The 52,356-nt window shown below is 52.8% G+C and overlaps 4 protein-coding genes across 5 annotated transcripts; 2 read left to right on the forward strand and 2 right to left on the reverse strand.

Annotated features, from left to right (window-relative positions):
• Positions 1-789: 789 nt before the first annotated feature.
• Positions 790-2,952, reverse strand: KLHL11 (kelch like family member 11). The gene is made up of 2 exons (XM_074162836.1): positions 2,480-2,952; positions 790-2,386 (listed from the first exon to the last, which is right to left on the reverse strand). Exons 1-2 carry the CDS (start codon positions 2,950-2,952, stop codon positions 790-792), a joined length of 2,070 nt encoding a protein of 689 aa, XP_074018937.1.
• A 964-nt stretch (positions 2,953-3,916) lies between these two features.
• On the reverse strand, positions 3,917-32,048 carry ACLY (ATP citrate lyase). 2 transcript variants are annotated; one of them, XM_074162999.1, is made up of 29 exons: positions 31,954-31,975; positions 24,413-24,582; positions 22,718-22,840; positions 21,500-21,562; positions 20,645-20,835; positions 19,620-19,699; positions 19,011-19,141; positions 17,133-17,251; positions 16,519-16,655; positions 16,073-16,134; positions 15,805-15,922; positions 15,494-15,648; positions 15,026-15,116; positions 14,560-14,589; positions 12,694-12,835; positions 10,678-10,846; positions 10,095-10,199; positions 9,644-9,840; positions 9,449-9,530; positions 8,970-9,080; positions 8,399-8,526; positions 8,116-8,209; positions 7,696-7,850; positions 6,798-6,948; positions 6,117-6,260; positions 5,777-5,890; positions 5,204-5,286; positions 4,892-4,968; positions 3,917-4,771 (listed from the first exon to the last, which is right to left on the reverse strand). In XM_074162999.1, exons 2-29 carry the CDS (start codon positions 24,569-24,571, stop codon positions 4,677-4,679), a joined length of 3,306 nt encoding a protein of 1,101 aa, XP_074019100.1. In that variant the 5' UTR covers positions 24,572-24,582; positions 31,954-31,975; the 3' UTR covers positions 3,917-4,676. The 2 variants fall into 2 exon arrangements, with proteins under 2 accessions (XP_074019100.1, XP_074019102.1); XM_074163001.1 differs by lacking the exon at positions 14,560-14,589 and having other exon boundaries at positions 31,954-32,048.
• A 2,290-nt stretch (positions 32,049-34,338) lies between these two features.
• Positions 34,339-47,398, forward strand: ODAD4 (outer dynein arm docking complex subunit 4). The gene is made up of 14 exons (XM_074163080.1): positions 34,339-34,455; positions 34,976-35,107; positions 35,415-35,568; positions 37,390-37,451; positions 38,438-38,594; positions 39,504-39,728; positions 40,794-41,001; positions 42,494-42,580; positions 42,794-42,990; positions 43,369-43,469; positions 44,269-44,344; positions 45,098-45,259; positions 46,184-46,272; positions 46,931-47,398. Exons 1-14 carry the CDS (start codon positions 34,339-34,341, stop codon positions 47,396-47,398), a joined length of 2,235 nt encoding a protein of 744 aa, XP_074019181.1.
• A 239-nt stretch (positions 47,399-47,637) lies between these two features.
• Positions 47,638-51,739, forward strand: CNP (2'',3''-cyclic nucleotide 3'' phosphodiesterase). Its single transcript, XM_074162916.1, has 3 exons — positions 47,638-48,301; positions 48,869-49,011; positions 49,505-51,739. Exons 1-3 carry the CDS (start codon positions 47,686-47,688, stop codon positions 49,955-49,957), a joined length of 1,212 nt encoding a protein of 403 aa, XP_074019017.1. The 5' UTR covers positions 47,638-47,685; the 3' UTR covers positions 49,958-51,739.
• Positions 51,740-52,356: the final 617 nt, after the last annotated feature.

Below are 52,356 nucleotides of genomic sequence, written 5' to 3' on the forward strand. Positions count from 1 at the left end.
GTTCTCACTCCTTTTATCAGGCTGACTGTTGACCCAAGTTTCTCATGAAGCTGTCAAACACAAACTCAGAGCATCTTCAGATGTAACTGAAAAAAAATCTACTGCCTCAAGTTCTCTGTTTTAGCAAGTGTCTGAGGCTCTGACAATCACCCATTTATAAACAAACCCCGCAGCCTTTCTAGACCATACAGATACGAAACATTTAATACACATAGAAACATCCTGAAGTAATTTTATAAAGAAAGATTGTGCTTTTGTTTTCAGATATAGTTATAACTATTGCACTTGCCTCCAACTTCGGAGAGCCAAGTACACTAACACCAAATAGATGTGAAGTTTAGTCACTGAGAACCAAAGGAATGTCAATATATAAGTGCAAATAAAACAGGTGCTTTCAAGCACACACAAATGTAACCACTAAATTATTAAGATAAGAGATCTTTGATTTTCAAAATAGAACTGTTAGAGTAACTCTACAGGAATCCTTGAAAACAAAGATCTGAAGAGAGAAATAACAGACTCAATGATCCCGGAGATACTTCACAGCCCGTTACAGGCTACAGCTTTTCCCTGGGCACCATTAAATAACATTGGATTGGATTCACGTAGTTTCCCAATTCCCATTCACCCTCAATTTCTGAGCTTCTTAATTTTCAATACATAAAAGATGCTGGTTTTACACACCAAATCCAATCAAAACCCTCATGTCTTATAAAGACATACTAAGCCTAACAAAATGGTTTAGCACAGTATTTCCCAGATTCCTCGGGAGGAGTGATATTCCAGAAACTAGCACTCAATCTGCGAGCGGGGCATTCTCCGCAAGCTCAGGGAGTGTCGGTGCATTTCCTGCATCTGCCTTTCCTGCATTTGCCTTATTCTATCTTTTTGCCACATCAAGTTTTGTGGCATAGGATATCTCTGTGTTCCCTGCAAGCACCTGAAGGGGATTCTCACATGGCAGGCTGTCGCCCTGCAGCGAGGCTGGGGCATTGGAGGCAAGAGCATCCAGCGCTTTCTCTCAGCGCAGTAACGATAGGCCTCTTTCCTGTATTGCTTGTCAATATCATCGCTGTTCTTCCACCCCCCGATGATGAAAACATCATCTTTATAATAACAAATAGCTGCTCCTTCAATGCTCAGAACCTCTGGGGGCAAGCTTTCCAGTATTTCATCGGAGGCCCTCCCAGAGATCTTTATTTTAGCTTCCTCGTTATCTATGGGGTAACTCTTGGGGCAGCACGATGCTGTATGGTAAAAGTTTGTGTTAGCGACAGACATCTGAAAGGAGCAATAATTATCAATGAGCGGCAGAGACTCCACGTCCTGCCACTGTCTTGTTTCAGCATCGTATCTGATAATAACTGCCCTCAAACCATCTTCGCTATCACTGTCAACTGGGGTACGAGCAGCAACATAAACAAACCGGTCTTCAACAGAAACAGCTTTGACATCACGAAGAATCTTTGGTGCTGACTCCAGATTAAGCCATTTATCTTGCTCGGGATTATAAATGGCCACATCTTTAAAGCCAGGACTGAAATTGCCATGTCCACCAATACTATACAAATTTCCTTTAACTTCAGTAAGGCCAAAAGAATGCTTTCTGGTTATTAGATTTGAAACTTGCTCCCAAATATTCCTGTTAGGATTGTACCTTTCTACAGTCTTGGCAAACCCTGGTTCCATAGAGCCAGCCACATAAACATAAGATTCTGTCACAGCAACCGCGTGCCCATCAAGATGGTTATGTATGTGCGGTAAGTTTACCCACCTATCTTCATCGATGAAATACCCTACACACTCGCTTAAGTAATCTCCTCCCTCCGACACACCACCAATCACCATAATGACGTCCATGTTTTGTCCAAAACGCGGCAACAACGCCACCGGACAAGCGGAATGTTGTAGATTGCCAGACTGCAAGTTCTCAGAGCGCAAGGCGTGACTCTCCACGGCTTCAGACACTAATTTAACACAGGCTTCGTTACTCGACACCAGCCTTTCCGATTTGACGTGGCGAGTAAGGTAAGTGGGTTTCATCTGAGACAATCTAAGCAGTTTAAAGAGGTCTTCAAAGTACCTCTCTCTTTCCTCAGGTTTCTTCTGCACCCACTTCAAAACAGTCTCAAAGAGGATTTCTTCAGAGTCCACCGTGATCTCCGAGTCCGAGAGCCAGTCCCTGATGAGGTGAAAGGGCAGAGTGTAGAACTCCTCATCCTGGATAACTTTGTGGAAGTTCCTCCGGATCATATCCTGAGCTTTGAGGGCCAGCTGATTCAAGGAATACATGTGGGCCAAGCTGTGCACCGCCACGCAGTTGGAGAGGTTGAGCTTCTTCTTCAGAAACTCTCCACAGAACTCTTTTAACCGGGTCAGCAGGAACCTGCAGAACAAACCAACAGGGGTGATGTGGGGGCCCGCTTGCCGCCAGGCCCGGTGGTGGCCGGCCCCCCCCCGGGGCGCGGGCCCCGCTCACCTGTCCGCCATCTCCAGCACCTCGTGGACGTTGCCGGGGCTGACGCGGATGGTGCCGGTGTACATGAAGCCGACGACGGCCTCCACCGTGTCGGGGTCGGGGCCGCCCTCCGAATTCCACTTCTGCAGCTCCACGCGGCCCGAGCGCGACTCCGCGAAGCCCCCCGAGAGCAGCGGCGTGAAGTACTCGGTGGCGGCGGCCAGGACGGAGCGGTGCGCCCGGTACTCGCGGGCCGCCCCGGGCCGCCCGCCCCCGAAGGCCAGAGTGATGTCGCAGTAGAGGCCGTGGCGGCGTTGCTCGTTCTGCCGCCAGGCCAGGTCGGAGCAGTGCGCCGGGCACCCGAACTCCTCCGCCTCCGCCTCCCCGTCCGCCCCGCCGCCGCGCGGGCCCCCGCCCTCCGCCTCCGCCGCCGGGGGGCCGGGGCCCGGCTGCGGCTGAGGGGAGGCCGCGGCCGCCGCCATCTTGTCCGACATGGCGGGGGGCGGCCAACGCGCCTGCGCGCGGGGCGAGCGCCGTGCGCCGCGCTGCCCCCTGGCGGGGAGAGGGCGCCGCCGCCGCCGCCGGTGAAATGGCGGCCGGGACGCCGAGGGGGAGCCGGCACCAGCGCAGCGCGCGGGGCCCCTCGGGCCGGGCCGCCGTCAGCTGGGCGAGCAGGGCTGTGACCGGGGCGAGCGTCCCCCTCGCTCCCCCGGAAGCAGAGGGGGCGTTTGGGCCAGCGCGGCGGCGGGGGGGGGGCCTCGGGCGGTAGGGGGGCAGCCGGTTCCCGCTCCCCGAGGGAGCGAACGCGGAAAACCCGTCAGGCGGGAGCTGTGGGCCTGCCCCGCGGCGGGGCGGAGGCCTGGCCGGTGACAGCGGCCTGGCAGGCAGAGCCCCTCCGCGAGCCGCTCGGGTGGGCTGTGAGGGAAGGGGATGGCGTTGCCAAACCGCTCCGGTACCCGGGGCCGGAGATAACCGGCGTGGTTTTACTCGGAGCCTCGAGAACCCTTCCGATTCTTTTTCTCCCTAACGTCCCTCTGGGGCAGCCCTGCCGGGGAGGGGGTGCACGGGAGGAATTCCCTCACTCCAGCCAAGGTACGCTTTTGTACGCTTTTTTTTTTTTTAAACGTGTGTTCGTTAACTGGAGTGAAGCCAGCTGTCGCTGATTGTTTCAACACTTGCCGTACAACGCAACGCAGCTCCAGCTCCCTCGCTCTTGTATAATGCTATAATCAATTACAGGTAATTACTTCTCTCATTTGCTAAATTTCATCTCGACGCACACGTCACGCGACAGGTTAATCCTGTGTGGTTTTGGGGTTGCGTTTCCCCCCACCCCGGTCTCTTGGATCCACTGGAACACACACCCTGAGGGGAATAACTCCGAGGTTTGAGTTTTGTGAGGCGGCTGCTGCCCAGCCTGTCGCACGTTCCGTCAGACACAACTTGGGACCAACTTGTAGAAGGCAGAAGTGGAAAAAAGAATAAATTAGTAGTGTTTCATTTATTTGAGTCAGGTTTCAATACACAGACAAGTAAGACGCTGAAGTTATTACTGAGATTATTTTTGCATCTGCAGATAATGAGTGACATTCCATATACCAGCAATCTAATAGTAAATGAGAAGTTGTTTGCATAAATACAGACACTGGAATACATGTAGTTTCACAGTTTTAACAGCAGTATGTTACAACTTTACACTTTAAATTACTACACCAGCGTTTGAGTAACATTGGTTATACGTAAGCAGTGGTCCCACTATTCAGGATACAATCAGACTGAAGATGAGAACACAGTAAACAAACTGAAAAACAACAACCAACCAAAAATATAAAGCCCAAGTCATGGCTTACGGGAATGATGGGTTCTTTCCCCTCTATCAGGAAAAGTTACAGCTTGTTACCAACTAATGGAGCTAAACTCCCCTCCCAAAACCCTTAACATCTTTTCTGGAAACAAAATGAAACAAGTAGAAAAAAAAAAAAAAATAAAAGGGGTGAGAGACAGTATTAAATACAGCAGGTAACATATGGAATATCACAAGTTTTGGTTTTTATTAGAGTAAGCTTCTATTCTTATAAAACAGTTGCTTTGCACAGTTTGACCAGGCAGCCCACCGTCAATGTACCAATGGCCTTTCTACATCGCAGTCCCATTTGTGGCTGTCCTGTGCCAGCTTCCGTCTCCTTGAAGGGACGTTCCCAGGCAACGCCGCAGGTTCTCACATAGTCATGTGCTCCGGTAAAACGTAGGATATGTCATCCCATGGGTGGCGGTACAGACCTTGCTTCAACCTCTTCTGATCCAGGTAGTGTCCTAAAACAAAAGTGGTTTGGGTTACAAAGTTTCTGCTCCTCATCTTACTTTCCTAGAAATAAATTAATTAATACAGAAATTAAAGATTTCTGGGAAGGGGCAGAAATATGGCAAACTTACCGATGAATCCCATACTCCTGCCTAGCACAAAGATGCCGTTAAGAGCTCCTATATCAATATATTCATCTGCTTCTTCCCTGCAAGAGAAAAAAATTAATAGTTCATCATGGCGATCTATTTAAGGAACCAATTTTAGAAGGGCTGCGAGTCTGCTCTAGTGCCAGTAGCGACACCAAATTCATGCAAAAGCTTCCTTCCTCCAAGTCCAGGCTACATTTCCCTCACAATGTCCTTTGGAAATCCCAGCCCCACATGAGCTCCCATCACTGTCACAGGACCAGGACCTAAGAGAAGAGCCCAGGACCTACTTACCGCGTGAAGGAGCCGCAGTTCCTGAGTACGTCTACAAAGGCAACTCCAATAAAGCCATCTACATTCAGGATAAGATTTGGTTTCTGCAGGAAATGAAAACACACCCCGATAAAGATGTTAACAGTGGCAAATGGTGTTCACCTGGCAGCTTCCATCCTCAAGGGTAATTTGAGGGTTGCCTGCAATTACAGGCACACAAGCCCAGCATCAGACACCGCTGTTCAGCAACGCGAGTGAGATCCACGCTTAATGCGAACGATGGGAAAGCAGCCCCAAAAAACGGGCCTGCATCTGGTTCAAACCACAGAGATTATCTGGCACAGCACATCAGGTGTGCTACCTCTGCCTCACACTTAGGGAATACAGCGCTGCCAGGTACGCTGCGGACGACACAGATAGTGGGGCTGGGTTTGTTCAGCATTTTCCTGGTGTCCAACAAGTGTCTTCAGCCTTACCAAGCTGTAGTTGGACTTGGCCCAGGAACAATTTATGAAGCATTGCAATTAAAACACAGCATAAACCCCATGTCACTTGTCCCCCAGTAAGAAAAGTGCTCAAGGTTGTGCATTTCACCTTAGAAGTTGTAATTTTTTCTACTTCAAGTGCATAGTCCAGCAGTGGGGTGGCAGGAAAATGCTGCTTCACGTAGTCTTTGAGGATCTGAACTCTCATGTCTGGGTTATTTATCTGCAAGTTAAGAACACGTTACAGTCACTGATGTTGCCCCTTGCACAGGTACTTGCCATAAGCTTTATTATTTGTAGGTTTTGTATTTGTAGGTCCTGAGAATTCGGTCAATTGCTGCCTCTGAAAGTTGCTAATTTTCTTTCCTTTTTCGTTTGTTTTTTTCCCCCTCTCCCTCACCCCTCTAAACAAACAAACCAACCTCCAGTTTGTACTAATGTTTCCTTACCGATTTGACTCGGTGTCCAATGCCCATGATCAGTTTCCCTTCCTTCTTCATCTTATTCACGAACTCCATGGGGATAATCCCACTGTCGAAGGCTTTGCTGAACATTTTAGCTGCAGCATCCAGTGCTCCACCGAACCGGTCACCCTGGGTGCAGCGCACAAAGGGAGTTATAGCAGAGGACCGCACAGTTAAGGTACAAAACAAGATTATCTTCCCCATCCGCCCTGCCTATCCATGTGGCATTGATTAAAATTAAAGTTAGGCAGGTGTCTGAGATAAAGCATCTGTTTATAACTCAAGTGTCAATGTGCAGCCAACGCATCTCCACTGGAGACAGAGCGTGGGGGGGAAATGTAATCTAAAGTCTGTTTTATTCATATTTTTACTTGTCAGTGTTGGAAGAGACTAGGCAACCATACAGGGACAGTTTGGCCTCTACAAAATATTGCTATACTCAAATGAGAGACATCAGCAGAGTCTTGCTTGCTAGAGAAGTGGAGCAGGTTTTAAACCTAGAGCATCAAGGTATTAGAGTTGAATTCAACAGAAATTCAAATTGTGAGTGAACAGGCACAACCCCTCCACGGCTCCGCAGCCAATCTACATCTTAAATTAACAGTAATAAAACCTGGACAGAGCAACGAGTAGCAAAGCTCAATCTTCTGGAGATTCAGTACGTACAATAGTAAGAAGGCCTGAAGTGAGGCTCGAGACGAGGTCTTTTCCAGCCCTTGCGCAGACAATGGTGTTGTGGGCTCCCGACACAGCGGGCCCGTGATCTGCCGTCACCATCAAACACATCTCGATGAACTGGCAGGCGTACCGTGGTAACCTGGGCCGGGAAGAGACCGCAGTCGTGTATTGTAAAGAAAACCGAGTGACGAGGCACTTGGTGTTTACTGGACTGTGATTTCTGGTTTAGGCGTACGCTTGAAAGAAGAGAGAGGGGGAGCTGTAGGGTCACAACACCCAGCAGCGCCTCCCAACATCTTTCCCAGAGATCAGATTTGTGTTGGGTTTTCACAGGAGCCCTTTAGCTCAGAGCTGAGGGTCACTTTGGAGGCTGAGTCCGGCTGATCCGTGAGCTCTGCAGGTCCCTCCGAGAGCCCCGGGGCTGCGCTATGGTTCTGCTCACCCTGTTCTGCTGAGCCAGAGACCGCAGCCAGTGCCAAAATGCCTCTCGTGGAAGCGAGATCAGATGAAGGCAGCAAAATTCTGCCGCTCAGAAGGTTCCCTGCAGGCTGGATAGCAAATGTTTGTATGCTCCCCAGCCTCTCCAGAGTGGAGGTGACAATTAAAATAAGCAAGTAGTCAGAGAGCATGAAACAGGCCTAGAATAGAGAATTTTCCTCAATGCACCACAGAACTTATGGAAAACTTCATCCCAGGACTAAAACATACTGTATGAAGCCTTGAAATGCTGAAGTGGTGTCAGAGGAGGGGATACAGAGATAGCATTTCCAATGAATCTACATCCACAAAGGAACCCTGGAGTTACTTTTGGGCTTAGAAGTCCATTAATAAACAAGCGAAACTTCAAGACAGAGAATTTAGGAGCTTTCACGAAAAGCTGCCTCACCTCCGTTGAAACCAGAGCAGGCCCAGAACCCCTCCAATGCCCATCTCTTCTTTGAAGACCTCAGTGATTGGCATCCCAGCATAGATCAGTTCCTGACCTCTCTCGTCACAGATGCTTGTCATGAAGGAAGCCGGTTTGCGGATCAGACCCAGCTCCTGAAATCACAGTATAAAGATGGGATTTTAAACATTCCTCATCAGAATCAAGGGGCAGTAGGAGGCGGAGCGGACAAACGACAACCCCTTGAGCTTGCCCTCAGAGCGGCTTCCACAGCCTAGAATGTGGGCTCACAAATAACACTATAAAGTACAAGATAAAGCCGCAAGGCAACACCATTATCACCGTAAGTGTCCAGAATCACAGCAAACACCCTGTCTGGTCTCTAAGGAACCAAAAAGCAGGTAAAACGGCACAGCTTACCCTTGCCCAGGAGTAATCCATTGGCACAGTTGGAGGAGGCACTTCCTCAGCTGGTTCAATCACTCTTTTGGCCACAAGATCCTGGTAGACAGACCTAGGGAGAGAATCCATTTATTAACTGAAGTGCTTTTAAGAGAGACAAGCAAGGGAGTCTTAATCTAGACCTTAAAAACCCAGAATGAATAGAAGTTGCTCTCCTGAAGCAGGATTATATTCCTTTCTCAGGCTAGAATCAGTGCCCTAACAGTCTTTTGTCCCCTGCTGCAGGTCCCTGTTGACTTACTGAATGACCTCTCCCAGCTCATCAAAACTCCGGGGAACAAACACACCCGCTTCCTTCAAGGCTTGATTCTTCGCAACAGCGGTTTCAGAGGCCTGGTTGGCACAAGCTCCTGCATGGCCAAACTGCACCTAAAACAAGAGGAGAGAGAGCAGTGAGGAACACAAGCTGTTCAGCTGCAGAGAGTAAAGCAGAATAAAGAACTGACTGGGAAACTGGTGACAGAGGAATAGCAGTGACTGCACATCTGCCTTCTCATTTGGGCTCACAGAACTCTTGGTTGCAACTGCAGTCAGCACTGCAGGGCATTTGCTGATCTGGAATCACCCCAGGTTCTCCCACTGACGTTCTGCCTCCCTGAATTCCCCAACTCTCCAGAGCTGTTTAATGTGCACCTTCCCCATTCCCACTCCAGAAGCAGGAATCTGTTGCATTCCCTAGGATCTCTGGGCTCCCTTTACAAATGTGCAGAATCCCTTAGAAATTGCCAGTGGCAGGCTACAGAAGTTGGCTTTTTTCTTCCTGTCGTGAATATATACTTATTTCATGCATTTTCCCCCATTTTTGCACATACCTCTGACGAGAACATGGTGGCACAAGTCCCAATACACCAGCACACCACTGGCTTGGTGATACGACCTTCTTTAATACCCCTGCAGATCTTGTACTCTTCTGTGCCTCCAATCTGCAGAAAGAGAGCTGAACTGTTCAACACTTTCCACTTTTGTAGAAATGGGCCCCGAGATGCACATGGAAGCATTACATGGAGGATTTCCCCCTCCTTTTTCATTGAGCAACAGCTGAAGTCTCAGAACAAAGCCTCCTTGTTTGATTATTTTTTAAGGTAGAGGAGACTACACGTCTGTGGAATACACTCCGTTGTTTTTTTTTTTGATTAAAGAAACATGAAATAAAAATCCAGACATTCAAGCGTCAGATATTCATGCTGTTCTGATCTGTAGCTGTTATGTAGCATCCTTGCAGCCAGGTCAGATACCCCCAAAACAACACACTCGGGTGTTTCTCAGACAGGAGGGAGCTGGTCTCACTCACCTCTCCAAGTACTACGATCATTTTCACTCCTGGAGTATCCTGGTAACGCAAGACATGATCCATAAAAGTTGAACCAGGGTATCTGGGTAGAATACAGGGAAAATGGTAGAAGTTGAATTAGTTTCATAAACTTTTCTGAAAGAAGAAAAACTGACAGCAAAAAGCGGTGTCTTTGTTGAAGAGGCGGACTCGTACCTGTCTCCTCCAATGGCCACCCCTTCATAGACCCCGTCAGTGGTTCGGGAGATGATGTTGTTGAGCTCATTGGACATTCCTCCGGACCGTGAGACATAAGCCACACTGCCGGGACGGTACAGTTTCGATGCTAAAATATTATCCAGCATCCCTCCTGTGTTGCCTATTTTAAAGCAGCCTGGTTTGATCCCACCAACCTACAAGAAAATTAGGGAAAGATGTAAAGCCCTTTAAAACATACACGGCACTTAGGAGCATTGCTGTAAGGCAGTCTCCTCAGTATTTACACAAACAATGGAGGACAGTAATGTGACCTTAAAATGAGAAACTAAGGTGGACTTTATATGACTAAAGAGAGAATGGATTGTAGGATATACTTTATCCTTCAGAGAAAGCCGATCTGAAGATTAAAACAGATGGACAAGAGGAGAAGGTGGTCACCAGTTCTTACAGTTGCAGGCCCGATGATAGTGACTCCTTTTTTATCCGCGGTCTTGATCAGTTTGCGCGTCAGGGCCTCTGGAATGCCCTCGGCAATGATGGCAATGGTGCGGATCTGCAGGAAGACAAGACAAACAATTAGTACCCCCCAGTGTTTCCCCCTAATGAACTCTGCAGGGCAGAGAAGGCAAAAAGCTGTTCAAGGTGCGATATGCCTGGTCGGCCCTCTGGGAGCTCATGCTGTGCCACAGATCCACAGTCTACTGGGATCTTCACAGCAGTCTCAGTGCACTCTTCAGAGAAGTTTCTGCCCCCCTTGCACACTAGAGCAGCACTGTCTCCATCCTCAAGTAATCGCTCCTAACAGAGAGGTGCCGAGTTCCTCTTACAAAAATTACAAGTCCGGCACTAGAATTTGCTGTGCGATTCCAGTATCCTCCTTAGAGTTTAGAAGGAGTTAGAACTGAGGTGTTTATCTGTTAAGCTAGGAGACCAAGCCAATTTGCCAATGCCATCATGGTTTAAGAGACACTGATACCCTGCTGACAAGATCTTCCTTCTTTTCTTGGGCGGCTTCTAGGTCCCTCACTCACCTGTGGATAATTCATGGTTTCAACGGTGCTGTCATAAGCAGAGCGCAGAGACGCGAAGTTGATGAGAACATCCACCTCTGGGTGCTTCCTCATGGCATCTGCCATGTTCTTGTAGACTGGGATCAGGATTTCCTTGTGGCCCCAGTAGAACTTCTGCCTGTGGTCACCACTATGGAGGAGAAGAGGAAAGAGCCCTGACCCTTAAGGCTACTGGGAAGACGAAGGGGTACAGCGCATGCAGACAGAGGAGTTTACACACCCCAGTTCTCAGACACCAAGACTGACTGTGAGGCTCACCAGCGGGTGAGCGCACACGGGGAGGGACCCATACTAACAGCAGGAGGTTCTTCAGAGAATAGAACAGAGCAGCATATGGAAGGAGACGGGCTAATGGGGACAGAGGCATCCAGCAAGATGAATAAGCTCTCCCAGTGAAGTTACCAGAGCCTCAATTCTACTCCAAGCTGGAAGACAGAATGAGGCACAGAAAGAGTAATGAATGAGGTGCATGCAAAGCTGCGTTACTGGGCTGGAACAAATACCAGACTCGGGGAATGGGAAACCGGTATCTGCGGTGAATAGTCAGGACAGCAACGTGAGGGCCGGGCGACTTCCTATCCTGCTACAGCCAGACCCTGCCCACCCTGTCCCACACGCTGCGGGAGACGTGCCTGGGGAAGTCTCACTGTAGCTGTTGTCTTTTATATTCAGTAGATGCTCCAACTGGAACGTCACTGATGTCTACACTGCTCAACCACTTAAGAGTCGGGAGATACTGGCTGTTCCCGTGGTACTTTTGTAACGGAACATTCCAGGTTTTGCCAGCCTGGCTTCCTCCAAAAGGTCAAGCAGAATCAGGTAATTAAAGGCAGCCTTAAAACTTTTAATCCCTATTGCTTTTTCTTCATTAAACAACTGCAACACTGCAAGGGGCTGCCACTCGTCTGTCGATGTGACTGTGCCTGCACTCGGTTTTAGTGCCCTGAGGTTTGCTCTCGCTGAGAGGGCATTACAGAGCTGCAATTATCATCAGAGCTGCAGACTAATAATTGTCAAGAGGCAAAATTCTCTGCAGGACGGAGGTTGATTAGACATCAGCTATCCAGGATGTCTGTAAATACCACAGAAATTAATCAGGCCGCCTCCCTTCGTACAGGCTCCCATCCCTCTGTCTCAGCAGCAGACCAGGCAGACCCTCCTCCTCGCTACCTGCCCTGTGTGACAGGGACCCCCCCACACTCATGGGGTGCGGTGACAGAACAGCTCATGCACCGCTGTGCTCTGGGGGTTCCTCCCGGCGGCAACTGGAAAGGCCCAATGGCCCCTCCCAGCCCCGTTAGCTGTGGGGACAAGGTAAGAGAGGGCAAATACCACAAGAGAGCTCTGTCCCACCGAGGGATCCGCACATTTCCTGCCTGCTAAGAAACAACCGCGACTATAGGAAAGAGCATGAACAAGATGAACAGGATTTTATTTTTATAAAATGTTGTTTGGCTGTGTGACAGACAGACAGACTGCTTTAGCCTATTAGCAGAGCTGCTCCGATTCTGGCTAATATTTGGAGGTGACAATTCCAGCTGCTACAGGCACAAATCAAGATGTCTCAGACAAACACACAGCAAACAGCAGATGAGTGGCAGAAGCCTCAAGTAGCCTTTACTGCCTCTGCCAAGCCAGTGGGCTTTTGAAGCCCAACTGACCCAACTGGTCATACCTTCCTTACTGGCCAAGTGGAAGAACAGAATTTGGACACCCTTTGAAAGGCCATGAAGTGGGACTTGAATTACGTGGCAAACATGAAGCTGCTTTGACGGAGCAGCCTGAAATCAGTGGTTGAGGGAAGCAGGAAGCAAATCTGCAGAGCCAACCGGCCGGTGGAAGGGAGCACAGGAGAAGGTGTTAAAGCAGAGATGTCGAGTGGGGCAGAGCTACGCTACAGAGCGGCAGGGGCTGGAAGAGGAGGAAGCTAACAGAAGAAGTGCTCAGAAAAATAACGCACTCACACAGGCTACTTACGTGAACGGATAAACCATGGCGGCCACCGAAGGTTCATCCCGGGAGCAAATATAATCAAAGTCCAGCATTCCTTGCACAGCCCGTGTCTGCATCCCCCAAATGATAGCTTTGGTGTGGCGGCTGAACAGAGTTGTAGCCTTACCTGAAAAAAACAAAACACATTCAAAACGCACATCTGTGCAAGACAAAAGCTGCAACTTTGCCAAATGTCTGCTCAAAGTCTCCCAGACGAGCATATTCTCCTCCCTCCAGACCGAACCCAGCAGGTGACCTGCAGGATGCAGTAGCCACACTGTCCAAATCATGGAAGAAACTGCAGATGAAGCAGCATCCCCCTTCCCAGCATCCTGAACACAACAGCCAGGTTTTGGGCTTCACAAAATGAGCTAGTGCTTAACCCTGGGGGGAGCTGGTGGAGGAGAGGTACGTGAAAACTTGTCTCTTCCTCCTCTCACATGGACCATTCACGTTCCTCGCAGATAGTTTTATTCTGCAAAGCTGAAGAGGAAGAAAACTTTGAATTTTACTTGTTTATTTGCATATGGCCTACAGTCTGGGGGAACCACAGGAGGTTTGTCTCCTGTGTTTGCCAGGGCACCACAGTAGGACAATAGGAAATAAAAAGAAAAGCAGGAAATGGAGGGGACAAAGAAAGCAAAGGAGCTCTACGCACTCAGCTTCTGTTTTCAGGTTTATTTGATGACCAGAATCCAACACAAACCTGATGGCTCCAAGAATTTATATATGGCCCAAAACATGGCTTCGGGGAACAGAGTCACAGGAAAGGCAGCAGTTCAGCTAGTGAGGATGGAGCGTTTGCTTAAAGTGTATCCACACCACTTGTCACAGCAAAACCCCAAGCTCCTCCCTTTGACTCCATGCAGAGTTCATTTTAAAACTCTTAAGAACTCAGAGCCGATCCAACTGTTGATGCCAACTCCACCTACCGCTAATTTCTCTTTGGCTTTGAATCAAAGGTGAACGGCATTAGGGATTAAACAGGATACTGTTCTTCTGGCTTTAACAAGGAATCAGTCGCTGTTCTCCAGCCCTGCATGTTCACAGCTTAGATGCACTGCCTCATGACTTGTTATGAGGAAACTGCCCACACTGAACAATCCCGTTTATCTTGCAGGTGCCTGCGAGGAGGTAGTATCAGTGCTCACAGAAACAGGAAAATGCAGGCCCAGAAAGGTGATGCCATTTGTCTGAGACCGCACGAGGAAGAATCTGAAAGTTCCCCTTCTAGTGCCCCTCGTCTTACAATACAGGAGATGGCTTGAAACTCTGCTTTGACCCTGATTCAGCAGCTTGTTCTCATCCAACAGAGCTCAAGAGAGTCCTTAAAGTCCCCGTAACTCCACTGAGCACAAGCTTTAATGGTTTGCTGAACTGATAAGGCAACAAGAACGTTTAGTTCATTCGGTGACTTTTCTGTGCCCTTCAAGGCTCATAAGCACAGCACCTGCACTGTTTTTGTTTCCCTTTGAAACAAAATGCCAGTTATTAGGCACGGTTAGTGATTCCTTCTTCATGAAAGCAACGAGAACAGAGCTTTTCCACAATATGCCTATGTCTGTTTTTATCTAAAATGACTGTGGGGGGAAGGGAAGAAAAATTAAAGTTTGTTTGAGATCTGTCCCTGCCTCCCCCAGAAACAGTAAGGTGTTGTGCAAAGGAGCGTGTGATCTGCAATTGAAAAAACAGATGAAGAGTTCATACGGTGATAGCTAAATATGCTGGGCAGGAGGGAAGGACCAGACAACACTGCAAACTTTTGGAGAGAAAACACAGCAACAAAACCAAGAACTAAAAAGTCAGCTGCCATCGAGGCCAGGCACATTCAGCTCGTCACACGTGTCCTACCTGAACCAGGGCTCGAAGCCGGGACTGAATCTGTTAAAGAGAGAATCACTCATGCAACAACTTGACAGTCGGCTGCTGTCGTCCCCACAGCAGGGGGTGCTGCTGCTCCCTCCTCCCCACAGCACTCGGGCTTCGGGGGTTTGCTTTTGTTAAAAAAAACAAGTGAACTGGAGCACTCTCCACTGCGCTTCCTCCCCAGGTACCTGGACATCAAGTTTTGCATTTTGCCAACTAGAAACTGCAGAGTGTTCAAAGGAACATCTCAGGTAAAGCAACTCTGACTCGTCCTGTGTATGAGCGAATAGCACGTGACAACATTCTAAAAGCACTTAACTAATTTCAGAACAAAGGCAGGTACAACAAAATTGCTTCCCTTTATAGCCAGAAAAAAGCATTAGTCCAGCCCACGTTCTGTCTTTGGGAACAGAAGAGAATTGCTAGCGATTGTTTCCAATGCAGGGCTTACCAAGAGGGGCTGTTGGTTTTGCCTTCTTGGCTGGAGCAATGTCATCTGGTTTGGACTCAGAGAAGGAGGCCGTTCTGCTCGGTGCCGGAGTCTGAAAGAGAAGCCGAGTCAGTGAGGGTCAGCGTGCCAGGTAGGGCCTGGAGCGAGTAGGACGAGACCTTGGCTCTGCTAGTCTATAAAGAAAACCAAAGAAAGTTGATTTTGAGATAGGACCATTTCGGTCAAGTGAGAGAAACCTCCTGAAAGACCAAGTTCTCAGTAGATGCAAGAGTCACCTCGTTGGTCTTGAAGGGTCACGTTTTCTGCACGAGTGAGGTGGGCATTGGGAGGGCCCCTCCTGATAACCCACGCAGGCAGAGGAACTTCAGTTTTCCGAAACTAAGCAGTTTTGCAGAAGTACAATGGTGGCCAAGATCTGTTCCTGGGAGGTTCACCAGGGGAAGGTGCCTGCAGGGGGGAAGGACTCACCGAGGGGCTGCCGCTGGCGTTGAGCAGGAAGTTGGCGGTGTGGGCTGCGGCCGGCGGCTGGTTGGGGATCGGCCGGTGGCCAAGCGCCATCCCCACAATCGCAGTCATGTGCGTCTCCGTGCCGAAGACATGGATGGGGATCCCAGTGGTCTTCCCTGTGCGTGCACACAAGAACAGTCAGCCTCGGGGGGGGAAAGGAACAAGCTGAGCTTCTGCCAGAGTGGAGCACTGGGCCCTGAAAAGGCTCAGCAGAAAGCAGGGGGAAGAAAGAGGATGCGAGAACAAAACTGAAGGAAATGTTTGGTGCTTACCAACTTCTCCCATGACACGTAAACCTTCCTGGTAGTTCGGGCCTCCTCTTCGCACAAAGATCCTCACCTCATGCTCCTTCAGGGGGCCTTGGTAATCCTTGATCGCTCTCACGATGCCCTGGAAGAAGCACCCGGGACAGGTGAGCTGGGCAGCCCCGTCCCATCACCTTGGGGACTCCTGGAAGAGACACCCCATCAGCGCCAGCACAGCCCCGAGCCGGGGGTGGTGACTGTGGGTGTTCCCTGATACTTCTGAAGAGTCACTTACTTTAAAGGTGGCTGCTACATTGGTGAAGTTTGCAATGCTGCCTCCGATGATCAGGATTTTACCTGAGGGAAGAAACAACGCATAAATAAAACTGTTTCAAGAGCACAGGGTACTGTAAGATCATGAAGCAGTTTAGGACATGAAGTGAAACAACGCTGCAGCTCAGACTCGCCAGCAGTTTGCAATAAGTTGTGTTTAGCAGAGCCTGGGAGATAAGAGCTTTGCATTAAGCAAGAATTTTTCTGATAAGAATCTCAAACCACATTCGCTCCTGTCTCTGAAGCAAGAGCTGACAGAAATCCATCGCTATTTCACTTGGAAGGCAGCAGCACGTTGAAGGCTCTGCCAGGGAGGTCTAAGCACAGTAACAGCCCAGATTTACTCAGATTTTTCCCCACATGCAGCTTCACAGCTGAGAAGCTTTGAAACCCCAGCGAGTCCCTTACCTTCAGGGTGCTTCTCTCGTGTCATGAGGGAGAGGATGGTCTTAGCGTAGTCGTAGGTCTGCTGCTCGCTCGGGGCTCCCGAGTACTCCCCATAGTTAGCCAGTTCATTCACGCCCCCCAAGTCACAGATAGTGTCACTGTGAAAAAAAAAAGTTATTTTAGAGATTAGTTACAACTTTTGAGTCACTATAAAGGTCTTAATAAAGCATTCCAAGTTCTTGTGAGTGTGACAGAGAGAGCATGCTGCCTCCCGAAAACAAAGCTGCTCTCCCCTTGTGCCAGTTATGATTAAACTCATTATACTCCCCAGATATGATGGGAACTCAGTGACTGCCCCAGCCAGGATGTTACCAGAAACAGCTTCCAGCCACCTCATGCCATCTTTTTGACTTGGAAATGAACATCTCAGCCTCCCAGAATTAAACTATCTCTAAGGACACTACGTTCCATATCTCGGCAAGAAACCTGCGCAGCATCTTTGTTCTGAAGAGGTCCCGAGCAGTCACGGTGTGGGAAAGGTTGCTTTAGAGAAGTCTCCTTTCCAGAGGCTGCATCAATTACCTTTTTCCAGCACTCTTAATTCTACCCCCCTCTGGAAACCCTGTTCCTGTTACCTGTAGACCACAGAGGCGCCGCCACCAGCCACCATGGTCCAGATCCTGCCTTTGGGGTTGAGAATAGTGAGTTTCAAGCTGGCTCCGCTCTTGGCGTCCAGATCAGCAATGTAGGCTTCCTGCAGAGAGAGCAGCACACGCGTTAGCTTTCTTCTGCGGGTCCCTTTTCCGAAGCAGGGGGTCGCAGTGCTGAGGCCGTTTGGACCCGCAGATCTCCCACGCCTCCTCTCAGCTGCAGCTGAGGGAGAGCAGAACCGCAATCACCATTTCTGTAAGGGACACAGCCCCTCGGGGCCAGGACTGATGTGCTACATGTTCTCCAAGAGAACGCGCTGGAATTGGCCTGGATAGAGACAGCTTGTGCCGTTCTCTGTAACAAATTCAAAGGGGATCAGCCTGAGCATACGCTCAAATTTTGATTTGTGTTTGGAAAAAAGTCACAGCCTCCAAAATCTATTGTGTAGATAAGGTCTGTGGCTTGTCTCTTGCTTGTCCCGAGTGAAGTCACAAGTCATTGCTGTACATAAATTTGATATTACTTCATTTGCAGAGTGCAGATCCAGAAGCAGATTTTTCCTGTTTGCACATGAAAAGCTTTGGAAGCGCAGCCGCTGGTGGCTGTTTCACCGAGCTGTACCCCACCGGCCCCTCCTTCTCCCCTCTACTCAAACAGCCCTGGGGAGCTCCAGCTTTCACGCTTCCACTTATGACAGTCACAGAATGAAACGCCTCTGAACTGAAGTCTCCTTCTGACCTTGTCTACAGACTGAGACCGGAGGAAATTTCAAACTCATCACACCTGTGGCTACACCTTCCCCGGCTGTGCTGCAGCCGAGGACGCAATCACCGAGAGCTGTGATCTGGCTCGATGGGGTGTTCCTGTATCCCCGTGTGCTGCCTGTTGAGGAGCACTTCACTGGGAGTTCATTAACATCCTCGGCAAAGGCACTGCCGTAATGACCTTCCCAGTGACTTCCAGAGGGATGATTCAGAGACAAAAACTGAACTAATCCTTTTAAGAGCAAATTGAGTTAAGTGTTGGCATCCAGCAAGCTACGCGGAGAGAAACAGCTAAATGGATTTCCTGGCCATGTTACAAAAACCTTCCCCAACTGAAGCATAATTATAATTATTAAAATGAAAAAGTCAGGACATAAATCCTTCTGGAGATGGCAGAATAATCACCTGAAATACGTAACAGAACAACTGAGGAGAGAGCTCTACTTCAAGGGGTTTTGAGGCTGCTGGGACACTGTGTACGGAGCAGTGTTTGTGCAACCAGCAGCACAGACCCTGGGCACTCGGAGAGGAAACAGGCATTTCTAACCATAAAACAAGAGGTTTGCCCGCAGGCCTCTTCTTTTCAGGAAAACAGGTGTATGAACATCTTAACTTTTTACTTTGAAGTTTGAGAGGTGGTAACTATTTTCTCTGGATTCGTACTCACATGCACAGTTTGCACACAAGTGCTGCTCTGAGAAAAGGGGACTGAGGGGGGAGCATCAGCTGCCGGTGACCAGCTCCAACAAAAAATAAGTCTGACAGGGGAGCAACGCAGGCAGGAACCACATAAAGAAGAGCTGAATGAAGTTAAATATAAGCCTCCATTTACAAAAGTTAATTCCAAATTAAAGAACTGAAACAACATCCAAGCGCAGATGGAAAACAATTGTAGTTCCGAGGGCAATTAGGAGAAGTCCTGGTGCTACAGCAACCTGTGCACAGGTTCACGCAAGCTCTTACCACGGATGGCAATGCCAAGGAACTTGAAACACAGCCCAGAACCCACAAGAGAGGAAAACCTCGAGGAGATACAAGGGATGAGGAATTGTTCCTGCAGCCCACAGCAGAGGGATGTGGGGCAGAGCGGGTACTTGCCTCTGGGTAAGCTTCCCTGCCGAAGGGAGGGGGGAACTCCACATCCCCCCATTTCACTTTGCAGATGTAGTCAGCGGTTGCATCAATCTTTGCGGCCAAATCGAGGATGTAGACACCATCATCATGCACCACTGCATTTGGAGAAAAATAAGTCAGAGTTAGCTCTGTACAAAGACGCGTGTAACAGATTTACTCACAACCTGACACCACAGAGAGATCATTACAACAGCCAGGTCGCCTCTCTTCCCTTCCTCCCCATTGCTCGCTCTCTTGTATTTACCAAACCCAGCAAGTTCCTGTAAGAATCAACCAGTGCCCATGGCCACGGACCAGGCCAGGCTCAGATGCTGGTTTGTTCTGATCCAACGGAGCAGTTTTTATATCCTTCAGTTCTGATTTAACACCCCAAAAGGAAATCAGAGAACAGAGGACACCTGTAAGGAGCCCTCATTTTTCATTCATTCAAGTAATAGCTCCAGGACACATCACAGCCACTTTTCTTTTGCATATGCCTCCTAGTACTGTTGCAACTCCATCAAACACAGCAGGATAAAGTACGCATTCTAATATTTTAGAACAGAAAGTCCTGCTCCCAAAAATATCTGTTACCTATTGGATTGATCTCGAGGTATGTGAAATACAGATCTTCATAAAAGTTGAAGAGGCCACAGATGAAGCTAGCCAGGATGCTGTAAACAAAATTTAAGACAAGTTCATTAAAGCAGCCAAATATAAAGCCCAGCCTTGCTCTCCTCATTTCTGTCAGTGGCAATCCGCAGATCTACTCTATCAATTTCTGTCACTCTCATTCATTTTCTCTGGAAGAAGCCCAGGAGATGACTCAAGGAAAGGGAGACCTTGATGACTCATCTTAATTACACTCCACCAAACTCTGCTGAGAGCACAGTTGCTCACAACTGTCATGTAGACGGTGGGTCTGTTTAATCTCTCCAAGAGACGGAAACGCATCGTTGGCTCTGGCTGTCAGATACACATCTGTCAGAACTGAGCTTCGTTAGCTGGGATGGGGAGAGACTGCGGCAAACTCTATTAGTGATGGGCTTCTTCAGCCTTTCAGTGCTGAACGATGCCATCAGTGGTTACGTTACGTTTGGAAAAATCGTGACTCATATTAAGATAACTAGCTATAGGCATCTAATTAAAGCAGATGCAGAAGCAGCTCTGAGATCTACGGATAAGCTTGCACTAAGCAAAGGAATCCAAGAGAATGCCTTCTTAGGCTAGGCCAGAGCACGGGAGAGTACGTTTCCGAGTTAGCAATTGGATTCACATCACCATTTCTACTAAATAAAAGAAACTCTTCTATGCTGGCACAAAGGATCAAAATTCAGTTCATGTCTCCTGCGTCTCAGAGGTCAAGGCTTCAGCAGCCTGAGAAACGCTCCCGTCAAGTGGGGGCTCAAAGCACTGGGAACACTTATTTTGAGTTTTACAAGAGGCTCGGATAAGGTCAGAGGATTATGGATTTAGGATGCACGGCATGTTTTTAAGGGCAGCACGAAGGGCAGGAAAGCAAGCTGTGGGGTGAAACACAATGAAGGGATGCTGCACTGAAGGAAAGGAGAGGAGCTGCTGGGTGGCCGCTGTGCCCGGAACCGGGCACCTGTACTTACTCCTTTTTATTTGCTGGTGCGTGCTTTAGGAGATGTTTCTTTACATCCGATTCACTGAGTTTTTCATCCACCGCCACAAGCAACTTCTGAGCTTTGGCATCGACATCTCCCACATCCACACCCCCCTCGTGGTGAAAGAGCACGTAGTCTCCCTCCCGGGCAGCGTAGATGCACACGTAGAACTCTTCCTCCTGCGCCAGGTCCAAGCACAGGCATTAGCAGGTCATACCCAGAGAACACCCCGAAGAGGCGGCTCTTGTGTCAGAGCTGAGGACAGGGCACCCGAGCCTCCCGCTGAGCTTTTGGGGAGCAGCACAGTCACCCCCAGGCTGTGCTGGCCTGGGAGGGGGGCGGCAGGGCCCCGAGTGCTGCATCCTGATGAATCCTGCCAGGGACAACACCTTCCGTTTCTGGAGAAAACTGCTCCCATCTTACACAACTGAAGTGTAAATGAGGATCCGTTCTTGTGTGTACCAAAAGCTCCTATACCTCCACCCTTCCCGCAAACCATAGTGGGGTATGAGTATTTCACCAGCACAAACTGAGATCTCTCACATCAACAGTTTGTTTCCACGCTCGGAGTGTGAGGTTCAAGGAGCAGTGAGCTGCCTTTTCCCAGCCAACCCGCTCCCTCTCCCATGATCCGAAACCTCCTCCCAGCAGAGCGAGAGCAGCCGACACGGCTATTAACAACTCCTGGCACGGGCCGACGCTGTTCCTGCTGCTCTGACCACACGCATCGACAACAGCACACTCCCCAACTTCTGGTTTCTCCACTGTATCAATCCATCTAAGCCACGTGCAAGTCAAAAGAGACTTAAAAGCCCATTTTAATGCTCTACGTGGTAGACTAACCTGTTTGTGAGGGACGAAGGGTTCAATCAGGAAATTCTTTAGGATTCCCTTAGCATTAGCAATCTGTAGGCAGAAAACCAGACAAACACCAATAAACGCTTGTCCAGAACCCACACTTACGACAGCGTAAGACGAGCTTCGAGAATTAATCAACACTGCTCTAAAAATCACTTGAGAAAAATCAAAAGTGAGGGAACTCCTGAGCTGGACAGGGAGCGGCAGGAGCAGTCCCCTGGAGGTGCTGTCGGGGAGCATGGAGGAGCAGGAGAACCCTTTCACCTCTTGCTGCAGGCACCGGCAGCCACAGCAAGGTCCCAGGGACTGTCCTGCGGAGATGCCCTCCTGCCATCCAAACCCAATTTCCTGGCTCCAGGGATATTCCGGCAGAGCCGTGGGAGATACCTCCTACTTGAGGAGCAAACACCGTCGGTCGCAAGTCCTTGGCACAGCCCTTCCTCTACATGCAGTTGTTGGATTGTGCTAAAGAAGCAATTTCGACACCCGTGGCTCCCGCTGGGCAGGCACACGAGAGGCAGTTGCTGCGGTTTCACAATGGCCTTCAGGCAAACCCCGCTGGCCCGGCCGCGCGGCGCTGGAGCCTCAGCCAAGCCATCACAGCAGAACTCTATCAGCTCCCCAAGCACGGCAGCCGGGATGGCAGGCGTTTCTTTATCATTAGCTTCACGGTGTCATTCCCGAGAGAAGAAATATTACAAGCCAGCACCAAGTTAAAATAAGGACTTGAAGTGACGCTCAGTCATCAGCCAAGACTGGCTGGCTACAGTCAGAGGACAGTTTTATGACAGCGTTTATACTTGTCTGGTTAAATCTGCCTTGGGTATTAAAGAGAAGCAGCTGCGCCAACTCGACATGGCATCTGAGCTCTCAACTGCTGGCTCCCAAGCGGAAGGGATTTGGACAACGGCACTAATTCCTGTGGAGCTCCCAGCACACAGCCCTGCACAGCGGGCTCGGGCAGCCCACGGCACCAGGGAGCACCGAGCTCGGCTCCCTGTCACTGTCAGCGCTCAGTTACACACGGGACAGTTTCTCACCTGCTTTGGCATCAGCGTAACATGCATTTTAAACAACCATAACCAAGAGAAGTACCTGCACACCAGCTCCTACCATGCAAGGAGCCAGAAAAGACCAAACAAAAAAAAAAACCAAAACAAAAAACCAACAACCTTCCATTTTTGGTGCTCGGGCAGCACTCACCGTGGTTTCTTGGCCCAGACGCTGTTTGAGCCAAACCTTCACCTGATCCAGAGTGAGGTTAATTCCAACCAGTCCCAGCTTCCCACGTCTCTTTATGAGCTGATCCGGCTTCACCACTAAACGCTACAACGTTGTGCAAGAGAGATTAAAGGAAAAAAGCATCAGAAAGTGATTTTGCTGGAGAGATTCTCTGCAAACAGCGAAACAAAAACTTCAATATATTCTGTACAGCAAACGTCCTTGCAGAATTTCTTTAGTCTCTTGGCAAATCCAGCTCCCGGTACAACATGCCTGCAGTTTTATTTTCACTCTGTACTTTGACAAGAGCTGCCTTATTTCTGCTCAGACACAAGCACACATCAGAGACCGAGGTGACGGCTTGTTTTGATGAACTCTGGTAAGTTTCAAAGCAGCTGTTATAGGGCATATGTACTCACTTCTGGAGAAAAAAGAAATAAGATGCTGAAAATCAGTGTACAGCATCCTGGCGGTTTTGCAAACTCTCTTTGTAAGATGCATCATGAAGCTAATATATCTCTGTGAGCAGAGGCTCGTAAGGAGACTATTAGAGCCAGGGCAAGCACAGCCGGCTGCCACCGAGACAGCTCCTGCGGCCACTATGGACAGACCTGAGACCCGCTGGGGCCGAGGGTCCTGCATGTTTCAGCCAACTGAGAATGGCTCTAAGATACCAACAGAAAGCTGTTCCTGGGCAACACACTTCTCTAGCTTACAAGTATTTTTTTTTTAAATAAGAAAAGGGTGCCATTCTCCTGTACAGCTGATCTGTCCTGGAGCCGCAGCACCGTACAGCACAGAGCCAGAACAGCCCAAGCTGCAGGACAGGGCGCTGATCACGGTCTTTCTGCTGGAGCCTGTAGCCCTTTCCAGCGCTACAGAGCCCTGCCTGAAAGGACAGGTATTGTCCTGGCTCCCCTCTGGCTTCCTGCAAGTCTTTTCAGAAGCACTGCTGAGATCTTCCAGCAATTCACTCAGGCACTTGCGTATGGAGCATTTCATTACTCAGTGCGGGGCTTCCATCAGCCAGTAAAGGATCGTGAAACCTTCATGTTCCACCAACCAGTGACTTAATATAATTTACCACTGGAAAGCAGCCAGCTTGGACAGCTAATGAAAAGAGCTCTGGGTATGTTTTCTCTACAGAAAGCGCACGGATATGAAACAAAGAGATGTAAAAGATCTTGCACAGAAAAAAAAGGAGAAATGAAGTTTTCCCTGGCATTGTGCTCAGAAGCAGGAAACCCAAGCAGAACCATCGCTGAAGGTAACGGCTACCGTGGAGAAAGCTCTCCGTGACTTCAAAAGTCAGGGTTTGAGAGCAGGGACCGGCACCTCAAGAGCCCTGATTTGCCCGAAGTAGCCTCCTTTGCCTTCTGTGTGGTTATTAGAAGCTGCATGTTTGCTGATCTCTCTGCTCATGTATTTCACAGTCCCTAAAGGAATTTTATAGCCAGCCCCTGGACGGTGATACAACAGCCCTGAAGTGAGGCTCGTTTCTTCATCAGTGTTGCAAATGAATGTTGCAGAGCAGCAGCAGCGACCGGTCCTTCAGGAAAGATCCGGAGCACAGCTCTGCTCACAACCTGCCGCGGCACGACATGCCGTGCCCAGGGGGAGCAGCCGGGGTGCGCTGAGCTGCGTCCGGGCTCAGCAAGGCAAGCGGTGGCTCCTTACCTCGCTCAGGAGCCAGGGGTGGTCCTGGGTGAGCCGTGCCCAGTCCGTGTCCGGGGTGACTCGGGCATACTTGAAGCGGTTCTGGATGGCAGAGGATGTACAGATGTACTTGTACAAGAGCTCCTTCCCCGTCTGCTCAGAGATGGCTTTGGCTGACATGGCTACCTAGTCTGAATTTGAAACAAAAATATATATTAAAAAAAAAAATAAAGCAATCGGGACCAGAGCCCAGTTCTCACAGAAAACTCCCGATCACCCAGCTCAGTGCAAAACCGAAGCAAATACAAAGCTGGGGATGTGTTGCCCCCCTTATAAACGAGGCCATAAAACTCACCTGATAAGCAAGAGCTACTCGTGTTGCTTAAATTCCACCCCAGTCCCCTGCCCTGAGCACGCTCCATTCCCGCCTGCCGGGACAGGCGAGATCCCTCAGCTCCTTCCAGCCACCACCCTGCCTTTGCCAGACCCACAGCTCCAAGCAGCCCCCCACGTCTGGAGCGGGGGGACACTCAGATACGGACACGTGCCTCAAACTGCACAGCCCCCCCGTTCGCTGCTGGGGGATCGGTGTAACACACCCACCGCTTCTTCCAGTTCACTACTGGGGAGCGACAAGGCAACAGGGGAGGAGAGCCCTCCCTCCCACTTGTTTCCTTACGGCAGGTCACATTCCCAGTCCGAGCTGGGCTGCGGGGAAATCAGCAATCCCCCCCTCCTTCTTCTGAAGGGGATAGAAAGCGTTGCCAGTATTATCAAACCCACAACACGGTCACATCCTCGGTTTGTTTCTTTTGTTTCAGAACCTGGATGTCCTGGAAGCAGGTTCACACCCTACGCAGCAAGATGCTCAAGACAACAAAGATGATTAGGGTAAGACAGTTTAGGGATATTTTTGAGAAAAATAATTTAAAAAAAAAAAGAAATTCCCATTTCACATTTTCCCTGGAGACGGCTTTTCTCAAGAGTGTATTCTAAACCGACCCAAGTACACGATTTCTCCTCTCAAGGCTGTAACTTTTCTTTCTGATGCGCAGCAACAAAGTCGTAGGTGTCAAAGATGCATTTATTTTTAGCTGCAGTAAACATTTCTTTAAAAGAATACTTCACCCCAGTGAGCCTGTCTGCACGTGTCACACATCGGAACCCAGTCCCGCGATCAGCCAGAGGGCACCGGTTTGGGTTTCCTGGGGGGTCAGAGGGTGACAGAGGAGCTCGGGCAGCGGCTCACGCCGAGTCTGAGCGACTGGAGGTCACGTCGCCGGTCCCCGAGCACAGCCAGAGTGGCAGGAAACACAAAAACACACTTAGGAGGGTTTCTGGGAGAGCTGCAAAGCAGAAAGGCACCAACACAGGCCAGGAGAGCTCAGGTTCCATCCCAGCATCTGGCAGCGAAGCCTTTGAAGAGCCCGGAGGGGCTGCCTGCCCCTGCCAGCACGGAATAACGTCCTGCTTCAGACCCACGGAGGGAAACAGCTTTGAATTCCACAGTTAGTTCTTATGCTACCTTCTGGGTAATAACCATCAGTAATCAACTGGGTTATTCATCTGATAAGCGAGCACAGAATACGGCAGGGAATAATTAGCCATCATTAGAAATAAAGACCTTTTTCCCCAGAGCAGGAAGAAAGAGGCTCGGTCGGACTAAGCGAGTTCTGTTACTGAAAGCTCTTGAGGAGGCTTAAGAGCCAGCAGTCAGCTCTGCTGCTAACACCTTTTCAAACGCAGTTCAAGGGTTAAAATGGAAGAGAAGAAGCTACAGAAAAGGAAAAAAAAAAAAAAAGGTTTAAAACAAAAAGCGTTCCTGCTTTCAGAGAATTACTGTTATGTAGAACTCCATCAGGATTGCAGTGGGGCTTCCCACGGAATCCCATTTTGGAGCAGCACCGGGCAGTGTTCCTGAAGCACCTTATCTTTCTTCAGAGAATCAAATCCCTATTCTTGTCACCACAAACACTTGCACCTTATATTTAGTCTGCTAAAAATAACCCCACTTTGTTTTTATTACCCCAGTGCTGAAGTCGCCGCAGCCTAAGGACAGGGGAGCTCTCGTGAACGAGCCCATTTTGTCTGTCTGTCCCTGCAAAGCGAGACACACGTCCTGCCCTCCCGACCCTCGGCAGCACCCTGTGCCCTAACACCCCACACAGCCGCGGGGCTCCGGCACTGCATTTGCCATCTAGGAGGCACTACTCCTAAAAACCTGCATTCAGAGGTGTGTGAGAACAGAGATGTCTCAGAAAACCAGAGCCACTGAGTTTTGCCAAGCCCTGGGGCTCGGGGCAGCCCTTCTGCGGTGACTCCAGCAGCAATCGGAAACTTCCACCGGGGCTCCTCACTAGGAGAGATGGGGTGACATTGAGATAACAGTTATCTCAAGGCCAGGGTTTACAGGCAGCTCTCAGGGAGCAGAGAGCAGCAGCTTGTACGGGAAGAGGAAGCGGAGTCGGTGCAGGGAAATGCCGGGTACCAGTGGGTTCACCCCAAACGCACGTGGAGCTGGAAGCCCCACTGCAGAACCCTCCTCAGAGGCTGTGACACTGGCTGTACCCTCAGCACCGACACCCATGCTGGGCAAACATCCTCCTCTGCTTGGTGTGAAACCACCACAGCTTTCTAGAATTTCATAGAATCATCTAGGTTGGAAAAGACCCTTGGGATCATCGAGTCCAACCGTCAACCCTACTCTACAAAGTTCTCCCCTACACCATATCCCCCAACACCACATCTAAGCGACTCTTAAACTCATCCAAGGATGGTGACTCAACCACCTCCCTGGGCAGCCCGTTCCAGTGCCTGATCACTCTCACTGTGAAGAATTTCTTCCTAATGTCCAGTCTAAATCTACCCTGTTGCAGCTTGAATCCATTCCCTCTTGTTCTATCGCTCATTACCTGTGAGAAGAGACCAGCACCAACCTCTCTACAGTGTCCTCTCAAGTAGTTATAGAGAGTGATGAGGTCACCCCTCAATCTCCTCTTCCTCAAACTAAACAGTCCCAGCTCCCTCAACCGCTCTTCATACGATTTATTCTCCAGGCCCTTCACCAGCTTCGTTGCCCTCCTCTGCACTCGCTCCAGCACCTCGACATCTCTCTTGGATTGAGGTGCCCAAAACCGGACGCAATACTCCAGGTGTGGCCTCACCAGTGCCGAGTACAGGGGCACAATCGCCTCCCTACTTCTGCTGCTCACACTATTCCTAATACAAGCCAGGATGCCGTTGGCTTCCTTGGCCACCTGGGCACACTGCCGGCTCATATTCAGCCGATTGTCAATTAGAACCCCCAGGTCCTTTTCCGCCCGGCAGCTCCAGCCACACTTCCCCAAGCCTGGAGCGCTGCAGGGGGTTGTTGTGGCCCAAGTGCAGGAAGGATAGGAATTGAGACTGGGAATCGGGACAAAGCGTGTAGCGCCTCCAGGGAAGCGCCCTGCAGCGGGGAGCGGCAGCGGCCGGACACGTCGTGGGGGGAGATGAGCTCTGGGACGGGACGCAGACACGGCTGCTTGTGCCTCGGGAGCAACTGGGTATTCACTGCACAAACTCCCGCCGATCGCGGTTCTCTGCCCATCCTCGCCCTGCAAACGCCCCAGCGCTGCAGGAGTGTGAGCTGGGCTGTAATCTGCGTTAAAAACCCAAAGATTAGCAGAGTTGCTTTGACCGCTTAATCTTTATTAGCGAGGAAGCTGCCAGAGACAAAAGGGTTTAACTATTAGAAACCAACTAAAGTTTGCTGCACCAGACTAAGAAGAATCTCAAATGGGTTTGCAGAGCTGGTTCACATCTCTCCTCTGCTAACTGGGGGTCAGTTTCCCAGTCTCGTTCCGAGACAGCTTTTCCCTTAATCCCAAGGCATTGCCTGTGCATCCGATAAACACCGTCAAAAGAGAACATGCCGGCTTCTCTGACCAAACGCTTACAGCTTTATTACATGGCCAGTCCGCCACAGGGCAAGGCTTCCCAAAGCTACAGGAGTGGCCGTACGTCGCCGCCAGAGCTGTAAGAAGAAAACCCCACCAGAAAAAACCCCAGCTGTGTTCTGTGAGCACACACAGACCTGTTCCCTTCCCGCAGCCGCCACTGCTGCCCCGTCGCACAGCTGGGCACACACACACTACAGTAACTCAGCTGTACTGTAGAGCTGAAAACTTTCCACTACGGTTTTTGCTTTAAAGCAGTGCCATTTCGGAGAGAAAAAAAACCCTGCTCCCAAGTTACCTGCAGCTATTTGTCTTGCCTGGTAGGGAGCTGGAGCGCCCTTGCTTTCAAAGCCCTTCGAAATCCATCAGCTGCCTGCCCTGCAACACGCCGACGGCCAGCCCAGAAAGAAAACCCTCACGTTTCTCTGCAGGGGAAGCAGATGGATAAAAGAAAATGGCAAACATACTTCTTAATCTAAAAAAACCAACCAACCAAACAAAAACCAAACAAAACCCCACCAAAAACCAAATCCAAACCATTTAAGTATTTCTGCTTTCCCCAGGGTGACAGAGAGCCCTGAGGAGTATTGCAGATCTGCAGTCCACACGTCCAAATCCAAACAATCGAGCTGATGCCAGTTATGCCAGTGACCAAGATGTAATTGTCTAAAACTGCAGGAAACTGGACTCAGGACATCCCTCAGGTCTCACTGAAAACAGGCCTGTACAACAGTCAGTGGGAACAACGGTTACGTACGTGGGATTGCTTAAGCCCGAGGGACAGGAGCGCAGGGACATTCCCGCCCGGGGCTGCCGAGCTCTCATCTCTGACACCCCACTGCCTTCTCCCACCACTCCGTTCCGCTGCTCCCCCAGTTTCATCACCTCATTTTTGCAATAACACTACTGGGGTAAAGAGAGAAAACCTAGAGGATTATTACAATCACAGTAGATGAAAAAAATGACAAAACCCTCATGTCATGGCAACAGAAGAGCAGGAAGGAGGCTGGTCTGCCCTTATCTGCCCACGGTTCACTGAGACATTTCCTAATCATTAGCAACCCTTTAATCATGCCCCTCACTCAGTTTTTCCGCTGCTCCAACCCTGCCTTTCTCATGGGATAGACAGCACAAAACAATTGCTTCAGCTGCTGAATTGTTAAGCTAAAGGATCAGCAGGGGGAAAAATAATCCATAGGGCATCAGCAATTCCCAGCTGTAAGTGCTCGAGCAGGTCCCTGCTCCGCCAGAGAGACATCACCGGCGCAGCTCCATCAACCGCCTGCATCTGTTCTGCAAGCACCGAGCAGAGCGGGGGCTGCCGGTCACCGCGGAGCCGGGGGGGGGCAGAATCTCTGCCTTTTCCCAACAATGAGGCAGGTTTGGATTCTCATCTCTCACGGATAATCTCATTTTCAGCCACGCTCGGCACCTGCAGAGCGCCCAGAGCCACGGGCTGGCCAAGTGCTGGCTTTCAGCCTTCCCTAGCGAGCCCAGCGCGAGTAAGAAGTGGGTTAGATCACGTTTTCAAGGGCTCAGAAGCACCGATTCCCTCAAAACATCACCTGCCAAATACCAACAAAAGAAGTTACACTGGGAGAAAGTTTCTGGAGTGTATTGACAAGAGAAGAACAGCGCAATGGTCGCAAGGCAGACAAGGATCAAAGAGCTGGATGCTGCGTTTGCTGTGACACAACTGATTTATCTGCCCTGACACAGCAGCGACTGGCTGGAGGGAAAACCCAGTACAGTTCGGAGAGGAAAAAAAAAGCTGGGGAAACAAGAGGTTCTTGACAACAGAGCCCGGAGAAGTCTCCTGGCCTCCCAAAGGGCTTGGATAATGGGGCACTACTCAGGGCAATACGGTCTGCTCTGCAAGGGAGGGAAAAAATTAAGGAAATTGATGTGGTTTGTTTTTCTTTAAAGCGTTTCTGGTCTGAGCGGTTGACTCCGAGCTCCACCACTTTGTGTTCACACCGAACGTGTCGCTCACACACGCGATTTACTTCTCTCCAGACCAGTACCCCGCTCCAGTCACAGCTGAGCGATGCTGGGAGAAAAGCTCTCCCTCTCCAGCAGGGATTTCATGCCCCCTCTCTCCCTCCAGAATTATGTCAACAAACCCACACGTTAAAGCAGCCCCCCCCGCCCCGTCCCCGGTCACTCATTAACACAGCTCAGGACCAGGCAGCGTTTTCGGCCCCCAGCAGCAGGACGGGTTACGTCAGGCTCCACCTGGCAAAGGCAGGAGCCGTCACCCATGGGGGGCAAGGGGCCCGCAGCACCCAGCCGACGCCAGCCAACTTGGGCCAACTCCACGGCGCGGGATCGCCCCGTGCCCAGCGTTGCGAAACACCCAGGGGTGACGCAAGGCAGGTGGGTGCCCAGCACCGGAGGAGCCTCCCCGTAGAACTGGAACCTTTGAGAGCAAAACAGTGGCCGAGGAGGGGAAGGTGCTGCCAACAGAGCTACGGCTGGCTAACGGAGAGCGGCAGAGAGACCCCAAACACCCTGGTCACCGCCTAGCGCCAGAACCGGGGGCTTTGGAGTCCTGTCTTTAAAGGCCACCTTATTCTGCAGCCTCGGGGAAAGGACCTCAACAAGTTTGTTCCCTAAATCCTCCCCCGGGTCACCAGCAGAGGGGATGGCGGCAGCAGGGCTCCCCGCGGTCCTTTTCTCCGTCCAGGGACCCGTTCCAAGGGGAGCAGTGGGTGGTGGGACAGGGAGCTCTCGGCCACGGGGAGCTCCGCAGGGCTTGAGTTACAGCCTTAGAGAGCGGAGCCGATGCTCCGAGCTTCAGACTCAATTAAAGGAAATTAAAGAGGGATCTACAAAGAACATACTCGGGTCGCACATAAAGCTCTCAAGTCTCGGGACGCTACGGCAGGGACCAAACGGGGTTCCACGGAGGGAAAGAGAGGAGTCCGTGCAGGAGGAAGAGGATTTCCAAAGGGAGAAGGCAAACAGCAGGTGTTTGAGATGTTCGCAGGTGGCAAACAAAAGCGCTGGAAAACAGCCATTTCGCAGCTCCTGTGACTGTCAGAGCCCTCCACGGGGAAGCGGGAGAGACACCCGAGGGGTGAGAACCGGGATGCGAAGAGACCCCGACACCCCCCACCCCAGAACGGGATTTTCCCGCTGGAAAAGGGATTTTTTGGGTGCGGGACGAAGAGAAACGAACACTCAAGAGACTAAAACCAGCGCAGACAGCAACCCCCTTCCCCCCCTCCCCCCCCAAACCGTTCCCGCTTCACCGGACAGGAAAAAATCTTTAATTCTAGGGGGTTTTTGGTTTTTTTTTTAAGAAAAAAACAACCTTTTGGATGATGGAAAAAAGAAACTTCGCCCCTCCCTCAAGGTCAGGGGCGGTGATGCCCGGTTCCCTCCCGCACCGGGACGCTCTGGGCTCTTCTCCCGCTGTACAGCGGGCTAGTAACTATCGGCTAGGACCACCGAGCCGCGCTACCGGCCCCCGCTCGCCCCCCGGTCCCGGCGGAGCCGGGAGCGCGAGCGGGGGCCGGTAGCGCGGCTCGGTGGTCCCAGGCGCTCTCCCCCAGCCTGGCCACCCCACCACCGGCTCACAGCCACCCACCCAAGCCAACCACAGTCACCCCCGCCACTCACCCGCTCCGCCGCCCCGCACCGTACCCGCCGCCCGCCCGCCCGCCGCCTTTTGTTCGCTGCGGCGCGGCCTCCACCCCTCCACCCCACCCCCGTCCGGCCCCCATCGTGCTCCGGGGCCGACGTCGCCCTCCCATTGGCTGGCGTCACCGTCACGTGAGGCTTGCCTGAGGGGGCGGGGCGCGCGCCCATTGGTGGGAGTTGGTGGGGCGGAGGCCGCGGAGGGTTGTGGGAGTTGTAGTCCCGCCGCCGCAACCGCCCCCTTCTGGCTCCCGCCCGCCGCCGGCCGTGAACCCCTCGGGCCCGATGGGGGCAACGGCGCTGAGGTCAGGAGGGGGCAAAGGGCTGGCGTCACGCCGCTGTCACGCTCTGCCGGCGGGGAGAAGAGAGGAGAGGCCTCCCCTTACCTAGCGCCGGGCCTCGTAGCACACACCCCCCCCCCCGGCCTGCACCGGTGGGCCCTCCAGCCCCGCACGCTCCCCCCGGCCTGCACCGGCAGGCCCCCCGGGGCGGCCCTCCCCCACCTACACCCACAAGGACGGGCCTCGGCAGCGAGGACAGGCCCAGGCGTTCCTTCCCCAGCGCTGAGAAACCTCCCGGGGGGGTGCTGTGGCTGCAGGGGCGGGAGGGGCCCCGGCGGTGCCCGGTGTGGGGAGCGGCAGAGGGAACGGGGAGGGGGGGGCATCACCGGCACCGCGGCACAGTCCCCGGGGGCACGGCCAGCGGGTGCTTCCCACCGGCACGGTGCAGAGTAAAGCGCATCAGACGCAAGAGGCAGGAGAAAGAGCCGTTTCTGAGGCCGTGGGCAGGACACAGCCATCCCCCCTTCCTGAGCCCCCAAGGGCAGCCATCGCGTTCTCTTCCCTTGCCAGAAACAGCCACGTGCATCTTTCCCCTGGGATTTCCCACCTGCGACTAAAGCACCTGTCGGCAACGCTGAAGGGAAGCACCCTGCCGTGGGTGTCTCTGACAAGGGGGGTGCCTCCGCTCCAGAGAGGAGGTCTGCTGCGACCCGTACGACACCGTCACCGGGCTGCTACAGCCGCCGCTCGGAGGGGGCTGGAGGACGCAGACATGATGCTGCTGCCTGTCCCGTTGGGAGGAGCGTGTCACACCCGGTGGCACCAGCGGGGAAAGTCTGCAGAAAACAGTCACCAAAATCTTTAAGCTGTCTGAAACTCCCTGCCCGCCTCCCTGGGGACAGGGGTGTGCCCCGCTGCCCTCCCACTCCAACCCTCAGCTGCTGTTTGTCTCCCCACCCTGGCGTGACACCCTGCCTCCCTCCCACGTCCGGGAGCCAGGATGGGCCCCGTCACTCCTGAGCTGCGTCTGGAGCCCGGCAGCAGCCCCGTTTTTCTGTGGTGAAGTTAAATCTTAGGGGCTGTGAGCGGCCTCTGTGTCCCTGAGCAGCGCAGACACGTCAGACCCACTGAGTCACTCGGCGGGAACAAACCGCTTCAGACGTTCATCTTGGCAGGGTCTTACCCAAGGCTGAAATAAAGTCAGGACTAAAGTCACTGATAGGAGGAGAAAATCAGCAGCATCTCTCATCCGTCCTGTCTGTCCAGGACCGGACACCGCAGTGATGAAACCGGTCCCAGGGGCCACCCATTTGTCCCAGGGGCAAATACCCGAGCTCTGGACACGCTTACCCGGGGGAGGCGGGGGGCTGCCCTGGCAAAACCCCCGGCGCTCGGCGCCGGCTCCCGGCCCGGCTGAGCGGAGGAACCTGTTCCGCCCGAGGCTGAGCAGCGGCCCCGGCGCTGGCACGGCTGCTCTTGCAAAGCGGTTTCACCCGGCGCTCCCACACCCCCTCTCCGGCCCAGCCTCCAGCGCAGGGCTCTGGGAACGCGGGTGCAAGAGCGAACCCCCCACCCCCCCCACGGGGGCCGGATCCTCGGTCGGTCGGACGAGCTGGGCCAGGAGAGGCGAAGGGCGAGTCGCCGCCAGCCCCGGGCGCCCTCGGTCAGGGCCCGCACGCCTTCGGGCGGAAAGCGGGCACTTCCTACCCCCTCGCCCACCTCCCCCCGCCACCCCCGCGTGCCCCGCACCGCTCCCGCCCGCCCCGCGCTCCTCCCCCGCACCGCCGTGCTTGTGCGGACTCGCCGTGAACGGCACCGGCCCCGCCGGGCCTCCCGAGAGCCCTGCTGCGGGGACAGGGCGGGCGGCCCGGCCGCCGTTCTCGGGACCCCGCAGCAGCGAGGACCCCCGCCGCGCCGGCAGCCCGGGGCCGGGGCCGGCGGCGCGGGAAGCGGTGCCGGGGCGCGGGAAGCCGCCCCGTGCGCGCCACCGCCACGTCACCGCCTGGGCGGGGCTTGGCGCCGCGCCGGAAGCGGGGCGGTTGCCCGGCAACGGTTGCCAGGCGACGGCGGCGGCGGCGGGCCGGCCATGGCGGCGGCGGCGGAGGACAGCGTGCCGGTCGGCACCTTCCTCGGCTTCATGGCCGAGGGGACGCTGCTGTTCCAGCGGGGCGACTACGGCAAGGCCCTGGGCTGCTTCGACAAGGTGAGGGCGCCGGGCGGGGCGGCGGGACGGGGCCGGGGAAGGGGGGGGAGGGCGGCGGGAGGGGGCCCGGAGGCCGCAGCGGGCACTCGGAGGGGGCGGCCGCGGGGGCGGGGGGGGCGGCCGGCGGAGGTGGCGGCGCGAAGGGAAGGGGGACGTGGAGGGAGGCGGGAGGCGGCCCCGCCGAGGCGGCGGCGGCGGGGGGGGAAGGTGTCCCCAGGGGCGGCCGGAGGTCGCAGCGCGGAGGGAGGTGACGCGGGGTGCGGTGCGTGAGGGGAGGCGGCACAGGGGGGCAGCCAGCGGGCACAGCTCCCGTCCGGGTGCTCGGGGGGGGCCTGGAGAGACGGGTGGCTGCGGCTGAGGGCACGCGTGAACATCACCAGAGTGTGCTCTGCAGGAGAAGTGCCGGGTTTTGTCCTCGGCCGTGCCGGGACGGAGCGGGTCGCAGCAGGCCCGCGGGAGCGCACACCTTCGTGCTGCTGAGCCCGGCACCGGTGATTTACCCGCCTCGGCTGCCTTGCAGGCGCTGAAGCTGAGGGCAGGGGACAAGAACGGTCTGGTTGCCCGCTCAAAATGTTACCTGAAACTTGGAGACACAGAAAACTCCCTGAAAGATGCTGAAGCTTCCCTCCAAAGCGACAAAACGTTCTCCAAGGTAAAGAGCACAAAGTGACAGGAGTCTGGGGTGGCCAAGGACCAGTCTTTTATCTGTGACGGGTCTGGGAGACAGGATTGTGTAGAAACAGCCAACTCTAAGCACACCCTTGACGTTTTTATTGCTTGCAGAGAAGGGGAGGTGCTCAGTCAACAATTGAGAAAGAGTTCCAGGGTTGGATTTTATTGTACGCAGATTGCGATAGCAAAGCGCTCTCGCTTTGGCTTAGCGGGGGGTTAATTGAGATCTCTGAAGCTTTTTTCCCCCTCCTTTTTATTCTTTCTTTCTTTTCCAAATGTCATTTTAGGGGCTTTACCAAAAAGCGGAGACGTTATATACCATGGGTGATTTTGAGTTTGCGTTAGTGTTTTACCATCGAGGCAGCAGACTGCGTCCAGAGCTGCAGAGCTTCAGGCTGGGTATCGAGAAGTCCCAGGAGGCCATTGTCAACTGCATTGGAAGTAAGATGTTCCATTTCATGGCCCCGCCACGCGCAGCCAGGAGCTGTTTGGGGACAGCTGGTGGCAAATTACCTCTGCAAGGGAGCCAAGGACCCTGCAACAACAGAGTCTCTTTGCTTCTGGATGCCTGTGCTCGGTGCCTGTTCTCAGATGAAACCAGGAAGCACCAAAAAGAGCACAGCCCCGTTCTTTCCTTCTTTTTTTTTTTTTTGGCTGAATGCCCGTTCATATACAGGGTCTAATAGCGGCAGTTATGTAAGTAGATGATGACACTAAAATTTCCCAAGTCACCCTGAAAACATTCTAGGTGATACAGAACAAAGCCGCTCATCTACTGACAGCCTTGCTGATTACAGAATCCATTTTTAGATCTTTATCCTAATATTCAAAGTTCGTAATGAAATTTGCCTTGTTACCTGAGACTGGCCATCCTGAGATCCTGACTTTCCTCCAATTTACATTGCATAAGACCAGTGAAACTGTTGACTCTTGCAATGGAGCTTTCATAACTGCTGGCTCAGGTCGCAGAACGGCGTCCTGCAGGAGACAGGAAAGGCCAAGGACCCGGCCATGTTCAAAGCAGACTGAAAACTTGTCCCTTTCCCCTTAGATTTTCTCTTAGCATCGCTGTCGCAGGCAGAGTGCACAGCCAGGCACGTGGCCCCAGCCCTCGCCTCGTTAGTGCCTTACTCGCCCTGAGATCAGTTCCCAAATCGCAGCCCACCTCCAGCGCCAGATTAACGTCATGCCCCGGCTGCCTAAAAGCCTGACGCTCTTTCACATGTGATATTTATTTAAAACAAAACAGAGAAAGTTTCCAGATCTGGCTTGCTTTCTTCCGTTACTGCTGCTTTCTTAGCTTAACACAAACGCCTGGATACCTTTGCAGCTCTCAGCTGAAGCGCTTGCCATGCTTGATATATTGAGCTAAGGGTTTTACATGCCTTCAAGCGTCTGGGCTGTAGGCAAATGAACAGATTAAAAACCAAGAATAATTTTTTTTGTTTGATTGGGTTTTTTTGTTTTCAATCAAGCAATAGCTCCTAGAGGCAGGGGAAAAGCAGCAAGGAAACACGTTAGATCTAGATGTTTGAGTAGTTGGGAAATGCACACACATTAACAGGGCACATCCCCAAAACTGCTTTACTGAATCTGCTTTACTTGGCAGATTCAGAAACACCCACCTTCCGCGGAACACGTGTACTGGCAGTGCTGATCTTGGCCCAGGTGCCGTGCTGGAGAAAATCCTCCTACCCCAGCGTGCGAAGCTCTTTCCCACAGCAAGTCAAGCTCTCCCCTTCTTTCCGACCAGGCCAAGCCAAAGACCTGGGTTTCACTCTTCCCTCCGCTGCCAGAGTGCGATCGGAACAGCAGAGCTGGATGTCAGAGGGACAGTGAAATGGGAGTTTCACCCCGGTGTCAGTGCAGAAAAGCTTTAAACTAGTTCTCTGGATTGTTGGAAATCCCTATGCTGAGAGCTTTCCTTCCAGCTCAATCCTCAGCTGTGATCCCTCAGAAGCGATCCTTTTCCTTCCTCTGGTTCCATGCGGGATGTAGCACATGTCTGTAGGAAACGTGCTCTGTGCTGGGGAGCTCCCTGCTGCCCTGTGAAAACAGTAATTAAAATCCCAAGAGGAGCTGCATCTGAGCTGTGTTCCCCACAGAACATCCAACAGCCACAGATTTCACGGGAATGAATTAGCAGAAAGCTTTATGTAAAACAGGTCGTTACAAGCTTGGCACGTTCGTGGTCATTTTTATTTCTAAAGCCTCTGCACTGCTGTCCTTGACCACTAACAAGTGTTTTCTCTGTTTTCGCAGGTCCATCCACAGTTAAACTGGAGAACAGAGAGGATCTGTGCTTTATAAGCAGGCAGGCAGAGGTACGGTCTGAGGAGCTCTTGCTTTGGGAGCTAATGTAGTTATTACAGTGCTAACGGGCTCTGAAGGAGACATTAGAGGATTAATAGTCTCTGCGGCCGCAGATGGGGATGCGGCTGGTGTAGGGAAGTGCCTCTGAGCCCGGGAAGCACACCCGTCCATTTGAGAGCATTTATGCACCTGCTTTTAGTGTAGTTCTGGCTCGGGCTACCCAGAATCTAGGGAGAGACAGGGAAGAGCGGCCAAGGAGAAACAGCCCAGTCTGACATTTCTCCACCAGCCTGTTTGTGGCGGGTGTTGCTGATCACCCGTCGCGGGCTAATGAGTAACAGCACTGAGGTTGCAGCCAGGGTACATTTATCTACAATATTTACTCTGGTTTTACCTGATGTTTAAGGTTCACATTTTTGATAATGGACACTTTCTCGATTGCTTAATTTTTGGGGTGGTCCATTGAAGTAGCGCCTTGTTCCCCTGAGATGCCAAGCTGCCTTTCCCTTTGAGGTCAGCGCAGGGGATGTTCGTTGCTTCTTGCAGCTGGAAATACAGGTAGTCGGTGCTAAAAATAATTTGTACGAAGGAGCCTAAGGATTAGCTCTGTAATTGTTGGGATTTTGGATGTGAAACTTTAGAAACACCCTCCTGATGTTTCAGAAGCCCTGGCTGTTCCAGTCTCTGTTTCTTCGGCTGCGGGCAGCCAGACCGGCCTCTCCCCAGCACCGACCCGGGACCCCTCCAGAACAGGACGAGGCATCAGGGCAGAACTAATTCTTGCTCTGACTGTAATGCCTGCTCCTGTTCTTGGAAGTGAGGGAGCACAGTTGGGTGTGAAATTTCAGTTGCTCGTGACCAAAGCAATCAGAGAGACACCAACTTTTTGCTTTTATTTAAAAAATAAGTTGGCTTATATGGAGTGTAAACAGAATTCTGCTACTACTCGTGTTCCCCGCTAATCTCACCCAACTTCCTGTCTTTTTCCTTGCTGTAGAGCAACAAAGCAAATCAGAAACTTCAACTCAAACTGGCTAAGGATCAAAGATGCCAATGGAAATGGAAGTCTGTGAGGAATCCAAAAACAGAGCGACAGCTTCTTGGAGAGCTTTATGCTGACAAGGCCTACCTAGAAAAGTTACTCAAGGATGAAGGTCTTTCTCCATTGTATTTAACTAAATGTTCCTTCTAAGCAGGATCTTTTTTCTTCTCCTACTCTCTTCTGGGCTCTGGAGAGTACAGGTGTTTTAGGAACCAGATCCAATATTCATAACTATGAGCATAGTTCCTTCCCTATCGAATGTCAGGCTTTTGTAGCGAACAGTAAATCAACTCAAAGCAATCTGTGCTGACGAAATCAAAAGCAGAAGCAATATCATTACTTAACTTCTGTCATAATGATAAATTCCACTAACACTTGCGTTAAGCGCAAAGTGTTGCTTCTAAGACTGTAACTCATTTGTGGTTTCGTTATAAATGCTGTTAAGATCAAGACACAGGATTCAGAGAAGTATCTTATTTTAGAACTGGGCAGAAAGCTGACTCCCCTTTAGTCATTTTTCTAGGGAACTCTCTCCCGAGTAATAGATGTAGTAGCACTATAGAGAAGTGATTAAGAGTTCAGTCTGCTCACAGGTTTTATGGCGTTACTGGCATCAATAATACATGTGGGCTGCCTGGTTTCCAGGCATTTCAAACCCTTCTCAGTTTCCGTCTTTCAATCCAACCCACGACACTTGGCCATTTCAGCACAAATGGCCCCTGCAGTTGTTCTGCCCGGGGGGACGGTGCTCGCTCATCACAGCTGGGCCTCATTCATTGGGCCCCTTCTTGGCAGCGGGTGCAGGGGCTGGAAACCCCTGAAACACACAGGATGGGTAACAGCAAGAGGGTTGTCTGTAACCTCCCTCCTAATTGCATCCCTTCTGAGGAGCACTGGGGACTTTAATTGCTAGAACTGTCTGCATCAGAGCAAAGACCCTTCACAAGCAGTCCCTCATGCACCACACCTCCATCCATCATTACATTAATATCCCCTTGGGTTCTACTGTTTAATTTTTCAGATTTGATGGAGAGCAGCACAAAGGAGGGCATCAAAGTATCGGACCTGGTTTTGGGTGGCATTTCCTACCTGGACACACGCAGCGAGTTCTGGCAGCAGCAGAAGCCTATTTATGCCCGTGTGAAAGAGCGCGAGCTCCGGAAGCAAAGGTGGATCCGGGACAAGAAGCAAAAACCAGCTGATATTGGCAGATACATTGTGAAGAGCATGGAGGACATCGATATGTGTAGGTGTCCTGGCTGGAAGCAGTAAGAAAATGCTGGTTGGCACGTGTAGTTATTTGCTGTAGTAATTACAGACCAGAACAACAGAAGCAGCCAAGTATTAACAAACACTAGCAGGCAGTCGTGGGGAAGCATTTGCTTTTGTATTCTTCACCTTTCCCAGCAGTTTCTTAGATACAGAATCCAACATGTTTTTTTCTCAGCTCTCTCTGTACCCGAGGCCCTGCTGATGGGTTCTCAGGACAGCACTCGGGCACCGTGGCCAGGCCGGGTGCTGCCGCATGCCCAGCGAACGACTCTGGCTGGGCTGCTAATGAGACGTCGTTTTATTGAGGGAACGCGGGCCACGGGGGTTAATCATTTCTGTAGTTGAAAAATACCACTGCAGAGAGATGAAAAAGCTGAAAAACAGTGGTGTGAAGGAAGGAGTAATTCAGCCACTTCTGGTCTCTCTCTCTTCCTGTGCTACATATTTTACAACCCAGGGAAAATAATTTTGTTGTTACTGCAATTCAGTTCTTTTAAGCTACACCAGCTCGGCGAAGGTGGTGTCAGAAGTATCTGTAGCCTGATTTCTGCAGCCCTGTGCCCTGCTGCGTGCCATGAACAGAGCTCACAGGGAAAGTGCCCAGGGCTGATTTAGGAGATCAAGCCCTAAGTACTGTAGCTAGACCTTCGTCTCTCCGAGACCAGGCTGCCCTGCTGCAATAACAACAAGTTTTCAAAGCCCTCAGACAACAAGCATCGTTCTCCTTTATTTTTCTTCAGGTGGCGTGAGGTGTTTCCAGAGTCATTTCCCCATACGTGCTGTGATGAAAGTGATTTCCAGCAGTGCTGGGGGGAGGAGCAGAAGCACCATCTCCCAGGGGCAGATTTCTTGGAGGTTGGAGGGAGGAGTGTAGGAGATGCATGAAGGGTTTGGAGCTCTAACCTTTCCCATGCTCTGAGGCTTCCTCTCCTGGTTTGAGGGCTCAAACCACGACGCTTGCACAACTGCTCTTGGTCTTACTTCCCTGATATCACCATGTCCACACACGAGCGTTAAATTCTCCTCTCTCTCTCTCTAGTGCTGACTGGGGATGCCCCTGAAGAGAGCTGCAAGAAAGCTGAGCATGTGCTGAAAACAATACAAGGGTGGTCGGACAATGAGGTTCCCAACAAGAATGAGCTGATTGGAAACCTCTACAGCTGCATCGGGAACGCTCAGCTGGAGATGGGCCGGCTGCAGGCAGCTCTGCAAAGCCATAAAATGGATCTGGAATGTGCCAGGCGGAGGTGAGTGCTGGGAAGTTCAGATGGAGGGGTAAAGAGGGAAGCCCTGCTGTTAAGGTGTTTGAGCACTGGGTAACGTTGTCATTCTCACCTGGAGATTTAACAGGGCAATGCATTCAGACTCTGCCTGAGCATCATGGTCTCCAGTGATTTCTTGTCTTCACTATTTCAAAAATAAGGAGCCTGAAGCAGATTTTTATGGAGCCTAGGCCACGTGGCACATCTAAATCTCTGCTGAAGCAAGGAAAAGAGAACACAAGTCCCAGGCTCAGCACTTCAGCTCTAGTGTGCACTTCCTTCTCAGGAAGGTCAGGCTCTAAATTGCACAAGTTTTCTCTTAAAATAATTTTCATTCAAACCATGACAGCAGGCTTGAAATATTTCTCTAAGAGGTGCAGTTTCCTGCCCATACAGAGCACATTCTGCAGCTCTTTCAGCTAAACCAGAATGGAGAGAAATGTAATCTAAGGATTTAGTAAGAGTTTTGCAAAGCACATGAGAAAACACTGAATAGTTGCTTGGATGGAAGTTACTTTGATTTTTGCCAACACTGCAGAGGGCTTTAAAAATGTAACTGACATTGTTTATAATCTTTACAAATCACTTTTAAAATTAATATTGGTTTAAGAAGTTTCTGCCTCTCTCTGGGTGATCTCCGCTCCCCAGTGATGCCAAATAAAGCTAAGAATTAGCAGGAGAGAGGCAGGAGTGGTGTACGTAATTTTAGTACTGCTTTTAATCGCTGTAAAGTTGTGTTGAAGGCGGAAAGGCAGCGCCGGGGGGGGCTCGCCCTCTGCTGGCGAGTTCAGCGGGGTGAGAGGAGATGGGGCTCGCCCCTCGCATCGCCCCAGCCGGGCCTTTGTCCTCGCCTGTCGTCAGCTTTTGCATTTACAAGGTAAGGGCAAGCAAAGGAGGCCACTCCCGAAAGTGGGAGTGAGGCCTAATTAAGGAAAAAAATTAAAGTCCAGAGGCTGCATTATTACAGGGACTTGCCTCCAGCGCAGGGCAGAGGCTTGTTCAGAGCTCCGGGAGCAGGGACTGTCACCAGAGTCTGGAGCAGGAGCCTCAGACACGGGTTTGGGTCTTCCCTTGTCTCTCGGACAGAAATCATCGATTGGCATTGGGGACCCAGGAGCTGGTAGGGACTTCCCTGGGACCCCACAGGGCAACAAAGGGGAATTGAGGCAAAGAAAAGTGGGAAGACTTTCACAAGGACTGCCACATCTGCACAAAAAAAAAAAAAAAAAAAAAAGACAAAACGAACCCATTTTCCCTGTGCCTTACGGGTGCCAGGTGCAACAGCCAGAGATTAAAGCAAAAATCTATCTTGATTTTAAGACTCTCAGTCTGAGGTTGGTCTCTTACCTCTGGTTCTCAGCACTTACCTGGAGTCATGTTGGGCACCAAAGGAAACACACAGGCTGGAGAAACACAGGTTGTACCAGGAACAAGACTATTTCAGCGACTATAATTTCTTTTTTTTTTTTCAATGCAGCGACCTGCCAGACGCCGTATCCAGAGCCCTTGATAACATCGGCAGAGTTTATGCCAGAATGGGCAAATTCCAGCAAGCTATCGACACGTATGTAAAATTAGTAACAGAAAAGGCATAAGGTTTTATTTTGAATTAATAGATGATGGCTTTTCAGTTTGTTTATTCATACTGCTGGCGAGGGGGCTGTGACATTTCTCATACCAACAGAACCTGGAAGCCTTTGTCTATAGAATTAGTGGCTGAAATTGTAACTGCACCTGTGAGAGTTGTAAATGCCTGTCTGTCTGACTCTGCTTGAAGTTGGGAGGAGAAGATTCCAATGGCAAAATCCAGCCTGGAGAAGACCTGGCTGTTCCATGAAATCGGCCAATGTTACATGGAGCTGAATCAAGCTGAGGAAGCCCAAAATTATGGGCAGAAGTCCCTGCAGTCAGCAGATGAGGAGGGGGACGTTGAGTGGCAGCTCCACGCCACTGTGCTGGTGGCACAAGCACAAGGTAAAGGCGTTGGTACAAATTTTGCTCTAAGGATGGAAACAGCCCATCTGTTCAGCACCGTAGTGAAACATCTCTGTGATTTAACAGCCAACTGTTCAGATCAGGACCTCTCCTCGGAGACTTGCTTGATTAACTGTCGGTGTTCTCTTGATCTTGGGTTTCACTGAATTTCACTGAATTTTTAGAGTTGGAAGGGACCATAAAGATCATCTAGTCCAACTCCCCTGCCGAAGCAGGATTGCCCAGAGCATGTTAGAGCATGTTACTCAGGGCTGCATCCAGGCCGGTCTTGAAAATCTCCAAAGAAGGGGACTCCACACCCTCCCTGGGCAGCCTGTTCCAGGGCTCTGTCACGATGTTTTCATTTGTCTGTTACAGTAAAATTAAGGAGTTACCAGTCTGCAATCCTGAACTTTGAAAAAGCACTTGAGAAGGCAAAGCTTATTCACGATGAAGCTGCTCAAAAGGCCATCATCATTGTAAGTGGATCGTTGCGAAGAGGGTAGAAGGTGGGGGCAGCCTCGGTGAGGGAGCTGGAACTATCGTCCTGGGTCCTGTGAAGGCAGAAAACATCCGTTCGTGGGTTAAAGGGGGGGAATGCAGCCTCTGAAGCAGTTTGCCCATTGAAAGTTATGAAACCTCCCGGCTCAGGAGGCTTAGCCCCAGTTTACGGACCAGTACAAGGAATAGAAGGGTGAAGCCCAGCCCTGCTTGGGTCAAGGGAAAACTTTCTTTTGACCTCCTTGGGGCAAGGATTTCACACACAGGATGGAGCGGAGCCGTCTCTGGGCTCAACTGCTGATCACAGCTCCCCCTCTTCTGGCCTTTCCAAAACGTCCCAGAGAAGCCACTTTGCATCAGAGAGTGGCAGAACATCTGGGCACAGCCCATGGCCCAGGCAAAGCAGCCCACATGTCCTGGTAGCCAGCCCGCATGTCTTGGTAGCCAGTCCTCACCGATCCAACAGTGGGTGATGGAGCGCACCCAGCTGTAGACACTTCCCTGTTGGTGACCTCTCCTGGGGGGATCAGAGCTCAGGCTGAGCCTGTCCTGCCAGAAGAGAAACGGGAGTGAGAGATGGAGAGAGAGATGGGATCTTCAGGGGAGGGATGCTGACAGGTAGTAACCACTGCAGGGAGAAACGAAGCATATTGTTCCAGAGAGCTTTATGGTAGGAGAGGACCAGGTAACGACAGCAGAGATGAAAAGAAAACAGGAAAGACTTAGGTATGTAACTGCATTTCTAGAGCTTTTATTAATAAGCTGTATTGCTTTCAGGCCTTAGATTATGTGAGCAAAAGCTTCATCGAAGAGCTGAACGAAAAAAGAAAAGAAACAGTTCACTCTCTTAAAGGTAGTTGTCATTTAGACCTCTGCACCCCATAAATATAAAAAAAAAATCCCCGTTTTCCTTCCCTGGAGCACAGTTCCCAGCATGGGAACAAAGCACCCCATTCCCAGGTAGAACCTTGTGAATTTCTGGCCCATGGTGCATCCCCTGCACTAGTGCACAGTTGCAGGAGTTAATTTATACGTGAGCCCCACAGCATAGTTATAATCTGTGGCTTCAGGGTTTTTTTGGCAAGGAAGGTTTAATTTTGGGCTGGTGTGAACCAAAAGTGATGTCAGCAGTGATAACAGCGAAGGAGCCTGGTTTCACTCCTCGGTGCCATCCATTTAAAAAGCTGTTTTTAATAGTCTGAAGGCAGCTCCATCGCCCAGAGCCCAGATCCGGGCACAGCCAGAGGCAAAACGCGACTCCATGGACCCATAGCGCTGGGGACACCTCAGCTGCCTCTTGGGAGCCCCACAGTATAAAAGTACTGAGTTCCCTACAAGTATTGAATTAAAATCGTTGTAAAAGCACCGAGCTCTCACCGCCCCGCTCCCAGTCAGGCCGTGCCCGTCTCGGGGCTGTGTCGCCCCCGGGCAGGAGGTGGCAGCAATGTCCCGGTGTCCCCAGCCCCGACGGGTCTGCGCCCTCATCGTCAGCGACAGAAAATAGAGGGGAGCTTTTAACTGTGTGAGGGGGGCCGGGGGTCCTTTTCTTTCCCCTGCCGCTTGCTGGGTGCTGGATCCTGCCTGAAGGTTGCTTTTTCCTCCCCAGATTATGATGTCAGCAGTGAAAACACAGGAGACAACTTGGAGAAGGACAAGGAGGGAGAGGAGAGTGGACAAGGAACCGAGACTCCAGAAGAGGAAAAGCAAGAAGACGACGCCGGGAAGTATGAAGAACGTGGAGCCGATAAAGAAGGGCAGAAACGGGAGAGTGAGGGGGAGGAGAGAGCGGGGGGGAGAGGGGGAACTGGCTGAAGCCGTAGGAGCCGAGGAGCGGCCACCGAACCCCGCTGGAGCATCCCGGTGTGACAAACACGAGCTGTGCCCGCAGCCCTGGTCTCTCATACCTGCCGCTCCCCCCGTCCGCCCCCCAACCGGGCAGGGGACACCCCCCCGTCCGCCCCCCAACCGGGCAGGGGACATCCCCGTCCGCCCCCCACCGCCCCCGGGGCGGGCCCGGCCCGGCCCCCCGCTCCTCCCGTTCCCCCCGCGGCCACGGGCGGAGCCGGGGGTGGGGGGGGCCCCGGCGCTATGAAAGGGGCCGCGGCCGTGCCCGCCCCAGAGCCGCTTCCCCGCCGCGCCGCTCCGCACCGGCGGCCGCTGCCCTCACCATGGTAAGTGCGGGCCGGGGCAGCCCCCGACACCCCCCCCCCCACCCCCGGGCGCGGGTCGGGGGTTCCCGGGGGGGAGGAGGAGCCGCCGAGACGCGCGGGCCGGGCCCGGGGCGCGGCGGGAGCGGTCCCTGTCCCCGGGGTCCCCGCGGCTCCCTGCCGGGGGTCCCGGGGGGCAGCCGGGGCACGGGCACCTCCGGCATCCCCCTGCCCGGAGCGTCGCTCCGGTTTAACGGGCTCCGGTCCCGCGGGGAGCCCGGGGACAGCGGGAGCTTTGTGGGGACGGCGGGGAGGGACGGGACGGGGCGCGGGCTCAATGGGGGGATTGTCCCCCCGGGAGCCCCCCGCGCCGGGGCGGCTTCTGTGGGGCCATTGTCCGGCCGGGCCCTGCGTGGCCCGTCCCATGAAGGCGACTATTATCCCCGGAGCTGGCCCCCGAACAATGGGGCCGGGGGGTGGTTTCTATTATTGTTCTTTTGTTTGCGCCTTTGAAAAGCGGCCTCAGTCACCGCCACCGCCGGCAGCTGCCGCCGGCAAAACAGCGGGGCTGGGCCAGCGGGGCCCCGCCGTGCCCGGCCCCTGTGTCCCCCGGGGCCAGCGGGACACCGACACTGCGAGGGGCGGCCCCGGGGGGTGCTCGCGCCGTCCGCTTCCCCTTGTACCTGGGGGGGCCCCGAGTCCGCGGGGACACCGACGTCAGGGTCCCGGGAGAGCCGTCCGGGCCTCGCTCCTCTCGGTGGCCGTTGGTTCCCGCGGCAGGAGCGCTGCTCCCGGTCCACCCCGCCGTGCTCAGCACCTCCCTGGGAGCCGCGGGGGGTGTCCCGGACCCAGGGCGCTTTGGAGCCGAACCCCATCTCCAAACTCTGCAATAAAAGATAGGAGAGTCCATCAACTGGACAGTTGTTTTTTTTAAACAATGGCTTCACTCGGCAAACAGGAAAGCTGTGTTTTTCTGCCGCGGGCAGAGCATCTGTGTAGTGTGTAACACACACACACCCACACCCACACACCCACACACCCCTCCCACACATTGATTTTTGCGTCGGAGGCAAAGCTCACTCCTCAGCATCGCTCCCGGGGCGGCCGGCACCGCATCCCGCTCCGGAGCCGGTCACGGGCTGGAGGGGGGAGCTGGAGAGGTCCCATCCAACGCCAAACCCAGGCGCTGCCCCGTTGGTGCTGTTGGGAACTCGCTCATTTGGGGAAATCCCGCGGGTCCTTCCAGTCCCGCGTTTTCCCAGGCCCCTCTGGGAATTACTCTGGGATTCCAGTTACGGGAGCTGCTGGTGGGAGGGGAGGGAGAGCGGCGCTTCCCCGGCCTTGCTCTGGCGCTGGGTTTCAGTTTCGTGTTCCGCTCGGCGGCTGCGGGGGGGGCGCTCGGCTTTGCGGGAAGTGACTTCATCGCGAGGAGCCCGGACTCCTCCTCGGGGACGCTCGTGGGGCTGGTGGCCGGTTCAGCAGGAAGGAACGGCCGTTCTTATGCGAAGACTTCGCTCGGAAAGAGCCTTTCCCGCGGGGACGGGGATCCCTGGACAGACGTAAATCCCTCGGCAGCCCGTTTGGTGCAGCCGAAGCGCTGGGACGGCAGCGGCCACCACAACCTGCTGGGACTTTGGTTTCCCCTTTGGCGGCGGATTCCCCGCAGCCCCCTCGAGGGGTTATTGACCAGCTCAGAGCCTCTGGGGCTGCGGCATCTCCCGGTGCCCCCGAAACCGCGGCTGCTGCCACGCGAGGGGTAAAACCGCCCCTTCCCGGCCAGGCCCGAGGAGCAGAGCTCAGGTGGGACAGGGATGGGGACAGGGCTCGGGTGGTGGGAGCGGCCGGGAGAGGGGGTTCGAGCCCCCCAGGGCAGCCCTGGCTCCCTGCGCCACCCCCTCCCCACAGGGGGGCTGGGGGACACGTGCTCGTGCGGGGGGAACGCGTGGGCTGCAGGGGCTGCTCACCTGCAACGTGTCGTCTTCTTGCATTTCAGAACAGAGGCTTCTCAAAGAAGAGTCACACATTCCTACCTAAAATATTTAAAAAAATGTCTACTCAGTCAGCGAAAGAAAGACCCGAAAGCTTGCAGTTCCCCTTCCTGGACGACGAAGACACCATCTCCACGCTCAAAGAATCTAAAACCTTTCTGATTCTGAGGGGGCTGCCCGGCAGCGGGAAGTCCACGCTGGCCCAGGCCATTCAAGATCGGTACAAAGACGCCTGCAAGGTCATCTCCGTCGACAGCTACAAAATCCCACCTTCCGTAAGAAGCACCGTTCCTGAAGAATATTCCAAGGTGGACGAGGATCTAGTTGACTATTGCAAACGGGAGATCAGCGTCATCGTTCTGGATGACACTCACCACGAGAGGGAACGGCTGGACCAGCTCTTTGATATTGCTGACAAATACCGGTACAAAGTCATCTTTGCCGAGCCCAAAACCCAGTGGCGACTGGATTGTTTGCAGCTGAAGGACAAGAATCAGTGGAAACTCTCGGTGGAAGAGCTGAAGAAGCTGAAGCCGAGCTTGGAGAAGGAATTCCTGCCCATGTATTTTGGGTGGTTTCTGAGCAAGAGGAGCTCGGAGATGCTGAGGAAGGCTGGCCAGGCCTTCTTAGATGAGCTCGGGAGCCTGAAAGCCTTCAAAAAGGAGAGTAAATACTGTATGTATAGAAGTGTCTTACCCCGGTCTTACCCTAAGGATGAAATGGTGACAGGCAGCAAACGCAACAAGTTTGGTCGGATTCTAAAGCGAATTTCTAGTTAAAGTTAGTAACACGAAGAACTGTTTAAATACATGAATCCGTTTCCCATCACGGACCAAACTGCTGCCGGCAGTAAAAATTAGAGAAGCCGTTTTTCCTAGGGAGTCTCTTTAGCCATGAGACGTGGGGAGTGGGGTGTGGGAGGCAGCAGCACTCCGTCGGGGGGCCAGGTGTCCCCCCCGCTGCTGCCGTGGGTCAGAGGGAGGAGGGACGGACCCCACTGCTGTCCCTGGAGGGGTTTGTACATCAGGGTCAGGACGAGGCACGATGATGCGTAGAAGCTCCTGTTTCCTGGTCACACCCCGTCAGCCTGGGTGGAAGCAGGAGCTTTATTTCCCCATCGAATCCTTTTCAGCAGCAAGAGGGGAAACAGGAGGGACAGGAAGCAAACAAAGCCGGGACAGGACTCGGGGGGTGACATTGGGGGGTCAGGTTGTGACAGAAATCCTTTACCTGTGTTTGCAGTTGCTTCCGCCATCGAAGATCCCAAAATCAAAATCGATCTCACCAGCTACTTCGTGAAGAGGCCGCCCGGGGTCCTGCACTGCACCACCAAATACACCGACTTCGGGAAAGCGGCTGGAGCCGAGGAATACACCCAGCAAGAAGTGAGTACTGGGGCTGTGACACCCCCCCCCAGCGGGGATCCACAAGCCCCCGGGGTGGGCTGGGGCCACGGTGGGGAACAGGGGGGGACAGTAACCACGTCCAGGGGGCCTGTGCCATAGAAAAGTCAGAGATGGAGACTATTTCCGGTTTCCAAACAAAATACTCCTGCCCCGTCCCCACCACCCTGATTTCCAGCATCGGCCCCAACAGCGTGACGTGAATGATGATAAATTAAGGTGTTTGCACTCCCAGCTAAACCATTTCAAAATAAGCCCAAGTAAAACATTGGCATTTGTGAAGGGAAAAAGATGTCACCAGCTCCAAATTCAGGGAGCAGGAATTCAGGCCACGATCTCCCAGTCGCGGAGAGTGTTTCAAACCCGTCAAGGCAAGAGCTGCCGCGCTCCCCCTGGCCCCCGAGCCCCGGCCCCGCTGCTGCGAGCCCCACTGGCCACAGGCGGCTCACGCTCTGCCCTTCTCTCCCTGCCCCAGGCCGTGAGGGCTTCCTATGGCAAAGGCTTCGTCCTGGCCATCTCCGCCCTCTTCATCACCACAAAGACTGTGGGCGCCCGCGTGGAGCTGAGCGAGCAGCAGCTGCAGCTCTGGCCAGGGGACGCCGACAAGGTCCTCCCCACCGACAACCTGCCGCGGGGCAGCCGGGCCCACGTCACCCTGGGCTGCGCCAACGGGGTGGAGGCCGTGCAGACCGGGCTGGACCTGCTGGAGTTGGTGAAACTGGAGAAGGCGGGGAACAAGGGGGATCAGGTGGGGGAAATCGGAGGAGGGAAGCTGCTGTACTTTGATAACGGGATGTGGATGCTCACCCTCGCGAAAAAGATGGATGTGAAGGCGATATTCTCAGGGTACTACGGAAAAGGAAAACTCGTCCCGACCCAGAGCACCAACAAACGGGGCTCTGCTTTTAGCTCCTGCACCATCATCTAGGGCCGGGGCAGGGTGCCGGGTCTAGGGGTTTTTAAAAGGCAAGTAACTCCTGTAACCTTTAAAACTGTAAAGAGAAATAATTCTACCTTTACTAAAGCAAGCCCTTTGCCAGCCCCAGCGTGAAGCCTCTCTGGGGAGTTCATCGGCCTCCGAAGGAGGAAGAAAACAAGCGACTCTCGACAGACAAAGGCAAACTCTGCCCTCGCTGCCAGCAGTAACCGACCTGCTGCCCAGTGTGTTCCAACAGACGAGTTTTGCTGTTCTGCTTGTTTTCTTCCTCGCAGGAAGATCCACCACGGTCTGTTATAACTTCCCCCAAACCACAATCGTTAGATCTTTACCCGTCAGAACGATGAGCGGTGCCAGAGCAGGGCCCCGACGCGTGTGACTGCTCTGAAGCCGAGTGAGTGAACTGGGGACCGTCTCCCCCTTCTCCCCCACCCCAGGGACTGACATCGGTCGCTCTGGCAGGGGAATTAACTGGGTAAAAACCAGTAACACCCGACTGCGGGTCACTTCTGCCCAGTGCAGCTGCAGCCCCCTGGCCCTGCGCTGCCCCAGAAGCAAGTGCGTGGCCAGACCGTGTCCTAAAGAGCAGACATGGATTAGAAAAAAATGATTTAAAAAAATCCCCAAAAGGGAAAGCAGCGGGACACGGGGGAGACACTGGGCTCCCTCCAGCACCTCCCTTGGCACGTCAGCGGGGGCTGGACCAAGCACCGCCCCGTGTCCTTGTCCTGTAGGGAACAATCCTGCCCTGGCGGGGGGGGTGGAAGAGATGAACCAGTGTCTTTTCCGTCTCATTTTATAGAAACTAAAATCGTGTCTGAAGTGCGGAGCTGCACCTCATGCAGGATTTTACTCCTCTCTAACGCGCTGGAGCGTGTGGGTGGGATGGCAGTAACGCTGTAATGTAGGAAGTGGAGGAATCGTAACTGCGTAACTTACGTCTGCTCAAACCTAAACCCTTGGCTGGAAAAAAAAGTTAATGTTCGAGCACTTCTGTTACTGAGTCTGTTTTATCGAAAGTCCTGGTTTTGCTCGTCGCAGCCCGGTCGGGGGGTTCCCGGGCGCAGCTTCGCTGTAACTAAAAGCTCAAACTAACGGCTTCGGCTCCGGACAAGGCTTAAACTCCCGCTGTGGCTCTGTTCGGTGACCTGCGTAGTGACATTAATCCCCCACTAACACCTGTAAATACTCACCGCCTTTGAGGAGCGCCGCCGGGGCTGGGGTGCGGGCGCAGGAGCTGCTGCCCGGGGAGCCCCCGCCAGGGCGAGGAGCCTTCTCTGAACCCTCACAACAAGCGGGGCGCTGCGGGGCTAGGGAGCATGCGGCACGTTCACCAGCAAAGCAACACGCTTCCTGCTGCTTCAAAAAGAGGGGTGACAAAATCTCATTATAACATTGAACAATTCTGTATCTGCACCCCCGGTGACCCCCTCCCCCCCCCGCCAACACAAAAACCCTTCTGGCTTCTGCCCCAGCAGAGGGGCGAGTCCCGATGCTCAGCTCGGGCCGTTCCTAACAAATCTCACACCGGTTTGTCCCATCAACACCTTAAAAGCGCCTTTTCCAGCTCCCGAGGGAGCGCAGGAGCTCGCACCCCATCTCCCTCCCACACCCCGGGAACAACCCGATGCTCCAGGTCTCATCCGGCACCGAGAGGCGCGGCTGGAACCTCCCGTTTATTCGCCTGTTCAAGAACAAGAGTGAGACTGTCCTCGGTTAAGTTTTTATTAGTTTGTACATCATATACAGTTTATAATAAAGTAAACCAATTGCATATGGTTTTGCCTCAGCCTGTGACATTCTTCATATAAACACGTCATTATGGATTATGCCTAATGAAGTAAACAACGAATATTCACATTTTTACCATTCACATCCTAGAGGGGTACGGGGCTGGGGAGGGGCTGTGTCACACCGATGCGAAGCCCGTCCTGGAGAGGAGGCGGCGTTTGGCAAAGCGGTGGGGACAGCCATGTCCATGCGGGGCTCCCCCCCCGCGGGGAAGGAGAAGGTATTTACACTGAGGTAAAACATTCCCAGTTTCGATGCGGAGGGATCCTGTGGCACAGGCCCTGCCCCTCTCCAGGGCGGCTTCACAGCGGTGCCGGGAGCGTCCGGACTATTCCGTGAGGTGGGTACGAGGCAGACAGGCACGGGCATGCAGGGAGCGGCTGGGGGGGCTCTCGCACTCAGCCCCCCGACGGCTTCACACGACTCTCTCTCGGGACACAAGCTGCTGAGCAGAGGGGGGAGGAGGAGGAGAAGGATGGGGAGGAGGAGGATGGGGAGGACAGCGCGCGATGGCGGTGAGGGTGGCCGTGCCAGAGCTGCAGGCACAGCCAGTGGCCACATCCCAGTTCTCCCAGCAAACTCCTGCCTTCCCCAAGAGC

This window comes from Numenius arquata, chromosome 23 (genome assembly GCF_964106895.1).
Source record: "Numenius arquata chromosome 23, bNumArq3.hap1.1, whole genome shotgun sequence".
In the NCBI taxonomy this organism is placed as follows: domain Eukaryota; kingdom Metazoa; phylum Chordata; class Aves; order Charadriiformes; family Scolopacidae; genus Numenius; species Numenius arquata.

Excerpts from the sequence above, each read along its gene's own strand:
- KLHL11 (XM_074162836.1), bottom strand. The coding sequence starts at position 2,952 with ATGTCGGACAAGATGGCGGCGGCCGCGGCCTCCCCTCAGCCGCAGCCG. Across the intron at positions 2,387-2,479 it reads GTGCTGGAGATGGCGGACAG|GTTCCTGCTGACCCGGTTAA; the intron begins GTGAGCGGGGCC and ends TTTGTTCTGCAG.
- ACLY (XM_074162999.1), bottom strand. The coding sequence starts at position 24,571 with ATGTCAGCCAAAGCCATCTCTGAGCAGACGGGGAAGGAGCTCTTGTAC. Across the intron at positions 17,252-19,010 it reads GCAGGGAAGCTTACCCAGAG|GAAGCCTACATTGCTGATCT; the intron begins GCAAGTACCCGC and ends CTCTCTCTGCAG. Across the intron at positions 5,891-6,116 it reads TTGGACACCGAGTCAAATCG|ATAAATAACCCAGACATGAG; the intron begins GTAAGGAAACAT and ends CTTAACTTGCAG.
- ODAD4 (XM_074163080.1), top strand. The coding sequence starts at position 34,339 with ATGGCGGCGGCGGCGGAGGACAGCGTGCCGGTCGGCACCTTCCTCGGC. Across the intron at positions 39,729-40,793 it reads CATGGAGGACATCGATATGT|TGCTGACTGGGGATGCCCCT; the intron begins GTAGGTGTCCTG and ends CTCTCTCTCTAG. Across the intron at positions 42,991-43,368 it reads GCTGGTGGCACAAGCACAAG|TAAAATTAAGGAGTTACCAG; the intron begins GTAAAGGCGTTG and ends TGTCTGTTACAG.
- CNP (XM_074162916.1), top strand. The coding sequence starts at position 47,686 with ATGTCTACTCAGTCAGCGAAAGAAAGACCCGAAAGCTTGCAGTTCCCC. Across the intron at positions 48,302-48,868 it reads CAAAAAGGAGAGTAAATACT|TTGCTTCCGCCATCGAAGAT; the intron begins GTATGTATAGAA and ends CTGTGTTTGCAG. Across the intron at positions 49,012-49,504 it reads AGGAATACACCCAGCAAGAA|GCCGTGAGGGCTTCCTATGG; the intron begins GTGAGTACTGGG and ends TCCCTGCCCCAG.